The following is a 72,089-nucleotide window of genomic DNA, read 5'->3' as shown; positions in this document are numbered from 1 at the left end:
ACCACCTCTACCATCTCCAGGGGGTGGATTCCTTTGAGGCGCCCGCAGTGCCTCAGAGCCAATCCACCGACTTCGCCGCCTCGAGCCGCCATCACCAGCCTTCAGGATTGAACTCAAGTTTGCTTCTGCGGCCTTGAGCTGCAGGAATTTGATCCCCGCTTCGTTCTTCTGAACAGCCAAAGCTGAGCCCATAAGGTATGTAATGTTGTTTGTTTATATTAAGTTTTATATTGCTTCAGCTGCATTGTCTTCCAGCTGAAGCCCTTTCATCCTTTACTCAGTTTGTCATGCTCAGGTTGGGCCGTCCGGGTCATGCGCGGCTTCATGGCGGGTGCGTTTGGCTATATTACCTCGGCCATAGCCCGCCGAGCCGTGATCAAAGGGTCCGAATAATGAGGCAGGGCCCTCAAGCCTTTGTTGTTGCCGGGCAGCCAGGTAAGTCGTCTACTCGCATCCTGATTCCTGGTGATGTCCGGCCATACGGGCAAAGCTGATAGCTTCTCTGAAGGGTATAAAACAAGCCTTCTCTCCATCGATTCAGGTTTCCTCCCCATCATCTCCTCAGCGTCCAGCCACCCTTTTGCATTAGTTCCTTCAATCCCCATCGACCCTGTTATGACTTCCTCCTCTAGCCAACCTTTGCATCCCTATCATTTACGCCCTCGTGTGAGTTCTGTTGCAAAACAGGTACGTTCCTTTCTCTGTAGCCCAGATTTAATACCTCCTAATGGTCTTGCTGCTTTATAGACCAATTCCTTGGTCCTTGATGTGATGGGTTTTGATCAAAACCTCTTAAACCACCACCCTCTTGGGCAGCCTTTCCCCGAGGTATGTTTTGTTTTCTGTATTGCGGATGTTTATCATTTAAAGGAAACTGATCGTTGTATTTCCTAGACGCCTTGTAATGATGCGCCTGCTGAGCCGCCAACCCATTCGTCACGTGATCACTTGAACTGGACCCAGGACCAGGGTGAATATCTCTCAAACTTGCTGATGATGTCTGACATCTGCCTTGAGTCCCCGGTGGCTCTTCAACCATTCATTGTTGGTGATGCAACGATCCAAACTTTAGAGACGGTAAGGTCTTTCCTTGTCTTCTTTGCCATCCTGCCAGCTGCCCTTGTCTTGTATAGTTCTTGGGTTCTAATAACAGTGAACTGGCCCCGCCGATTGACCAAACTCCGCTTGGCTCGACGTCTTCTGCAGCTGAGGTTGCAGCCCCAGCGATTCCTCCGAGTTTGGTTGGGCTTCACCCTTGATTCAGAACTCCAACTCCTTATCCGACTTCTGGCCCGTCTGAGGGTATTGATCCTATTGCTGGGTCGCCCATCTACTGCCCCCGAACCCCAGATCGCTTGCCTAACCCCGACTCTCCGGTTTTTCATCCGAGAGCCCCGGAAAGTTCCCCAGCACCGGTAAGTTACTCTTCTGATTCTTTTCTCAGCGAAGAGCTGTACTGATGCTTGGTTGAATTTGCACATGTGTATTTAGGCCGTATCATCCAACCGGGTTGCTCTTGATGACTCCTGGATGCCATTACCCGCCTGGACAACTCGTCCTCGTGGCCACCCATTGCAACCCGAGTCCCAACTGCATATGGAGGTGGATGAGCAGACTGCCCCAGAGAACAATCCTATCCAGCCCAATTCTGAGGTCGATGAACTTTCCGATCACGATAATGGTCCTAATGAGAGCTTTCCGCGCATCCCTTCGCCGTCTGTTCGTGGTGATTATGGTATAACCGAATTTCCCTTCCTTCGCCCTCACCAAATCGAAGCGCTTCTTACTCGCCGACACGGTATTGTCCCAACGACTCCCGCCACTGTTGAACCAGCTGTCCTTTTCCATTTCTATGTCGGAATGGTTGAGGACTTTGTTGCATTTTCTAACCGCAACCCTTCTCCAAATGGATTCGACCACGTGGAACGCATCGACCTTTTTCAGGCCTGGGCCCATCAATATCTGACCACCGACCATCTTGTTCGTCAAGCCAATTGACCAAAAGTGAGTTTCTATCTTTCTTCTATTTTTATTATTTTTATACTAATTATTTTTGTTTTGCTTTTTCTTTTAGTCGCCTATGCTGCTTGTTTCCAGGGGTAAAATTGTTGTAAAATCAAAAAAATCGATAGATAACGAAAAAAAAAGAAAATTCATATGTGCTAAAACTAAAAAAAATGTATTATTCTTTTTCTTTTTATCTCTTGTACAGTAGGCTAGTCTCTTTTTATCTTATTCTTATTATTGGTCTGAAATACATACACAAACACCCCTCCCCCAACTTAAACAGGTTGTCCTCAACCTTGTGTGAGAAGTGAGTTTTAGTGTTCTCTATGACTTCAAAATAAAGAAAATGTGTTGTTCAAGGATAATCCAAAGAGGGTTTTTTTTTTTTTTTTTTTTTTGAATGTAAACATAATACTTTTGTCGTGGAGAATGCCCAAATGTTCTCAAATAGATTGTTGTTTTCTCCCCCAACTTGGAGATGGGCTTGAATTCAGATTGTTGTCTAGCTCATCATCAGAATCTTCATGTGAGTTTTCACCTTTGCCGTCCTCCTCTTCTGAAGAATCAGGTTGATCTGGATCCTCATCTTGTTGAATCTCTTCAAGTTTACGTCCACGTGGGTAAAAGCGTTTGATATGAGAAGCTGCGTAAGCCCTTTTAAGTTCCACCCCATCCAATTCCTCCAAGATATAAGACCCCTTTGGTAATTGTTTAGTGATTCTAAAAGGACCATTCCATCGATTAAGAAAAAGCTTTCCCCATTGGTCCTCCAAGCTTTTATTGTAAATTAAAACTAGTTCGCCAGGTTCAAGAGCGTTTTGGAGTCTTGCCGCCATTTTTTGGTCCCAGTACCAAACAGAAGATTCTCTAGCTTTCATTAGTTTCCCGTGAGCTATTTCCAGAATTTCATCCCTCCTTTCCAATTTCTTTGTTCGTGCTTCTAAGAGCTGTTCTGTAGTTTTGATTTCCATCCAATCAATTCCTAGATAGGTGTCCATTTCTAGATCCACAGGTAGCACCGCCTTTTGTCCAAAAACCAGTTCAAATGGTGAGTAACCTGTTGTACGTTTTGTCGAAATCCTGTCTGAAAAAAGCACTAGAGGTAGATATTCTCTCCATTTTCCTCCAGACTCGCCGCACATCTTGATTAATGTGTCTTTAATTGGCCTGTGTCCTCTTTCTATCATGCCGTTGGCCTCTGGGTAATAAGGTGTAGGTGGTTTGAAAGTTGCACCAATCTTTTCCACAGCTTTGATAAATTCATTTTTGAATTCGGGTCCATTGTCTGCCGTAACCGTCTTGATTACCCCGTACCAATAAACCCATTCTTCCAAGAGAAATTTTCCAATTGTTGCCGCTGTGAGTTTGACCAAAGGAGCTGCCTCTACCCATCCTGATAAGTCATCTCGAGCCACAAGTAAATATTTATATCTCCCAGCCTTGATGTGACAGACGTCCAACGCTACTCGTCCAAATAAAGTGTTTTCGCCTGTTGGGTTTCAAATTTCCCTAGGTACTAGCGGGTCCCTTTTTTGACATGGTTCACAGCTTTGTACCCATAAGCGAACCTTTTTCTTCAGACTTGGCCACCAAAATCGGCAGACTAGGCGTTGGTATGTTTCTTCAAGTCCTTGATGACCGAGTTCCTCGTGAACCTTCCGTAAGAGTTTACTTTAGTACGAGATGTTAGAGATTACTAGTTGCGCCATTGGAGAGTGCCGGCGCATCAGTCGTCCATCCTGAATGAAATAATTTGCTGATTTTCGTTTGAGTTTCTGAAATTCTTCAGGATCCAATCCTTGTGGTTTACGCAGGGTTTGTAAATAGTCCTTGAGATCTTTCCAAAATCCAGGTGATTCCCATTCCAGAATACTTGTGGACATTGAGAATGTTCTAAATTGGGAGCAGACTTTAATCAGTGGTTCCTCTTCATCAAAGTCGTCTGAATCGTTATAAAACTCGTCCTTGTCATCGCTTATTGGCCGTCTTGACAAGGCATCTGGTAAAGTAAATGTCTTTCCTGGCTTATGTACCATATCAAATGAGAATAGCTGAATGAAAGCCACCCATCTGGTCATAGGTGCATTGGGAAGCGAAGGAGAGTTGATCATTTGGATTAGGGATTGAGCGTCCACTTGTAACTCAAAGTGTTGACCCCAAAGAAGTGTCTGTAATTTCTTGAGGATCCTGGCTACTCCACAGAGCTCTAACTTTGGCTGGGAATATTTTGATTCCACCAGTGAGAAGACAACTGACTCGTAAAGCACTGGTCGAATAAGTCCTGTCTCCAGTTCTTGCTGAGAAAGTACTCCTCCAGCCGCAATGAAGCTTGAATCCACGGCTAAGATGATCAGTCTGGAACCTTTAGAGTAGTCAAGGTTTTTTAGAGTAATTTCTTCTCCAATAATCTCTTTAAGGCGGTTGAATGCTTGATCACAGTCCTTGTCCCAGGCCCACTTGGTATCCTTTTGTGTGAGTTTTCTGAGAGGCGCAGCAATTTCTGACAGATTCTTTATGAAAATTCTGACATAGGTCACTATTCCCATAAAACCTCGGAGTTCAGTGACATTGTTTGGAGCAGGCCAAGTTGAGATTTTGTTTTTCTTCTGAGATGATACCCTTCGTCCTTCTCTGCAGACTACGTGCCCGACGATGTCCAGAGCTGGTACACAGCACGCAAACTTTTTTCCGGAGATGGTAAGTCCAGCTTCTTCAATCCGAAATAAAACTCTTTCCAGAGTTTGAGCGTATTCCCAAATAAACCGCCGTATTCCGGGATTTCCTTCTAACACTTCATTGTTGTATGTTGAAACCGGTCCTTTGATTCCGCCATCATCAATAAATACGCCTACATGTTCCGGTATTTCATCCTGAAGGATACACATCATCTGAGCTTGGTAAACAGCCACAGAGTTTGTAGCTCCCTGGGGAAGTCTTGTAAGTTGAAATCTTCCTAGTGGTGTATCAAAGGTGGTCAGAGGTCTTGATTCTGGAGCTAATTCTCGTTCGTCGTAGCCGCCCATGATATTGCCTAGTCCGTAACAAGCGCACCCCGCAAAGGATTCCACAAATTCTTCTGTCGCAGGAGGTAGCCCAGCATCCTTGATGGTAACCTTGTTCATTTCTTGTAAGTCGTGAACTATTCTTAGTTTTCCATCATGCTTTAGGACACAGAAAACTGGACTAGAATAGCTGGATGTTGATTGTTTGTAAAGTTTGTTTTGTATACGTTCCCGTACTTGTTCCACGTATTCATCCATAATTGCTGCAGGTATTGGAATTGGCTTCTTCTGCCAAGGTTGGTGATCCACTACTGGTATAATATAAGGCAAACCATAGGAATGCTTCAAAAGTCCTCTCTCTTCTGGGGTGAATGCTATAGCCTTCTCTCGGATTATGATTAGGTGCTTGAAGAGTTTCAATTCTTCTTCCCAAAGCCATCTGTCCGGTCCAAAGTTGACTACCTTCAGACGTTCCTCCGTTATCCTGGCGGTTGGCTCGAATTCCGGAGGATTAGGTGTGAGTGGTGTTTCATAAGGATTTCGTGAAAGTGGTGGTCGTTGAAGAGGCGGGTTTAGCATTTGCGGAATAGGTTCATTAATGGGTCGTATTTTCTTTGCTACTGGTTTGTATTTGGTCATACACCATAGGCTTCCATCCTTCCAACTCTGACATAACTTTGCTTGAAATGCCAAGCCCAAACCCTTTTTGAATAGCTTCCCAACTCTATTGTTGGTAGGTTGTTGTGAAGCTAATAATTTTACACTATTGATAGACGGAATACATTTGAGAAATGTGGTTGATTCAGCTGTCCTATTGGTCCTTGCTAGTCCCGGTTTGATGGATAAAATCTTTGAGAAATATTTTATAGTTTGTTTTTTTAGTTTCTCCAATAAGTACAGAAAGGATGTTTTGAGCCAGTCTAAAAAGCCCAGTGTTCAAGACATAGCCTGCTCGACCAGCTGTAGCAAGCTATTCCCTAAGTGAACACCGGTGGTTATAAAAAAGATTGAGTAGGTTTCTTTGAAAACATCCGATGTTCTTCACCATCTTCTCCTGTAGACCCGTGTTCAGTGGCTGGCATAAGTATGTTTGTGCTCAGATCCTTCCGATTATTCCAGCCTTTCCCTTGTCCAATTCTAGCCAAGGGTACAGAAACTCTTCTGCCTTTTGATCCTTGGAAAGAGAGTGTCTCGCCGGTTTCGTGGTATTCCAACGTACATTCATAGTCAAAAAGAAATGGTCTTCCAAGAATGCATTCTTGTGCTTTAGGTGAAACAAATAGGTGAGCAGGTCCGGAGAATCGACCAATTGCTAACAAGCAGTTTTCCGCCACACCGTTTATGTCACATCTAGCACCGCCAACTCCTTTCATGGGTATGTCTACTGAAACCAATTCCAAATCCAAGTCCTCTGCAACTGATCGGGGTATGACATTTTCCATAGATCCGGAATCAACCATGAAGTCTACTTTTGCTCCCCCCACTTCGGCAGCTACATATCCCAGAGCACAACTATAATAACACGGATCAGAGATATCTTCGTCTTTCTGGGGTGTAGTCATTGCAGCTGAAACTTTGGTGGATTCCGTAGCAATATAGGTAGCACTGTTTTTACCCGGAAGGCGTCCTTGAAGTTTGGCAATGACTTGTTCTGTGTATAATGGTGAAATAGCCGTAAGCTGGGCAAAAGTTGTCGGAATTTTTACTTGGTCTAAATCTTGTAGTAGTGATTCCTCCGGAGAATTTTTTTTGATACTGATAGGTGCCCTTTCTCAACTTTATATTTTCTCTGGTGCCTTTCTAGGATTTTCCTGTTGAATTTCTGCTAATTCGTCCTCCGCATCAATGTCCATGCCGTCTTTTTCTGGTTCTTGGATCCTCACGCTACGTCGACCTTTCTGAGCTTCAGATCTTGTAATTGCATGAGTTCTCAGATAGTTTTCTGCACCAAGTTGAGGTGGTTCCCATTCGACAGTCTGAGCTGAGCTTTGCATCATGGGAGTGCTCCCGTTATTTTGTCTTGATTCAGCTAAGTTTCTAATTGCATCTTGCATGGCAGGATCTGCCGAAGCACTTGCTACTACTGAACGGATCGGCCGAGATGGGTTCCAAGGAATGTGTTGTCCATTCGGTAAGTACCACTCTTTCCCCTCTCTCTTCACCAATCCTTGACTCTTGTCTTTAATGAATTCTGGGCATTGTCCGGTAGAGTGCCCTTCCCGTTTACAATAGTAGCAGATTGTGGATTCATATAGTGGGGTGGATGGTCTTGGTGCTTTGCAAGAAAATTCTTGTCTCTCCAAAGGTCCCTTTCGATAAACTGGTGCCGTGTTTTTAAGCTGCTGCTTAAGCGATGCCAACTCCTGCTGGACTTCATTTAACTTCTGTTCTACTGCTTTGTCGTTTGGGGTTTCTTGTAACATTTGTTCTTGTCGTTTCCCGTCACCTTTCCTCGCCTCTAGATTTTTCTGCATAGCTTGATTTGACTCGGAAAAGCTTGAGAAATTGACATAGCCTTTGTTAATTCGGATTTCAGTTTCTGCCGCAGCCACAAGGTCATCCCATTTAGGTGCCTTATTGCTTCCATCCTTGGCTTTTGGAAGTTGTCCCTTGTTGACTAGAGTCCGTTTGATGCTTCTTTGACTTTCATTTGAAAAGGCACTTAGGAATAGCAGGGCCGCGTCCTCCTCCTTGCTAATGTGATCATTTTTAATAAGGTACTTGAGAATTGAGGTGAACTTCCCAAGATAGGTCTTGTAGTCTCGATAATTTGTGACTCCACTCTTGGCTTGCTGTTTTGCCACTTTGATTAAATCATTGGTGGTGTACATAATAGTATTATCTAATTCGCCCCATGTTTTGACCATTTCTTTTCGTAATTTCTCCCAGTCGCAGTCATCGTATCCGTCCATCTCCTCAAGTTCGCTCTTGAGCTCCTCCGTCCGCACAAATCGTCCAATCTGAAGCGCCTTATCGTAATTTGTTGCTTGGAAAGCGTTGGCCGTTCTTTTGAAACGCTTTAAGAACTTCATGAATTGGTTGCCATCATAGAAAAGTCCAGGTTCTTTAATAATGACCGGTTTGACTTGGTGGACCGGTGATGGTTGGTAGTACTGTGGATAAAAAGCTTGTGGATGCTGAATGGGTGGTTGTTGAACCGGTGGGGGTGGAATTGGCTGTTGTCGTTGTTGAAACTGAGGTTGATACATAGTTTCTTGAATATTTTCCGTGTTGTGAATTCCGTACCCCAATATAGGTTGACGTGGAGTATTGTTACGTTGCGGTAAGTTTGTGTTTTGAGGAGTTTCATCCGAATCTGACAATTTGTCTTCGTATTGGTCTCTAAGTTGAAGGTCAATTCCCTTTCCTTTGTCTTTTCTGGGTGGTGCAGGTGGGTTTGTTGTATCCGTATTCCAATTCAAGGCTGAAGTTCTGGCCGCAGGTCTGTTCCTAAAAGGGGTCGATGGAGGAGCAAATCCATTCTCCAAATCTGGTGCGCTAAACGGTAAACTCATGTTGTTCTTGTTGAATCCTAGTTTTGTAATATCACAATCCCTTGCTAACGGTTACTGTGCTCTGAAAAAGAAACAATAATATCTGGTCTCTGGTCTCTTTACCAGGGCTAATTGGGGCTTTTTCTTTAATAATTGATATAAATAACTTTACTGTACTGGAAGTGTTCTTCAAACAGTATCCTAATTATCTGAATTCTTTGGTACAACAACCGTCTTTCAGTATATAATTGGCTGTTTCCTTTGAGTGGGCTCCAGAGTTTTCTTCTAACAGTATCTGATTATCCAGATCCTTTGGTACGACACACCGTCTTCCAGCATATAATCAGCCGCTTTCTTCGAAATTCTCCTTTCAGGTCTGGTGGTTACACGTTCTCTTCAGAGGTTTGTAATTCGTTTTGTAAATGATGTTTTAGTATTCGACTGGTTTTCCAACAGAATAAGTGAATATGCCGTGGAGTTTGTAGATTTTGTTGAAGAATTCAATCCTTTCGCCGCTAGAAGTAGGTATCCTTCGACGTTATTCCAAGTTGTTGAAATCGGTAATCTGGTGTTGATCGAACAAATTTATCCTAATCACGTTGAGGACTCCCTTGTAAGACTCAAAAGTGGTTTTGAAACCCTTTTGCTGAATGGAGAAGGGGATGAAGGAGTTGCAAGCTCTGCCCTTCTATACTACCAGCTACAAGACTCACCAAGCTCAGCTTGGCAAGTTTTAATTAGGTGATAGGAGTGGATGCTCAAGATGAGTTTGTTCGAGACACCGTATAAAGAGTTGTTATTGATATATAAGGGTTGTTATGAGTATAGTTGTAAGTTGTAAGTGTTGAGAGTACAAGGTGGTGAGTGAATCACTGATCAGTAATAAACTGAGGAACCAAATTGGGGGGGGGGAGAGAGCTCCTTATATAGACAAATGTGAGGGATTTTAGCTCCAGGGCAGCCCCAGTGAGGGATTTTTGCTGGCTTGGGCTGTGTACAATTTATGCAAGGAGTGCATGCATGATGCAGGGAACAATGGCATGTGATGCAACAAAACCAAACAAAAGTGGAGGTGAAAGTTCTAGACTGCGGAGAACAATGGCACAGACTACAGGGGCAGTGCTGAATGATGTAATGCAGATAGCAAACAAAGGCAAACTAATATATGCAGTGGAGATACCATGGAGTAGGGAAATGTATGTGTATATTGGGGAATGACAGGGTGCTACAGGTGTTCTGGAGGGTCTAACTTCCAGTGCAGTGGAGCTCCAGTTACGCTTTCAGCGGTGACTAGGGGTTAATTTGGCTGTAGAATCTGATTAAGGGGCCTGTTTGGTTGTATCTTGAGGCCTTCTATGGGTGAAATATACTAGTGAGAGAAAACTTTTGATTTTTCCCATTTTGTATACCACAACGGATGATCTGGGAATGAGTCGTAGGGAAATCAAGGTGATAGCTTGTGGTGGGGTGGTTTCAAGAGTTCACCGGGGTTTAGATCCTTGGCGGTGTAAGACTCAAAAGTGGTAATGAAACCCTTTTGCTGAATGGTGAAGGGTATGACGGAGTTGCAAGCTCTGCCCTTCTGTTATCAGTCAACAAGACCCACCAAGCTCAGCTTGGCAAGTTTTATTAAGTGATAGGTCTGGTCTGTTCCAGATGAAATCTGTTTGACTGGCAACATGTAAGTGTTTCAATTACTTTGTTATAAGGGTTGAATTGTTGTTATAAGGGTTGATTTATTGCTATAAGGGTTTTAGGATTTGAGTGTGGATGAGTGTTGGGTGACTTGTGAGTTCTGGGTGAGGAACTGGGGAGCAGACCACTGGGGGTGGAGAGAGCTCCTTTTATAGACAAAAGTGGAGCCCCAAAGGGGCTTGGGGGTTAGGGTCTCAGCTAATCTAGACAAAAGGGTGAGGGATTTTAGCTGGTGGGAGTAGATACAAATGATGTCATAACCCCTCAGGGGTGCATGAATGGTGTCAGAATATACCACAGAACATTCTAAATATGCCAGGAGTGCATACATGATGTCGGAATATACAAAAGAACATTCTAACACATGCATAAGGTGAAAGTAGACTGCATGAGCTGTCATACAGGGGGAATTAGTGTATACACAAAGTATGAGGCTGCAGAAACAGTGTAAATGATGTCATACTATGTATATAAACGAGTGTATTTAGCTAATATGTAATGAGTGTAGTCTGACAGGGAGATGTATGTTTGTATCCTGTGATATGTATAAGTGTACTACTGTGAAACTTGGGTTGAAGCAGGTGACAGCTGGGTTACTGGGGCTGGTCGTGTGATAGGTGTCCATGAGGTGTAACTTCCACACTAGAGGGGGTCCAGGGGTGCTTCCAGTGGTGACTAGGGGTGAAATTGGCCGTAGAATCCATTTCTTGGGTCCATTTGATGGTATCTTGAGGCCTAGTATGAGTAATTATGTGGCATAGAAAAAACTTTTTATTTTCCACTTTTCCGTCTACCACAGCTGCGATTTGGTTTTGAACTGAAAGGATTCTGGGAACGGTGACGGATCTGGATTCTCTTGACTCGCTGACTCTCGACTCTTTGTGATCTCTCAAACTTTGATGGGTCAGAATGCCATGCCGCTCCCCTCCTCCAAGTTCTGTGAACTTGGACTCGGGGAGACAACATGTCACATGCATTTCATCATATCCCTTATGCGCCACGCATGCACACAATAAAACAACCCACAGAGAGAAGGAAAAGAAACAGAACAAAACAAAAACTTAAGGAAACAAAACCAGAAATGATACTGAGAGGAGCTGAGACAGAAAAGAGGGCCACAATCTCAGAGATGTGAGAAGAGGAAAGAGACAAAAAAAAACAGAGAAAAGAACCCAGAGACAAAAACAAACAGGAATAAAACCACAGACAATTCTGTGTGAGGACCAAGAAAAAAAGGAAAAAGTGAGAAGATGAGGGAAAAGAAAGTGGAAATGGGGATTAGAACATAAATCTTGAGTGTTGAACTTTGAGGGTTGAGATCTTGATGTTGAGGCTTGAGGGTTGAAATGTTGATCTTGAGGCCCTGTACTCATTTGATCGTCACATTGTATAAGCCAGAAGACCAAAAGCTTATTGAAGATAGTGTTGTCAAATTGTCCTTTGGTCACATAGGAGGCAACAGTGTTTCCTGTTTTTATATTGGACTCCAAGTTCTCTTGAGCTTCTTGAGCTTGCTGAGCAGCGCTGAGGGGCAAGTTGGCACCAGCACTAATAGATTTTGGTCTACCTGGGCATGCTGGTTGAATCGTACCCTTAATGCTTGATCCATCACGGCGTATCTTTAGGTTATAGTACGAAGAGGTTGAGGCTTTGACAAGTTTTGGACACCAAACACAGCTGTAAGCTAGATAAGGCGTCTTCAATCTGGTTGAAGAATACAATGACACTATCAGTCCCATCCTTGCAGGGGGCTATCTTCTTGTTGTCCTTGGATTTCAACAAGCGCGCTGTGGCCTTCTTGTTTTCTGCATCGGAGTCTTGTGTCATATCGTAGATTTTGTCAGGAGAAGCATTGTTTTCTTGAGATGAACCAAGACTCTGCCCAAAAAAACATGCAAACCAAGAAGACAACTTAGTATAAACTTAAACAAACGGATAACTGGGGAGCTAAATGATGAGAACTCAACTCACCTTGGTAGTACTAGTGCGGCCAGAGCTTGGAATATTTCAATTTTCTCCACTGGAAGGATGGGTGGACTTATCAGGTGTGCGTGAGTTGGATTTCTGCTGGTGAAGGGATCTTTGGGAGTCTGTTTGCATGGGCACAAAGCCGGGGGTTGAAAGCTTTTTTTTGCGTGCAGATTGGCTTACTGGGGGTTGGTCGGCGGGTGGAGCATTAGAGGTCATCACTGGTGAATTTTCCGGAGTGACTTGTCAAGACATATTACTGGGAGGACTAGGACGGAGCAATGAGGAGATGATCAAATCCACATAAAAATTAAGTTGTAGGTATCACTTTTAGGGCACAGAGATAAGTATATTGTATGTTGGTGAAGATTGCAGCAGCGGTGGGCAGATACGTTCTCCAAATGGATAACTCTGCCGGTAACGTAACCTTTACAGTTACGTTATCTGCTAGTTACAGATATCTAATTTGGAGTTACGATATCTCCTGCAGAAAATGGCCTCCAATTTATCTAGTTACGTTCCCTGGTTATTTTGAACAAAACCAGTTACGTTACATTTTTTCCCAGATTTGGGTAACTTTGGTGTAACTTTCTGGTAAAGGCCCTGATTTGTGGTTGTTTTTATCAATATGAGCGAGATGTTCGCTCAAGTTGACACTAAACAACCACATAAACTCAGTATGCTGCCAGGAAGCCACATTAAAAGTTGTTCAGAGTGAGGGTTGAACCCACAACTTCAAGCGTCACTAACCTGAGAGAGGCAAGCCTTAACCAATAAGCTAAAGACATGATACCAACTTGCTCTTTTTTCAATAATCTCAACCCCCTTTACAAAAAGCTTTATATCAAAAAAGTTACGTTACCAAAAACATAAAAAATCAGGTTGAAAAAAAACTTACTTTACTATACTGTACTGCAAGAATTTTGTACGTTACCAAAATGGCCAATTTGGATAACTAAAAAGATGTTACGTTATCCAATTTCACTGCTTCCAACAGCCTTGGACCTCCCAATCTACACGCCGGGGGTACTTCCTGGCAAGCGAGTTTGTGGATGGGACGGGCAACACCAGCTTTGTGAAACCCACATGGATTTCACTGTGCCTGCCATTGGTATCACCAACCCGTTGAAAATGGGTGGAGACAACGGGATACCCAGTTGTCTCCACCCTCCCGGGGTCTCCTTGTGATAAACTCACGGTGGAGCCAACAAAGCCACAAAATGTGTTCAACATGATTCCCACGTTGTTCCCACCAACAAGGATTCCACGGCTGCCCTTGGGCTCCCGGTGGAGCCGACGGGAACCTTTATTTTTGTTCAACGGGATATCCACGACGTTCCCACAGACGAGGATTCCACGGCCATCCCTGGGCTTGTGGTGGAGCCAACGAGAACACTGTTTGACAGGAGGGCCAAAACAACTGTTGATTGTTAATTTGTCAGTCTCATCAAATCACTGCTCCCCCGGTTAGGTTTCCTCACCTCCAGAATTCAATGAAGTCCCACACAAGCGGTCCCTTGTAAGGGCAAAGGCACTTTGCGGACTTAAACAAATCTCAACCCAATCTTTTCATCAAGGATTGCTCAGCCCATCTCCACCAAACCCTCCCCCACCAAACAAGTCCTCCCGGTACCGCCTCACCCACACCTGGGTTGAGAAAATCAACCACTCCTTTCTCTCACTGGCTGCTCTGTTTACTGATGCAAGAAAAAAACGGACTCGGAGGGGGTCGCGTCAGCGGATCACTCAAGGATGGGGGTAAGTCCCACTCTCCTCGCACTTGCTCATCTCTCCGCCCCGGCTAACAATGCTTGTTCTGTTGCCCTCAGGATTGCCAACAGCGACTTATTTGGTGAGTCTCTGGTGACAATGCTATCCCAGCTTATCTGGACCTGATTGATGTTTTGGTATGTTTGGCTTGCCTCGGCAACCCTCTTACAACCTTTCAAGGCCTGCAAACACAAACTTGGCGCCAACAGGCAACCGGCGCAGGGGATACCAAAGTCAACGTACGCAAGAATGCACACAGTCTCCTCCTCTCAGTCCTTTCCATGCGGGGATCGCTGAGCCTTTCCGGTGGGTTGCAGGTAGCCTGAAGATCAAGGAAAGGATGAAGACGCTCCTGGAGAATGAGGCACTGATCCAGCGTCAAGCGGATCAAACAACCACCTTGGCTTGCTAGATTGAAACTTGGAGGGCTTACAACGCCACTCCCAAAACTACAAAGCACAGTGAGTTTTTTTACTGTTGCTTGAGCAAATTGTGATGATATCGACATCGTGCTGATATTGCTTTAATAACCAGGTCCGCCCGCCTGGTTATTAAAGAGATATCAGCACTGTTTGAAGGTACCAAGACCGCAAACCACCTCGCCCGCATCTCTGTTGTCCTCCCCTCTGAGGACAAGGTGCAGCAAGCCTTGCTCCGCAGAGCCGAGGAGCCTACCACCAACGAGGACAACAACAGAGGTGCCACTGACTCATTTTAGCCTTGTTTCCTGATCATTTTTACTGTATTTCCTCCCCCTTTTTCCCTTTGTTGCTGCTTGATTGTTTTGTTTTTGTTTTGTTTTCTATTTTTTTATGTTTTGAATATGGCCATTCATTGTGCAATGCAGCATGTGGTACCCGTGGTACCACATTCTGCTATTTCTTGACCCGGAGGATTCAATCTGCTCCGTACCCGCGACCCAAGCCACGCCAAAACGGATTACCTGAACCCGTGGAGCCCACCAATGAGCCACGTGGAATCCACGTGTTCAGTCATGGGCCCAACGCTTTGTTCAGGATCACGGTGATTCCTCGGGGAGCCCACACATCAAGTACACGTGGGCCCAACCTTTCCGTCAGTATCACAAGGAGTCCTTGGGGGGCCCACGGAAATCTGAAAGCACTCGTGGAATCCTCGGGGGCATCATGAGGTGCCCTCGTGATGTGGTTGGTGATGCCCATGAGGGCGTGTGGACCAAATGCCGCTGGTCCGACCTTGCACACCTCTTCACCATGGGATCCACATGGATTCGCGGTGGGACTCACGTGGAGGGACTCCCCGGGTGTACACCGATGCGGTCAGCCACTCGGATTAGCTTACTCCGACTGTAATCCGAGATAGTTAGTCCAGACTAACTTAGCAACGGATGCAGATGCTCTTAGCCCTGTGGGTGGAAAAGCGCACATCCGCTGCGCTTTGCGCAGACAGCGAACCTAACCACTACACCCGGGGAGTCCTCCGACGAGGATATCTCATGGAATCCTTGTGGATTCCCCGTAGTGCCCCTGCGCAAGGTTGGACCAGCGGCTGCTGGTCCACACGTTCACGTGATCTCCGCCAAGTGGATCACGGGGGCACCTCGTGATGGCCCTGAGGATTCCACGGATATTCACAGATGTGTACCTGTGGAATCCACGTGGCCGCGTAGGCAGGCCTGAAAAATTCAGCGGGAGCAGCTTGTTAAAAATTGTCAGCGGTCGGACTTGAACTCACAATCAAGGCAGGGAGCCTGGATGAGAGGGAGTGCCACACAGCGCAGCCATTTCTCATTACATTGCGGACATCTTGTTGTTGCTGCGGGCCGCAGCAACATCTGACGACTCAGTGGGGATTCAAACCCCGGGCAACATTTGGCTGCAGCAACACTTCGCTGCCAGTGGCCCCGTGTCACCCCCAAATCTTGCCCGCCTAAAAACAGACCAGTCGTTGGTTGAGTGAGTATGTACACGCTACTCTGGCCGGTGTTGACCGGTCATCCAGAGGAATGATACATACATGCAAACTCCCCTCGATCACCGGTGCTGACCGCTGTCTGGGGGAAAAGTACTCCTCTTGATGAGCACCACTCATCAAGGGCTCATGGTATGCTCTTGTCGACTGGTCAGCTCAATGGCTGGTGCTGACCGGTCATCAAGGGAATCACTGCACACGGTCCCTCTATGGGGCTGGTCATTTGTGCCGGGTGTCAAAGGAGGTGCGGACCAGTCTGTGCTGGCCAGCCATTGAAGGGAGTTTGGACTCCTCTCAATGACCAGTAGCACCTGGCTGTCGAGGGGAGTGTGGACTCCTCGATGACCGGTAGCGCCTGGCCGTTGAGGGGAGTGTGTACTCCTCGCGATGACCAGTCAGTGCCAACTATCAAGGGGAGTATTGTGTACTCCTCTAAATGACCACTGGACCAGTCGCCGTCGGTGCTGTCCTGATCATTGAGGGGAGTGTGTACTCCTCTCGATAGTCGGTGCCAACCATCAAGGGGAGTGTGTACTCCTCAATAGTCGGTGCCAACTATTGAGGGGAGTGTGTACTCCTCTTGATAGTCGGTGCCAACCATTGAGGGGAGTGTGTATCCTCTTGTTGGCCCATTTGTACTGGCCATTGAGGGGTGTATATGTACTATCTACGTAAATACTCCGCTAATGTCCAGCCCTGCGCCGGCCATTGGGGTGGTTTGCGGGCTTGTGCAGTTGTGGCTGCAACTGACAAATGAGAATCATTGTGCAGCGACATCGAGATGCCCGCAGTGTTATTGAACTCCGCTTCTTTACAATATCAACCCCCCAAACAATGGTTTGCGATTGGGTTTGCAATAGGTTTTTTTGTTAAGTTTTTTTTTCAATTTTTCTTTCCTCTCTTCAAAGTCAAGTTTTGTCGGACTTTCAAAACCTTAGGACCAGCCTGAGGTGGTCTTGGCTGGAAGTAAAAAAAAAAAAGAAAATGCCGGGGAACCGACGTGAGTAACAAGCTGAGGTGGTCTCCACGCGTGCCAGGAAGGCACATCGTGGAACCGACGGGGAAAAGTGTGAAGCCCATTGGTTCCACGTGGAAAAAAACAGTTTTGTGGAACCAACCAGCTTACCAAGGGGTTAGCAAGCCAATCCTCGTCGGTTCCACGTGTTACCCTCCTGTTGTCGGTTCCACGGACGGGCGTGGCAGGAAGTACCCCCGCCGTATACGCTTCTGGTGCGCTTTGTCCGCTGATAGCGCAGAGAAGCGTTCTCTGGCCGCTGCTGCGCTAACGCTGCGCTAAAATGTAGCGAAAGCGAAAAAGAATCGCTGCGCTTTGCGCAGGTCGGATCACGCGTAGCGATATTTCCGCTGCGCTAGCGCTAAGCATAGCGGTCTCGCGCTATCGCTATTGCTTTTTGTAAATGTAAAAAGCGTCCATCCGCTGCGCTGCGCTAAAACTCCGCTGTTCTGACCGTAGCACAGCTGTTGCGGTGTTGTGTGAACCCCCCTAATGTGGCTCCTAAACAGTTCTATGATGAAAGCAAGGTAGAGACAATTATTGGTTATTGCCGCCCGGACCCTCAAACTCACAAATACGTGGTAACCTGGCAAGACAGATAATTCTTCAATACAAGCAGGGCATTTTTTGGAAACCATGCTTCGGCCTAAATCAAGAGCTTTTACGACAAATGTGGCACCACTTCATCAGACTTCCTTCAAATAAAAATGTTCCAATTCATGTATAGGGTACATGGCAGGCCATTTTGTAAAACTCAGGTCAGAAAAAACAAACAAAAGAAAATTTATTATTACAAAAAAACACAATTGTAAATTCTGTGTAAATTTTGATTAGTTACAAGTTTTATTTTCAAACAGATCTTATGATGTTTTATTGTACAGTTGTCTTATTGACGACACAACAGTGTTCTTAGAAATTCTTTCATTAAAATACTCCACTCTCATTATAAATACGGCGATGCACCAGCTTTGTTTTCTTTTCTTCAAGAGACTTATTTTATTATCTTTACTTATCATCTCAAAAAACTTAAAAAATCCAAATATCATCCTATTTTTTGTCCAAAAATCCATAAAGTTGTGGAGTGTTCTTTGCACTCAGGGCACCGGAAGCAAGGGACTTGGGATAAGTCAGGCTTGAGGCGGTCCTCAGCGCTAACGTCGAATTTCCCCGCTTACTCCCAAGTCCCTCCTTCGGGGGCTTGCGCTTCGCGCGAGGGGCGCCTGCCCGCCCTTCAGAAGGGAGGGGAGCGGATTTCACGTCAACCCGCGGTCCGCGATCACAGGCTGAAACCTATTCTACCCGCCTCCCCCCTCCGGCTGCCCAGTCATCGATTGCCCCCACCAGCAGCAACAACAGAAAAACCCCAACCCACCAAAACTTGACGAATCAGATAAAAACTTACGCAAAATGTCTAACGCCGAACAAACATTCATCAGTGCGCAGCTTGTTGTTGTCTCAGCTTTGCTCCTACTCATCTGTCTTCTCTTTTGATTTGCATCATCGTAGTGGTCAAGGTGGACGGTGTCCAACGTTCGCTCGTTGGAGAAATCCTCGGCCGGTGAGCATTCTAGCTCCCCCATCCACTTCTTTTTCCTCTGGTGGAGTTGACCATCAACTCCGATCACACTCGATCACAGATTCGAACGTCGAGGATACAAAATCGCCGCCTTGAAGATGATCCATGCTTCCAAGGAACACGTCGAGAAGCACTACGCCGACCTCAAGGACAAGCCATTTTTTGCTGGTCTTACTCAATTCATGTGTAGTGGTCCCGTCGTGGCCATCGTCTTCGAGGGCAAGGATGTAAGTTCCTCGATGTTTCACAGTCTGAACCCAGTATGTCGATCTGAGCGGTCTCTGTCGGACGCGCGCGCCACTTTTCGTCTGGATACAGGTCGTCAAACAGGGCCGAGCCATGCTTGGCGCTACCAACCCGCTCTCCTCAGCTGCCGGTACCATCCGTGGCGATTTCGGTATGTATCTAGCCGCGTCATGTTGCTTGTTTTGTCATTTTTTTTGTCGTTGATTAGCCTCTCCTTCGACGATGATTTTTACTAGGTATCGACATGGGCCGTAACATTTGCCACGGCTCTGACTCGGTCGAATCCGCTAAGAAGGAGATCGGTATGTGATCTTTTTAAACTCTCACAACTGGATCGAAATGCCGAACTTACTTTGTTCCACTGATTGGACGTCCTTTCTTATCACCACGCTAGCACTTTGGTTCCCCGAAGGTTAGTAATCGCAATTTTTCTGTTGTTCTCGAAATCTTCAATGTACTTATTTGCCCTCAAAATTTAGGTGTTGTCCAATACCGACTCACCGCCGATGCCAACGTATACGAGTAAATCGGAACGCTGTTGCAGCTGTGACGATTCTAAAGTAGACCCCTTTAACGTGTCATCAAGAGCTTGAATGAAATATCAAGATGATTTTGCTGTCTCTTGCATAATTTGATGTACTCGACTTTGAAGCTATTGAGTTTGATACACAAGCATACTGACGCAGCCGCAGTAGAACAAATTTGTATTTGCAAGTGTTCCAGCTTAGAGGCACGGCGATGCCTCGGATGAGTTTAGCAGCAGCACACTGATCTTGAATAGTATCGGATTGAATCGTGACATCAAGTTTCAACTCAGTGGAACAAAAATATGGTGGGTGAGATTTGAGCTTCCAAAGCGCTGTTCCTGTGGTTGAAGTCCCTGAGTCCCGCATCTGTTGAACTTCCACACATGCACCTCAACTGTCGGGAGCAAGCCATGGCAGAAACACTGCGGGGCCCTTCTCCATCAAGGCTTTGTTAAACTTGCTCCTATGTGACTTGCCAGGAAGTTAGATCAATACAAAATCTATCAAATGACTACTAGTACACCCGGGGAGTCCATCCACGGGGAAATCACGCGGATTCCACGAGGACTCCACGTGGTAGCCGCGCGCGAGGTCGGACCAGCGGCTGGAGGTCCAGGGAATCACGGGGTCACCACCGGGAGGATCACCCGTGGATTCTGATGTGACTAAAGCATGTATATTCCGTGTGTCGGTGAGGAATAAGCTCTGCAGCTTATTCCCCGAAGACATAGTATGGCCTTCGGATAGGCGAGTATCACTAATTGTAACCTAACTACTTAGGTTACAACAACCACCCCCTCGCCTAGCTGCAAGGCCCTACTTACAAGAAAGTAGCTTAGGAGAGAAAAGATAAAGACAGAAAAAAAATTTAAGGGACACAGAGGAGGAAAAAGAAGACTTAAAAAAGGAATAACAAAAAAGGAAAAAAAAAAAAATCTAGAAAAGAAGAGAGAATAATAAATAAAAAGAAAAATATTTAAGAAGATAACTTCTCATCCGTCTGAAAAGCTCCGGTGGAAGGCTCTTGGTGAAAACATCTGCTTTTTTCTCACTGGTGGGGACCCAAGTTAGAGTGGTTAGTTTGCGGAACAGCGCTTCGTTAGTAATGTAAAAATCCCTATCGGTGTGCCGTGTGCGCTTATTTGCCGCGTCATCTGTACCTACTTTTACAGTGGACTGATTGTCGCAGTGGATGTGGCCGACAAAATCAGCCTTTAGAATGTCTTTCAGTAGATGTCTTACCCATAGCGTATGCCTCGTGGCGGCGCCCAATGCCATTGCCATGTATTCGGCATGACATGTCAATGCCGCCGTGCCACCCAAAGTATTGGACAGCCGATGAACTTGACCAGGACACCGTATGAGGAGCGGGAGAATTCTCCTCCTCAAGACGCATCACAAAAAGTTTTCAGCGCCTTCGGTTCTCTGTTGGGAAAGAGGCAGAGTTTCTGTTCAGTGGTCCCGGCAAGATAGTTCACAAGGTGTCGGAGTCCTTTCCAGTGAGCGACACTGGGTTTGGCCAAGAAACGTGCCAAGTAGTTGACCGTGAAGGCCACGTCCGGTCTCGTGCCGACCGCCAAGTAACTAAACATTCCAATCACGTGAAGGTATTTGGAGGACAAAGAAGGATCACCATCTTCGGTGGGCGCATTGAAATTAGGCGGCAAAGGAGTCTTTGCCGTCTGAACACTGTCCCATTCTTCCTCTAGAATAGTGTTGATGAGTTTGGGCTGGGTGAGAATAAAACCATCGGCTGTCCTATCAATGTTTAATCCTACAATAGAGTCGAGTTGAGGACTCCATTTGATTTTAAGCACGTCTTTGAGATCTACTTTGAGCTTTTTGATTAGAGCTTTGCTGGATGCAGTCACGACCCCGTTGTCTACGTGAATCCATATTACGCCAGACTCCTTCTCATGGCGTAAGATATACAGGCTATTGTCATATTGAGACGGTGAGTAGCCTAGTTTATCTAGGATCGCACGCAGGTGCAGCCACCAGCAACGTGCTGCCTGCCACGTGTCGTATAGGGCTTTCTTAAGAAGGAAACCGTGTCCAGCGGGAACATCGACGCCATCAGGAGGATTTACCCAAATTTCCTCATCTATTGGCGAGTTCAGATAAGCCGCTACAAAATTGAAACTATGTACCGGCCAATTGAAACATGCCGCAATAGTGAGTAACAAACGCAATGAGACAAAAGTAGCTGTGGGGGCGAAAGTGGCATTGAAGTCTTTCCCTGCTACCTGCTTGAAACCCTTGGCTACATAGCGGGCCTTGAAACGGCACGAGTTGCCGTCAGCACCTGTTTTCTTCGCGAAAACCCAGCGGCCATCTAGTGGCTTCGTCCCAACTGGCATTGGCTTGGAGACCCAAACGTCCATCTGGTCAAGATTGGATAACTCTTCCGCAATGGCGTTGACCCATTCGGCTCTATCCCCCGATTTCATGGCTTGTTTGTAAGTTCTTGGGATGTCAATACCGTAAAAGGAGCACGATTGAAGTACTGCATCAACAAGCAGTTCTTGATTCTCAAACTCGATCTCATTCACAAAATTTCCAAGCGTGATTTGCCAAGCAATGAAATCCAGTGACATCTTTCCAGACGGTGAGATGATCTTCTCCAGCGCTACTTTCGTCGATGGGAGTGTGACTCTTGGGACACTATCGACGAAACGGACCATGGCCGAGGAGACAAACTTGTTCTCTTCAGGCATATAGAAGAGCCACCCTTTGCTTGCTTCGAGGTGAGCCACCACGTATGATTCTTAGGCCCTGTCTGCCAGTTTGTCGCGCTTCTCTGGCGGAACATGGATGAAGGCCTTAGATCCAAAAATCCGGAAAGTTGTAAAACTGGGCGGGCAATTGAACATTGCTTTGTACGGTGTTTTTCCTTTACTGGCTTTATTGGGTACTTGGTTGAGTACATGATTAGACCAAAGGAACGCATAGTTCCAGAAAGTACGCGGTAACTGACTGTCGCTCAATACAGTCCTACCCATGTCAGCCACTGTCCGGTTGAAACGCTCTACTACACCGTTTTGATAATGGTGATAAGGGAGTGAATGTTCAGCTATGATGCCCTTTTCCTTCAGAAAAGAATTGAAAGCTTTGTTTGCAAATTCCCCGCCGTTATCACTGCGGAGGATTTTCACAGAGTCTCCCGTCTGTTTTTCCAGTTTGCGGATGATTTCAATCAGAACATCGTTGGCTTCTGATTTTGCCTTCAGGCTTTGCACGTAAGAGTAGCCTGTCGCCACATCTCTGAGAGTGAGTAGATATTTGTCGCCATCAACCGATTCCACTGGGAAAGGCCCCATCAAATCGGTACACAGAATCTCTAGTCTAGTCGGACTCCGCATTGTGCTAGTGACTGGATTCAAACTCGTGCTTTTCGTGATCGCGCATACAGGGCAATGGATCTTGCCAGGCGGTAGGTCGGATGGCAAACCAAAGCCCAGTTTCTGCTTGATCAGTGACCTTATCTTGCGGAGGCTCACGTGTCCAAAGATACGGTGCCAGAAAAGAAGAACCTTTTCGGACTTGGTCAGAGACTCCGGTCTCCAGGAGGAAGGATACACCCTCTTGAATGGCGTGATGAAAGGATCATTGGGTGAGGGTGTCTTGGGCACACCAGTCACACCGAAAGCATCTGTATTGGATCAAATTGCGTTGTCTTCTTTGCATTCATCAGTCAGAGGAGGAAGAGGAACATTTTTGGACAGAATCTTTGGCGCCAGACGCGCAAAAGAAGAGGATTGAGAGAGGGTCGAGTTTGAAAGAGAAAAGACACCGGGAGACATAGCGGAAGAAAGAGATTGAGACGAAGAAGAAGAATAGAAAACACCAGGATCGGGCCGCTTGATGATGGGGTATGGAATGCACCACCAGTTCTTTATGCGCTCGAACGGGCACCGGAATACCAGGTCATCTTTGGTGTTAAAAACATTAAAGGAATCGCCTGGCGTGTCATAACTAAACAACCAGTTAGCCTTCCGGAGGGCCGCAAGAGAGATAAGGGTAGAACAGGCCTGCTCACAGAACAACACTCCAGATATAACTATGGTTGTGTCCTCTGGCCCTCGGAAGCGTAGCTTGCCTGCGCCTGATATGTAGGCTCCAGCTCCTGAAGTTGCTACATTTAAAGCAATAGGAGACTTGAGCACCCTGAAGTTGTGGAGGAGCTGAATTGCCCCGGTGAGATGATGGATAGCGCCCGAGTCAAGTATAGCAGGGGTGCTTACGTCCAACTCAGCCGTCATGGCTCCAAAATCGACGTCAGCCAATCCATCTGGAAGATCCGGGACTTCGGCTTCCTTCGCAGATGCCCCACCCCCTTTTTGATGTTCAGGACGAGGTCGCATGTGGCTGGTGTTGGAGCGGTGGGTTTGAGTTGGAGTCGGTCTGTAGCTGTCAGCTGGTTGCAGAGCTTGTTGTTGTTGGACCGGATGTTGCAATTGTTGATGAGCGGGGGGGTAGGGCATTGAGTACTGTTGAAAGTACTGGGCTGGAGAGAACTGTTGTTGAGGGAAAAAACCGGGTGGAGACTGCAACTGTTGGGACCCAAATGGTAAGTTCAGAGGTGGATAGACCGCGCCGATCATTTGTAGAAAAGGTGCCTGTTGAGATTGTTGTCAAGGCATCTGAGCTGGTCGATAAGAGAAAGCACCAGGACCACGTTGTCGGCGGTTGACCAGAGTTGACCTAGATCAGCTGGGACAATCACAAAGATAGTGTGACACATCGCCACAGCTCCAGCAGCGATTCGCTGTAACTTGATGGAACTTGAGAGCTGCTGGCCACTCCGCTTCTGGTACGTCCGCTAAGAACGCCGATTGATCAAAAGGCGGAAGATCTGCCGTCAGTTGGTGGATGGCCGGAGAATGTCCCATTGATGGCGAAACCTTGACTGGTGGTCGAGTGTGATCATCTTGAAGTTTGCACGCCGTCAGAAGCTGAACTAATTTGTCCAAGGTCGGTGTGGTACAGTCTTGGGATTGTTGTAACTCGAGTTTGATCCTTCTGTCAAAATCCTGACCAAGTTGGGTGTTGTGACCAATACTGCTTTGAAGAACAAAACCCATAAAGATATCGCATGTGAGTTTGATCTTCAAGTTGCACCACTCGGTGGCAAGGTCCTTCAGCTTTGATGCCACCCCGGCTGCCGTTGGATTTTCCGAGTTCTTGAATTCAATGAAGCGGTAGAAAATATCAAGTTGGGCTGCCCAACTGACTGACTTGAACTTCTTGAACATGAGCTCATACATATCGTTGCAAGAGGTGGTGCCGTGAACGTCCAACTTGAGTGATTTGTGAATCATCGCAAGGAATATGGCCCGACCGATCTTCTCGAGGACCAAATTTGATTTCTTCTTGCTGAAGAATTCCTTGTTGCTAAGATGAATCCCGGCCTTCTCACCCAGCTCTTGGGACCAGATCTCGAAATTTGAACCATCCGCTGCCAGGATAATGTCGGTAGGAATGTTGCATGTCGCAGCATGGACTGCTTGACCAACAATTTTCAATTCCTTGAGTTGAGCTTTAGCCTCTGCCAGGTCGGCCGCTTGTTGCGCCGCTGAGAGGTGGGGTGGTCGGTCCATAACAAAAGATGGCGGCGGTGGATGATTGGGAGACGGAGGAACTTCGAGGTTAGAGGAGGGGTGGTCGTTGGAAGGAACCGGTGAGGCGAAGGAAGGGGGGGGGGAGGTGGAGGTGGGGGTGCGGGGGGAGGGAAAATTGGCTGTTGGAAGGTTGATCTTGGGAGAGGCGCGTAGTGCCGTTTGGTCAGAGCTGTTGTTGGGTTTGTTGTCTCTGTCGGCGGGAAAAAAGGAAGTTGGGGATAGTATTGGTTACCGGGAGTTGCTGGTCTTGCCTGTTGCCACGCTCCTGGTATCCGCTGGTTGATAGCTGTGTTATTGCCTGGGGACTGTGTTGATGGTGCAGTGGGGCGAGAATTGGGATCCAGGTTCTGTCCGAAAATTTGATCGAGTCGTTGTGGTGTGTCTTGAATTAAGGCCGCTACTGCGTCGATTAATTCTTGGCCGCTGAGTTCCGCAATCAATCGGCCAGACCAGGCTGAGGAAGAAGAGGTTCGACGTTGAGATCCAGAAGGTGGTTCCGTCGGACCGGTGTTGGACATAAAAGGGAAAGAAAGAAGAAGAAAAAAAAAGGAAGGATCAACCGAGTCAAAACAGGAGGTCTGTGACTACCTACTTGAGCTTCTGAGTTCTCCAGAAAAAGTGAGAGGAGAGTAGATTTTGGATTATCAAGATTGCATCTAGGCCCTGCACCGTGCCAGGGAGCAGTTTCACAGTTTTGGCGTACTGTTTAGCCTTATCGCAACGTGCTTGATTTTCCTAGTCAGGGAGTATAATGGGGAAAGCGGGGAAGAACTCAAAATCTCAAGCAAATAGACACAAACCTTTGCTCGACACTGAAGATCCAAAAAAGAAAAATTGAAGGGAAATTTTGAAGAAGGTGGGTTGATTACTCCCTACGCTGGGATACCCAAGATAGTCGAATTTTGAAGATTGTAGATAGAGAAAGAAGCGGGTCGATTACGCTTGACACAAAGCTACCCTGATAGAGAGAAAAAAAGGTTGATCCGGTATGGCAAGATTTACAGGCTCATAACCTGATGTGACTAAAGCATGTATATTCCGTGTGTTGGTGAGGAATAAGCTCTGCAGCTTATTCTCCAAAGACATAGTATGGCCTTTGGATAGGCGAGTATCACTAATTGTAACCTAACTACTTAGGTTACAACAGATTCCACGGCAGCTTTTGGCTCCGCGTGGAATCCCCCTGGATTCCCTGTGATCCTGACGTGAAGGTCGGGCCCACGCGTGGAATCGCCGTGATACCCACGCGCGGGTCGGGCCCACGAGAGGCCACTCAGCTTTCCCCCGTGGTTTGATTAGCTAGCCCGGGGCGGAGCGGATCATATCCCCGGGTAGTAATGTAGCAGAATGTGGTACCACCAGGGTACCACGCTAGAGATCGCCGAGTGGACCCGGGTACCCGTGGCGGGTGCGGGTACCTGCGGTCATTTTGGGCATATTTAGATACCCGGACTCGGACCCGGCACCCGTAGGGCGGGTACCGGCGGTACCTGTGGCGGGTATCACGGGTACCGCCTACGATTCAACCCTCTAGCCGTTCTATGCCGGCTTCGAGGGTGGTGTAACCTCTTAATGACCGACACAGACCGGTCATCAAGGGAGTATATACCCTCTCAATGCCTGACCTGGGCCGGGTATTGAGAGGGTGTATGTTTACCCTCTCGATGTCCGGCCTGTGCTGGACACCGAGACGGCATATCGGTGTCCAGCACATACTGGACGACGAGAGGGCATACACTCTCGATGTCCGGAACAGAGCGGACATCGGGAGGGTGTATGTATGCCCTCTCGATGTCCGGTATGTGCTGGACACCGACACTCTCGATGTCTGGCACAGAGCGGACATCGGGAAGGCATACATTATACATACACCCTCCCGATGTCCGGTATGTGCTGGACACCGAGAGGGCATACAGTCTTGATGACCGGCACAGACCGGACATCGAGAGGGTGTGTGTATACCCTCCCAATGTCCGGTCTGTGCCGGTCATCAAGAGTTTACACCACCCTCGAAGCCGGCATAGACCGTCATCGAGGGTGTATATACCCTCTCGGTGCCCGGTCTGGGACGGATATCAAGAGGGTATGTCTGCGTGTGAATTCTTGATGTCCGGTCTGGGCCGGACATCGAGAGTGGATGCCCTCTCGGTGTCCAGCACATACCGGACATTGAGAGGGCATACATACACCCTCCCGATGTCCGCTCTGTGCCGGAAATCAAGAGTGTATGCCCTCTCGGCGTCCAGCATGTGCTGGACACCGAGAGGGTTAGGTTAGCGGGGGCCATGATCGCGCTGCAAAAGGTCGTCCGCGACTGCTCCTCTCCAGACCTTTTGCAGCGGGTACCTGGACGGGTACCCGCCATCCAAAATTTACATACCCGCACCCGCACACGGCACCCGCGGGCGGGTACCCGCCGAGGGCTGGCGGGTACCCGCCCACGGATACCGGGTACCCCCCACGGGTACCCACGGGCAATCTCTATACCACGCGCTGCATTGCAATCCAAATGGCCGTTGTGAAATCATCAAAAAAAGAGATACATAGATGAAAAAAGAGATAGATGAAAAAATGACAAAGATAAAAAAACACAAATGAAATCAGGGAAATATGAGAGAAATGATAGGGATGTTGGACCGGACAAAACAACCTCTCTCAATCTTTGCGGCGAAGATTGGGGATGATTGGGTGAGCTCAGCACAACGGGCTTCAGGGCTTGGTTGTCGGCGGCCTTGCGTCTCTTGAACTTGCGCTTGATGAGCTCGAGGTGGACTGGATTTTTGACGGCGAGGAAGATCAGCTGGCTGAGCTTGAAGGGGTCGACGAGCAGAGTACAGTTTTCATGTTGTTGTTGACTTGCTGACATTGACAACGGGCCCAGATCTTGGTGCACAGCAAGTTGGGATAGTCGGCAAGTCCATATAAAGTATTCAGTGCCTGCTCAGCCATTAGGAGCCTGGATAAGATCAAAGAGCTTGCGGAAGACGGGGTTATCAAGGGGCAAGCGGATGTTGTGGTCAATCAAGGAGCCTATTGTAACACTGGGTGCTTCAGTCTTCTCTTCAGATCCTGTATCAAGCCCTCCTTTGAGACTCGCCTTTCACTTTCTTGGCACTTCCTCCCAGCCGACTGAGCGCAATACAAGAATCCCTAGCAAGCACGAGATCGCCCTACAGACACAAACACACAAAAAAACCGCACCCACTCAACACTACATGCGACACAAGCCAGCCCGATAAAAAAAACACCTTTCCCATAGCTCCGAGGCCAACCGCGACGAGCTTATTGAGATGGTCAGCAACGACAGAGGGCCTGGGAGCTGGTCATGATTGGCCCGAGTTTTGACAATGAAGGCGGAGAAAATTCAAAGTACCACTACCAACCAAGCCAAGGAGTGTGATGGACTGCTCGGTTGTTCCTGGATCTTGTCTTGGTAGGAGGCTTCGTCACAAAAGTCCCTTGTTACCCTGGGTCATCCAGAGTAATCAAGCCGGACCGGAAGTTTGAGCCGCGGCGGTTGTCATCAAATTAGCCCTAATCTCCCAATGAGCTGCTTTCTTGTTGGTTCCACCGGCAATGCAGGGGCAGCCGTGGGTTCCTCGTTGTTGAGAACGACGGGGAATCCACGGCTGCCCCTGCAGGTTGTGTGCTCGTGGGCTCCACCGCAATCCCACAGGCGGCCGTGGAATCCTTGTCATTCTTGATGTGGAAATCCCAGGCGGGTGGAGACAACGGGAAAGTCAGTCGTGTCCACGCATTTTCCACAGGAGGGTGGTACCAACGGGGAGAGCAGCGAAATCCACGTGGGTTTCACAGAGCCGGTGATCCCGTCGTCTTCACAACCCGCGGGCCAGGAAGCACCCCCGCCGTGTACTTGTGGTGTTCAAAATTACATATTTAAGATTTTTTTACATAAAATCATAAATGGCTGGGAGATTTCACTTTAAGTTTTATGCACGCTGACATCTCCTAGCCAAAATTAGCTTTGTTATTTTATGTAAACCGTGACAAATGCAATTTTGAACATCATAAACCAAACTGCAAACTCCAATCTACCAAACTCACCCCGGGCACATTGGGGTTGTAAGAGCTCGCTTGGAGCTCTTCACTGGACCATTGGGCGGAGGCTCAAAAGGGGGCCAAGCTTGAGGCTTGGACAGTTCTAGTTCCAACGGTACTGTATTTCAGGGAGCTAGCACAGTAGAGAGATGAAAGGGGTCCAGGATTTCTCTGTAGTAAGTACAACTAGAAAGGAAACATGAAGAGGAAGAGAGATGAGAAGGAGAAGAATTACCTAGCACAGTAGAGAGATGAAAGGGGTCCGGGATCTCTACTGGCTAGGAAGGGGCAAGGGGGAACACAGACTAAGTACTGATGGTTGTGACAGGAATTGTGAAAGGCATTGTAAGTCCCCAAAGGAGGGGGCTTACAGTCTCCCCTCCTATAAAAAAGAAAAGAAAGTGAAGGAAGGGATTTGAGTTGAAGACAGAAAATAATAAAAAATAAAGGGGATTTGGGAGCAGGAACAAAAAATTGGTTGCAACGGAGCAGAACGGATAGTGGGGAAGGAGAGAGCTTAAGACAACACAGCATAACAGACAGGACAGAGGGATGGAGGGAAGGAAGGATGACGGGATGGCGGGATGGATTGCAGGGGATCAAGGAGGGAACCAACGAGTTCCCCCCTGTCCATGGAGGCGGCTAAGTGTGTGGCACCTGTGTGATCAGGCCAATGTAAGACTCAAAAAAGGTTGTGAAACACTTTTGCTGAATGGAGAAGGGGATGATGGAGGTGCAAACTCTGCCCTTCTATACTATCAGATAACAAGACCCACCAAGCTAAGCTTTACAAGTTGTAATCAAGTGATAGGTCTGGTCTAGTTCCAGATGAAATTGTTTGACAAAAGGTATGTGAGAGTTGAGAGTGAGTTCAGTAGTTATTTGCAAATATGAGGGTTGTGGTGAGGTATAGATGTGATGGTAAGTGTGAAGGTGGTATGTAAATAACTGGGGAGTACTGAGCTGAGGGAAAAACAACTGGGGGAGAGAGCTCCTTATATAGACAAATGTGAGGGATTTTAGCTACAAGGGGGACCCTGGATGAGGGATTTTAGCTGGTGGGCTGCATACAAGTGTTGTCAGAAGATACTAAATACAGGCAAAAAGTGGCGTGAGAAATGAAAGATGATGTCATACTAATGCAAGGATTGCATAAACGAAGCAGGGAAATGTCAAATACAGGGGTACTTCATGCAAGGGGTGCATGAGTGGTGTCAGACTAATGCAAGGAGTGCAGAAATGGGGCCAGAAGACTGCATGCAGCTGTAAGGGGTGCATAAATGAGGCGGGGACATGTCAAATACAGAGGAAATGGGGTTGGTCCCCTGCATATGCAGTGGATTTAAGAGGGATAGAAAAGAGTTTGTGTTGGGCTGTTGCTGAGTATGTGTATACCTGGGAAAGGTGACTTGAGGGGTGTGACAGGTTGATGACTGGGGCTGGCCGTGTCCATGAGGGTCCAAGAGGGTGTAACTTCTAATCCAGCGGGGTTCCAGTGACGCTTCCAGTGGTGACTAGGGGTAAAATTGGCCGTAGAATCCATTTCTGAGGTCCATTTGGTGTTATCTTGAGGCCTAGGGTGAGTAAATATATGTATGAGAAAAAACTTTCACCAGGGATGCTTGGGGGGCACTCCCGAGGGAGTGCCTTACCTTGAATTTTTTTCTTAACTAAGCACAATGTCTACTACATCATATTTGTAATCAAACATGAAATGATATACAAGTATATATGAAGTATCCATAACTCAGCTAGAACTCTTCTGGAAATCAGTAGTAACTAGACTGGAACACAGAACACAAAGTGTCTGTAACCAAAGTTTAACTAAAGTGTAAAGTACCACTCACAAATTGTTTGTACCCAAGGGTGAAGTCAATCTGAATAGTGTTGGAACCATTTCATCATCATGTACCCATTACTGTGGCCTCGACAGAATGTGATTGGTTTTTGATTTGTCACCCTATTGTGCGCGCGTACAATAAGGTGACAAAGCATATTCCATCAGGGAAGTTACACTAATTTTTCTTAGATTTACCCTCATTTACTCGGCAGAAGTCCCTCTCTGGCCGCAAAAGTGCCTGATATGTCACCCTGTTGTACGCGCGTACAATAGGGTGACAAATCACACACTTTTCAGAACAAAGGTGAATTTTTTGCCAATTAAATGAGGGTGACGCAGTTTGGAAAAAATTCAGCTGGAAATATCCCTCTGGTCTGGAAAGTGTGTGACTTGTGTGTGATTTGTCACTCTATTGTACTAGGGTGACAAATCACACAATTTTCAGACCAGACTCAGAGGGACATGTCCAGCTGAATTGCTTCCAAACCATTTCACCCTGATTTACTGGGCAAAAATTTCCCTCTGGTCTGAAAAGTTTGTGATTTGTCACCCTATTGTACGCGCGTACAATAGGGTGACAAATCACAAACTTTTCAGACCAGAGGGGGACTTCTGCCAAGTAAATGAGGGTGAAATTTAAGAAAAATTAGTGTAACTGCCCTGATGGAACATGATTTGTCACCCTATTGTACACGCATACAATAGGGTGACAAATCATACTCTAATCACACATTTTTTGGAACAGAGGTGAAGTTGCAGCTGAGTGATTTATGAACTGTGTCACCCTTGTGTACCCAGACAAAATACAGCTCTACTGCTCTTGTGCAAATATTAAAATGTTTTGCACTTCTGATATTTTCTCTATCCAAATCTAGGCAGTTGCGTTACAGGTGTGATATATATTTGATGAAAGCAGTTCACCCCAATGCAAAAAAAATTGGATAAGCAAGAGCTACTTGATTTTAACATGTAGAACTTAAGTTAGGATTGACATGAACTTGACTTCAAGATGAATTCAACAGAGTTGAATGATAGTTCACGTCCAACAATTACATATCACTCCAAACTAGATTAGTCTATAGTTCTTGCTCAGTAATTGAACAATTCACCATCACATTGTAAGGAATTCTGCCCCAGTTCAGTCAAAAACTAACCCCAAATTCAGCTGTGGCACCCCCTGGGGAGTGCCCCCAAAGCTTCCCTGGTGTTTTTATTTTTCACTTTTCCGTCTACCACACCAATGCTTTGCGCTATGCGCATGATGCGGAGGTCCATATATGAACCCCGAGAGGAGAGGAGCCATAGAGCACTCCACTCCAGACTCCTCCCCTCAACCACAGATCACAAGTTCCACTTGCTGCAGAGTTGCAAGCACTTTTTCAGACATCTCATTATCATCCAAACCATGTGCATCTCCGAGTGAAGATTCTCAACGTTTTATCATACTTTGGCATTCGTCATCAACCTGTCAAAACATTAAGTTTGGCATCTCTATAGATCTCTATTGTCATCCCCTTCTTTGAAATCTCTTTAACATTGACATCTCTCGCACATCATCCCTTTTGAGTTACACATTATCAAACTTTGTTTTGTTTTGTTTTATTTTACGACCGGTGTCAATCCGGGATCATCTTTGTGAGTCAAAGGGCCTTCGTCCCCATATCCGCAAATTCTTTCTCACGCTTTTGCAAATTTCCTGTATTTTTGTCATTAACACGACAAGGCCACCTTGAAATCATCACTCAAAACCACTATTGTTGATTAGTCTCCAGGCAATTCGCCCCAAGGCATATAGACTATTATTGATTTACTAAATCAGTCTCCAGGCAGTTCGCCCCTAGAAATCTAAACAAAACATTGGGGAGTTCCATCAGGCGTGTCAGCCCTAAGGAGTCAATACATATTGTAAGCTCGATTCTATGATCATGATATCCCTACCAAATAGTATTTAACTTCAGTGGTCTATCTCCCATTATTGGTCAAAAGGCGCTGCGCCCTAGAAATCCAGTCATTTTTACAAGATCAAACCTCTTAAAGCCAAGTTTGGCCCGAAGGGACATAGAAGGAGTGAGTTCTAAAGATAACTTTAAACATGCCATTTACAAGAGATGAGACTCATCAATCTCTGCAATTATTCCTTTGATTACTGTAGTCAGGAAATCGTTTAATTCATTGCTACTTGCACGTTTTCACGTTTTACGAGAAACAAAACTCATCCATCTCTCCGGTTCTTTTAATTCATTACTACTTGCACGTTTTCAGGTAGCTTTTAACTCGTGAGCTTCGCAAAGTTTTTGTGTGACATTTTTATTGTACAAGAGGGGAATCCGAAGTCTTTATCACATATCAACAGGTATACTTAAATATGGTGGAGAAAAACGTGACTAGAGCAGTAGCGGCGAAAAGAGTCGACGCGGGGTCACACAGAGAAGAAGCAGTCGTAGCTGAATCATTGACAACGGGTATTCCACGTGCCAAAGAGGCCGCCCAACAAGCCACACCAGCGACTGTAGTAGAAGATTCCGTATCTCCAGACAAAGATGATGATCCGGCAAATGGTGAGCAATCTAGTTACAGGAGGCATTATTCATGAGTAATGAATCTCCTTTGCCATCCATGATTTACCAATCTACAGGAGGTGGAGAGATATTAGATTTGGACGCGGTTACCTTGTTCCCGAAGTTGCCTAAATCTAGGGTTGAAGCAATCATCAATACGACAAACGTCCCACCTCCAGCAATTGTGTTATCTGACAAGATTGATCGAGAGAGAGCACACATTTGGATGAAAATAAAAGAGGCTCAGAAGGCTGGGGACAACATTTTGGTGAAATATCTCATGAACACCTCCGGTCAATGCGATGGCACCACAAGCAAGCCAGGTATTGCTAGGACTGTATCGGCCACTCCAGTGCTCCTGAAAGCAGAACCAAGGATGTTTGCGAAGACGGTCAAAGCCGAGAAGGAGTTAGGACTTGTCCACGCAATCGGCGCAGTCTCAGGCCATCACGATGTGGGGTTTACCCCTTTTTTTGATGAAAACATAAAATCTTTAAGGGAACCTTTGCCACTTACTATATTCAACAATGGTGAAATTCTTTTGACGATCCTGAAGGAGGACGTATTGCTTATTCACTGTGGTTTTTCAGAATGGAAAAAGAAAGCAATTTACGCTCATATAAATATGAAGTCAAATAGGTTGAGTGAATCAGAAAAAGCTTACAAGGGTTTAGCTTATCCTTCCAAGTGGACGCAAACGCACTTGGATTGGACTAACAATCATCGCAATTTCTATCTGACGTTGCGTGATGTTTACGGCATGGAGTTTTTTGCCGCCAGGTTGTTGGTGCATAAGGAGCACTGTGATGCAATTGCGGCTGGTGGTCATGGATTCATGACCGCGTTGCGTTACAACATGGTGATTCACATGACCGCGTTCACACATCCGATCACGTCCGAAGAAGGTTCCCCAATCCAAGATATCTCGGTCAGGCAGCAGACGCTGGTGGAGGAATGTTACGTTACTGTGAGGACCTTTGGAGAATCTGGCTGGAAGGAGAACTATTACGAACCGGGACAACAGTATGCTCATGCCAATCCCAAAATGGGTGTTTTTGCAACCTTAGTGCGCAATCAAGGAAGACCAGTAGTTTTCAACACTTTCCATTGTTATCACACCCCGGTATACGGGGTGCTCAGCATTATCAACACAACTCCGGTTATCCATCAGACGGTCAATATCAGGGTTTTAAGCGACCAGGGCCTCAAGGAAGACAAAGAGGTTTTGCTTTGGATTACAACCGTTTCGCGCCAAACTACAACCCAAATGGCCCAGCAATGCCATACCAAGGCAAGCCAAAGAAACGTATCAGAGGATACCAAGGGGCAAACTTCGTGGACGGATACGTTGATAAAAGGCAAGCGAAATCAGGTGGTTATCCTCAAGCAAGGGGCCAGGCCGCCGACTACAATCATCAAAGCGGTTCTGGCAACGAGAAGAAGTAGGTTACTTCTTGCTCTGTAGTGTACTGTCACAGAATCCCATCTATTTCCAATTTTTAATCGGACTTGGTCCCATAAATCCTTATGTATTCCTTGTTGCTTGTATTTTTCAATTAAATCCATCTCTCATATTTGTGGATTAACGCTTACCTTGCCGTCTTTGTTGTTGTACTTTCTCTCCGAATTTCCTTCACGCTTGATTTTGTTAATGTGAAAGGATTCATTGGCCAATAGCAGTTTCATGTGAGATGAATGTGCCAGAGTGGAGACGTGTGCTGAATGCTGCAGATCTGTTGCCAGAATTGAACAACATAATCTCTGGTTTTGAGGGCGTGTTTGACCAAGGCATACCAATACACAAGATAGGGAATCTAAGATGTTTCACCCCGGACAATCATAGCTCGGCGAAAATTCAGAATTTGATTGCAGAGGAAGTGGTAGCAAAACGGATGTTTGGGCCTTTTTCTCATGAAGACATATCAAGGATTTTTCCCTTCTTCAGGATGAGCCCGCTTGCATCAGTCGTGAATGCGGATGGGAAAATGAGACCAATCAATGATTTGTCTTTCCCACGGAACAACAAGGAGACACCATTGGTCAATTCCTTTGTCAACAAAGACCTTTTCAAAACGACTTGGGATGACTTCAAAACTGTTGCCAAGTTCTTTAAATCGAATAGAGGCCCCTTTCACCTGGCCATTTTCAATTGGGAAAAGGCATACAGGCAGATTCCGACAGATCCGGCACAATGGCCTTTCCTTATGGTGAAAGATTTAAGGGGTGATTTATACCTTGACACACGTATCACGTTTGGCGGCGTGGCAGGTTGCGGTTTGTTTGGGAAACCCGCAGACGCGTTAATGGAATCCGAATTCAACATAGTCAGGGTCTTCTGTTGGGTCGACAACAATCTGTTTGTCAAACGCCCAGAATCAAACTGTACTATCTCAGAGGTGGTCTCGCCGTCATTGGAACTCCGTGTCGCGACTAACAAGGACAAGTGCTCCGAGTTCGCGGCGGAATATAAGTACAGTGGGTCATCTAATGTTTTTGGCACCACATTTTTGAATGCAGAAGCTCAGGCCAGAGCCTTTAAGTCATGAGATTGGCTACAGGGGTGGAAAATAAGTTCCTCAGAATGATTATGAAATAAAAAAAAGTAAAAATAAAAAAATGAAAAATGTGGAATTTTTTTAATCCAAGTTTATTAAAGCCTCTGAATCACAAAACAAAAATTCAAGGGTTTCCCCTACAAATATCCAAAAATTAAAAAAAACAATCAAGGGTTTCCCCTCTACAACTTCCAGAAAAAAAACATAAAGGGTTTTCCCTCTACAAATGCCAAAACAACAAAAAAACATAATTTTACAACAAAAAAAATACAACTATAACCTGCAACCAGCCACCTAACATCAGCAAGCTGATGCACCGTGGCCCACTGTCCATCCCTGTCTAGCAGGGTTAAAAAACAGTGAGAGGATGACCCCCAGCGCGCCGCATTGAAGGCATTATGCAAAGGGGGGCCAACGAGTTTAGCCCCTCAAACTGCGCAAGTGCAACAGCGGAGGGGGTGAGGACAAACCGCACGCTGGAAGTACAGCGGCAGAGGATGCCCTGGGGATTATCCAAACTCAAGGGCACCTCTTTTTATACATGTTCCAGTTCCCCCAGCAAACTCACATTGGCTTCCTCGACTTGGCCCTGCATGCCAAGTGCATATCCTTGGCGACGATGCCACCGCCACGCCGCTCATATGAATGTAAACTACACACCCGGACGAATGGGGGAAAGCCGCGGCGCCAGCTTGGCGTCACAGTGATAGGGGGCGGGGCGCCCAAGGCCAGGTGGCGTCAGGACCCACATCAGGTTGTTGTGAGCCACGCTGGGCGCCTTCGGGTCGCCCTTCCCGCAGGCCAATCCGTCGTGATGGTCGGGCAGGCGTCATTCCCTTGCGCTGCGGTGGCGCTGCCGACATGAGAGGTCCACATCAGGCACCCGCACACACCGGTCACCGGGTGGATACATAACCCACTCGATGACCGGTGTGTGCCAGTCATCGAGTGGGTCTCAGCCCGCTCGATGACCGGCACACACCGGTCATCGAGTGGATACACGACCCACTCGATGACCAGCACACACCGGTCATCAAGCGGATACATAACCCACTCGATGACCGGCACACGCCAGTCATCGAGTGGGTCTCAGCCCGCTCAATGACCGGCACACACCGGTCATCGAGTGGATACACAACCCACTCGATGACTGGCACACACCGGTCATTGAGCGGATACATAACCCACTTGATGACTGGCACACACCGGTCATCGAGTGGATACATAACCCACTTGATGACCGGCACACACCAGTCATTGAGTGGCTCTCAGCCCGCTCAATGACCGGCACACACCGGTCATCGAGTGGATACACAACCCACTCGATGACTGGTACACACCGGTCATCGAGCGGATACATAACCCACTCAATGACCGGCACACGCCAGTCATCGAGTGGGTCTCAGCCCGCTCAATGACCGGCACACACCGGTCATTGAGTGGATACACAACCCACTCAATGACCGGCACACACCGGTCATTGAGTGGATATAACCCACTCTCACTGAGTCCCTAGGCATTCTCAACCTATAGAGGATCATAATTTGAAAATGATTCTATATCTCAAAAATTATCTTATGAATCTAAAGCATTATCCACTTTCAGAAATCAATTTTGATAAAGATCACAGCTAAATAATTGATATCTTTCTGAATAAAATGTTGATTGTTCCCCTTTGGGTATATCCTTGTCTTGTCCTTTATTGATTTTCTGTGATCTTTAGTGTTGATTAATTAACCATTTGATCAATTTTTGATGGTCCCTCTTTTTGGATGTACCTTTTGCTCATTCCAAATTACAAAAAAATTGATTTTTCCAGCCAAGTTTGGGAACTATTTGGCCAATTTTCTCCCTGCATGTTTCAAAGCTGCACTGCTTAACTCCTGAGCCAAACCCATGAATCATCATGAGCAGATTTGAGGTCAAAAAAACACTCTGTAGTGGGCGTGTGATCTTGCCAAGCAAGGCCATGACAGCCCTTGGCATGAGTTAATTATGTGCTACAACGGTGGGCTGTTAAATTTACACATAACTGTAGCATATCATAAAATATCAAAAAAAATAGTTAGCTAGAGGTAGCCTTGAGGGATAAATGAATACCCCTGAAAACAGCAGTTACAGGCTGGCTTTTGCAAATGCAGCCTGAAACACATTGTTCAAGTATTGTAAATTATTGAAAAATTTATGATTTTTTATTTATTTTATAACAGGGAAATTAAAATGAGATATAAGGGGTAACCTGCAGGATTAGTAGTAAAATGACTGCTAACATATATAGATTTGTTGTTACACACCCACACAGACTCATAGTCCAAAACGTTCAGGAATTCTTCAATGTTGCATATTATTTGAGCTGATAAACTATTTGCAATGGTGTTTCACCGGAGAATGAAATATAAGGGGTGTGCAAAGGGCTTACTAGGAAAATGGCCGCAAACTGTATCACTTTTTGCATAAGAAACCAAACAAGATGGGGAATTTTTTTTGATCAATTTTGGAGATTCCAGAAGCAATTCTTGGTTTTCCGGTGGTTTTTCCAATTGTATACCAGTGCAGCAAGACAACCATTTCTCTTGAGACCCTGCAGCGGCGTAGCCGCCTTGGCCTCTAGTTTCTTGCAAATTTCTCAGAATGTTCATTACTGTTCAAACCAAGGAGGGACAATTGGAGAGAAAAGTATGGCATACAACAAGAATGATAAAAAATGAAAAATTTTGAAACTTTTTTCAATGATTTTTTTGGGTGGATGGGTTATCAACCAATTTCATTTGAACTGAGGGACTGTAGCCCAAATCACCACTAATTTGACTCAATTTATTTTATCCAATAAAAATCATTGGCAATGGTTTCAAAATTTTCCATTTTTTATCATTCTTGTTGTATGGCATACTTTTCTCTCCAATTTTTTCCTCCTTGGTTTGAACAGTAATGAACATTCTGAGAAATTTGCAAGAAATTAAAAAAATTCCACATTTTTCATTTTTTTATTTTTACTTTTTTTTATTTCATAATCATTCTTAGGAACTTATTTTCCACTCCTGTAGCCAATATCATGACTTAAAGGCTGTGGCCTGAGCTTCTGCATTCAAAAATGTGGTGCCAAAAACATTAGATGACCCACTGTACATTGGTTTTTTTTGGAACGGTGTGGACAGCACAGTACAATTACCAGCGGCCAAACTCGCGGAGCAAATCACACAGATAGAACTGTTCCTGGTCCCAAAAGCCATATTCAGATATAACAACGTCAAAGTACTGGCGGGTCGGCTGAATCATGTCTCTGTACTCCCCCAACTGTGGTGCTACCTAAGGAGCCTGTACCGCTGGATGAACTAGTGGAAGAGGTTGTTGTGAAACTTCACGTGAAAGCTTGAAGGTCAAACCAACACAACTGGACTCCTCCAACAGGCTTGCAACTCAGTTCCCTCAGCCACCGCCTCAGCCACCGGTAACCCAGCAACCCGGTCTCATCCATCAAAGCATCAACGGGCTTAACCAGTTGGTCCCTGATGGAACAGGTAAGCCTTCTTCACATACATTCCAGTCTAAGACTGAAGCAGCCAGGGTCTAGCAACTAACCAGACCCTTCTCAACAATTCAAACAGCAACTACCGTCACAGACGATGCCCAGTTGCCAAAGCCTTACAACCAGTCCGTTCAAGACCTGCCTACCGCAAACAACCTGAACCCCAAAAGGGTCAGTGCATAGCGACGCCAAGTGGTACTACCTTATTCGTAAGAGAATTTTTGCTTCCTCCTTAAAAGGAGACTCTAAAGCTCACTTTCTGTGCTGTCTTTCCTTGTCGCATCTTTTCCAATCATAGCCACTCTTAGCTTTCACAAATCGACCAACACAACCTTCTCCAGACCCAAAGTACTCATCAGCCTAGCACCTGCATCCACTTCAGTACATCAACGACTTCGTGCCAATCATCTGATTATTCTCACACCCCTTTTCTTTTTCCTCTTTCTCCGCTTGTCTCTTCTTATTTTATCTCTTCAATTCCTCGACGGTTTTACTTGTCTCGTACATCTCTTGCTGCTTATTCAAATCGCGCTCCAGCTCTTAGGTACGACCTGAGCTTCTTGTTTCTTTTCTCTCTATAAAAAACTTGTATCATAACATGACCCTAATGGCAATACACTCTTAGTCGTTTGAATTCTTGCAGTTGTGGGCCACAAGGGAGGTGCCTAAGGATGTGGCAACGGACCTGAATTTTTGGTTAGCAACGCTAAACTCCTTTTCAAGCTCAAGACTGGTGCCGACTCCAGAAGAAGTCAAAATCAACTGGGTGGGTGACCCCTCCACCAGTTTTGGCATCGGTGTTCTTATTGGGAACCGTTGGTCCCAACTTCGTTTCAAAGAGGACTGGGAAGGGCCTAATCTAAAGAGAACTATCGCCTGGGCGGAGACGGTTGCGATCCGGATTGGCATTCTCATGTTACAAGAGCTCAGCTGGGTCGTGAAGGGGACAAACTTCGTCGTCTGGATGGACAATACCACAACCGAAAGCGTTTTAGTGTTGCGCAAGTCACGGGATACCCACGTAAATGAGGAATGGAAGGTTATTCAGGCCCTCGTAGTACAAGTAGAATTAGATGTGACCCCAAAACGCGTGGTCTCAAAGGAGAACACTGCTGACCGCTTGTCGCGGGGCAAGATGGGGGGCTCGCGTAGGCTCAGGCTTCTCCCTGAGTTTCAGGTGTAGCGCTAGCTCCCATCTTCTCCGCTGCCATGCCGGCGGCACCTGTTTCTCTCTGCTCCAGGAGGAGAAAACTCACCCATCACTAGTCCTCGGCGTCTGGTTTCTCACCCGCGACCATGTTCTTTTTACAAGTGACTTAGTAACCTATTTGGTTACAGGTGAGGCTCTCCACCGAGACCCAAACACCGGCCCTAGTGAAAACCTACCTTAAGGGCAGGGACCACAAGGGCCTACGGATAACACCTGACGGTGTGGAACTCTCACGCAAAGGGTAAGTAGAGCTTGGAGGGGAAATGTAATGTATCACAAAATGACACGCTACAAGGGTGCTTGAAAGGCTGCCCTCCTGTAATAAGCTTTGGGAGTAAACTAGAATTTAAGTGTGGCGCAATCTTCTGAAGATTTTTAGTCTAAGTTATTTAACTTATCAAACCTTGTAGGAGTTTTGAGATTTGAAGCAATTGTTTGAAGAAGGCAAATTTAGAAGTGTTCAATGTTTGAAAGGGACAATTTATGAAGCTAATATTTTGAAGTGATGAATGCTTTATATGTAAAATATATAAACTAGTGCAGACATGGGGAAAAAAGGAAACAAGAAGGGGCAAGGAAGGCCTCCTTTTATAGAGAAAAACACGTCTGAGAGTGGTTTTGTGATGTGTGAAATAATAAGCAGTGTGAAATAATCTAAGTTCACTAAAACCTGTAACTCATGGAACTTTGGTTCAAGGGTTTCCCCTCATCAAAACCAAAAAAACCATGAGTTTTAACTCAGTAGGGCTGGCGCGAATCCCGCTAACCAGTACCCTAAGCCCCCATTGCCTTTGACACTCCCCTGTGGCTTTAAAGTGCCTAGGTGGGGGAGCGTGGGGGAAAACCGTTGGTGAAAATGGAAGCCCTATTTATATTCTTTTCTACTGGAAGGTCTTCCTTCCAGTTGGTAGGGTTTACAGCCCTTTTGACAGGAAGGGATTCCCTTCCGGTCGAAGGGGCTCTACAGCCTCTTCGACTGGAAGGATTTCCTTCCGGTCAAAGGGGCTATACGTCGAAGAGGCTGTAGAGCCCCTTCGACCGGAAGGGAATCCTTCCAGTCAAATAGGCTGTATAGCCCCTTCGACCGGAAGGGAATCCTTCCAGTCAAATGGGCTGTATAGCCCCTTCGACCGGAAGGGAATCCTTCCAGTCGAAGAGGCTGCAGAGCTTCTTCGACTGGTAGGGAGTCCTTCCAGTCGAAGAGGCTGTAGAGCCCCTTCGACCGGAAGGGAATCCTTCCAGTCAAAGAGGCTGTAGAGCCCCTTCGACCGGAAGGGAATCCTTCCAGTCAAAGAGGCTGTAGAGCCCCTTCGACCGGAAGGGAATCCTTCCAGTCGAAGAGGCTGCAGAGCCCCTTCGACCGGAAGGGAATCCTTCCAGTCGAAGAGGCTGCAGAGCCCCTTCGACCGGAAGGGAATCCTTCCAGTCAAAGAGGCTGTAGAGCCCCTTTGTGAGGCCTGGCCTACTAAACAGTTCACTATGTGGCTATGAAAATATCCAAGAGGATAGTTTGCCGATTGCTTGTTTAGTAAGCTTTAGGAAATATAAGATTGTGAAGTTCTCCCGAGTCACGTTGATGAAGTTTATATATAAAAGAGTTTATCGATTTCGGAGTTATAACCTTAAGATTTGAATTTCTTTAGGATAGTTGATAATTTTGATTGTGAGGAAAACTATGACAAAGAATATCGCGATAGAGAAAGAGAGGAAAGAAAGAAGGAAAGACAAATTGCAAAAGAAAGAGTAGGCAACAAAACAAAATTTGAACTGATGACATCATGAAGAAAAGAATACGTCATTGATTAATAATGAAGCAATCCTGCCAAGGAGATTCAATCATGATCGAAGAATCCTGGCTTACCATCATTAGCGCAAAGCAGCGCATGACTCACAATTTATCAAAGTCATCTGTTACAAAATAAGGCTTGGCTACTACCCTCCCGAAGTCTTTGTATTACTTTTATTCTTACCCTTTCTCGACTTCAAATCCCAAGCTTTCTTGAATCTATCGAGTAAATCATTAACTGACACCGGGATATGATTTTGGGAAACCCACGTATCCTCTCCCGGTGTGGAATTCTGCCATGAAATAAGATAGTCAGTCTTACCCTTTGCGGTACTGCGCATGTCCAGAATCGCCTTAATTTTAGACCAGTCCACCACTTGTCCGTCCGTGTAATATTTGTCCTTAATTCCCATATTTGACAACCGTCCCGTTACTGAAACTGGACTGACGTAACGATTCAGCAAGGACACATTAAAACCGGGATGAAGTTTAGGATAGTCTGCAGCCAAATCCAGCTCCACCGCATTCGTACCGACCATTTTAACAACCTTGAAAGGCCCAATGTACCTATAATCTAACTTTGAGTTAACCCGCCGCGACTGAATAAATTTCCGGAGCAACAAAACTTCATCTCCTGGCTGATAAACTGGAGCATCGCGCCTACCCTTATTATAATACATTGCCTGCTTAATACGAGCTTGACGTAGACATTCCATAGCCGTCTCTTGAGTCAACTGTAAATCCACAATAAAATCATCTACTCCCTTGCGTCCGGTGTTCTCAGTAATTACGTTAAAACGTGGATGGAACCCATAAGTAAAGAAAAATGGAGAAATCTTCAAACTCGCCGAATCCGAGTTGTTTATTGAGAATTCCGCCATGTCCAGGCACCTATCCCAGTTGTCCTGGTAATAGGAACAGAAATGCCGAAGGTAATCTTCTACAACTTGATTCATTCGCTCGGTTTGGCCATCTGTCTGCGGGTGATAAGCCGTCAACAAAGCTGATTTGATTCCCAACAATTGCGTCAATGATTTCCAGAAGTCACTGACAAAAGTACTTCCTCTGTCCGATACAATCTTATCGGGCAACCCATGTAAACGAAAGATGTGCTTCTTAAAAAGGCCAGCCAAAACTGCCAAAGAAGATGCCTCTCTGCAAGGAATAAAATGGGTCAACTTGCTTAACAAATCCACCACTACCAGGATAGAATCAAAGCCAGAAGACAACGGGAGCTTCACGATCAAGTCCATACCAATTACACTCCAGGGTTTACGATCCGCGACAATCGAGAACAGTGTTCCTTCCGGTGCAATACGCCTCGCTTTCACGCGTTGGCAAGAGTCGCAACTCCTGATGTACTTGATTACAGCCGCTTTTACCCCTGGCCACAAAAAAGTTCGCGTCAAGGTCCCCAAAGTCCTCGCTATACCCGGATGGCCCACCGCAGGTGAGTTGTGATACATAATTAAAATTCTAGTCTGCAACGAAGCAGGGACCAAAACCCTGCAATTATGCCAGTAAGTATCGTCAGCACAAGAAATCCCTCTCTGTTTGACTTCCTCCGGAGTATAAAACCTTTCAAAATAAGACAGAAGGTCAGCAGTAGGACACTGGAAAAACAGGTCATGAGAGCTGAAAGGTGACCGCTTCAAATCCTCTCCCATCGCATCACAGACCACCATTCGCCTTGCAATCAAGTCCGCATCGGTGCTCAAGGATCTGCCATCATAAAAATCATCACGTCGGCTCGGCCCGTCTGCTGGATTCTTGGAACCACCAATATGATATATTAGCATATTGAAGTTATCCAAAAAGAGAGCCCACCGCGCTTGTTTTGGAGATAAGTACTTAGCAGTTCTGAAATACAAAAGATTGGAGTGATCGGAAAACATAGCAACCGGGTGTTCAGTCCCCATCAACCACGCCCTCCATTCCTGACATGCAGACACAATCGCCAACAGTTCCAAATCAAATATCTTCCACAATCGCTCCCTATCGGAAAGTTTCCTGGAAAAATAACTGACCGGGAGGTAATCGCCACAAGAATTAGGCTGGCTCAGCACCGCTGCAATGGCGTAACCCGAGCTATCAACATGGACGACCCTATCTTTGTCAAAGTCAAAATGCAGAAGCAACGGCTCCTTTATAAACATAGATTTTAGTTTATCAAAAGCACGTAACGCATCAGAGGAATTGAGGAGTGTAGAATCCGAATACTTCTCTTGAGTCAGAGTGGTCAAAGGACCGGCTACCAATGAGAATCGCGGTATAAAACGCCTGTAGAAATTGGTGAAACCCAAAAATTTTCGCAAACCCCTGACCGTCGCCGGAAAAGGCCAATCAGCTATTGTAGTAAGCTTGTTAGCATTCATTTTTAAACCTCAATCAGTAATGTCAAAACCCAAAAACGTAACCATCTTACAGAAAAACTGGCATTTATGAAGTGAAGCCTTCAAGGAAAATTCACGCAGCTTCTGTAAAATGCAATTCAAATCGAGAATATGCTGTTCCTTTGTCTTTGAGTAAATCAAAATGTCATCGATGTATACAAAACAACACACATCCAAAAACTCACGTAACACATGCTGAATAAACCGCTGGAAAGTTGCCGGAGCATTAGCTAAACCAAAGGGCATGACCTGATATTCATACAAACCCCAAGGTGTCCGGAAAGCCGTTTTCCATTTGTGACCTTCCGCCACTTGAAGTAGGTTGAATGCCGCCTTGAGGTCAATCTTTGATAAAAATTTACAACCCTGTAAATTGTTCAAGAGATGAGCAATTACTGGTAGCGGATATTAGTCCCGCACGGTCATGTTGTTGAGAATACGATAGTTGAAACACGGTTGGTTCGCCTTACCCTCTACCTTAACATAAAATATGGGCGCCGCCGCCGACGAAGATGAAACTCTAATTAAACCTTTGGCGAGGTTCCCATCGACATAAGTCTTCAACTCATCTCTCTCAGATTTGCTCAAGTTATACATCTTACCAAAGGGGGGAACCGCCCCCTTTTTCAGGTTAACCATGCAATCAAACTCCCCCCTATGAGGGGGTAGTTGAGCCAGAGATTCTGTCACAAATACATCCAAAAACTGATCTGTAAGCGCTTTTGATTCATTACAAAGATCAATATTAATTCTTGTATACTTTCATACATTACAACATCACAGTCGCTCCCCCCAACAAAAGTACCAGAGTCTTTTAGCCACGAATTACCTAAAATAATGTCGGCAGAAGCTAGTTTGGTTAAATATAATGTGACATTGGAGCAAAGAAACGACCCGCAAACAATGGGAATTAGAACACTCCCTTTTACATAAGAAACTATTTTGCCCGAAGCAGCCAATGATCCGTCGAAGGACTTGCATTGCACCCGAATGTCCAGGTCGAACGTCTGTATTTTGGTTTTCTGCGCAAAATCAATGTTAATAAAGGAGGCGGATGCGCCCGAGTCCACTAAAACACAAGCGTCAGCATTGTACTTATTATTAATCAGCAATCTTCCGTCAAAGAAAGGTCGATTGTCTGAAACAGACACCCTCTTCACAAAATGCGCTTGCTTACAGTCTGCCAAATTCATCTTTTCCGACATACAGGCATTGAAAAAACTTCTCCCGCCGACATGTCCGTCATATGGACCATGTCCGCCGCCAAGGATGGATCAGCAGAAGCCGATTAATCGTGAGAAAGAGTGTCCCGTCGTTTGAACGGTAAACTGTCCACCTCCGCGACGGATTGACGCTTCTTCCCCTTGTCCGGACGTTCCGCAGGAGAATTAGATCGACTCAAAACTGGTCGAGGATTTGATTTCGGACGGGCCAACGCGGCAGCTCGAGAGGACAAATTTTCAGGCGCCCACTTCGAATCACTACGCTTGCCCTTCTTTCGACGAACCGAACCACCCCATTCCTTCCATAACTCTAACATATCCGATAAGTCCATCTTCATATCCCTCCCCATCGTACAACCTTGAGCCTGATAATGAGCGTCATCAAAAGTCCCGCCACAGCGAATACATATGTTGCGATCAACACAACCTTGGCGAAATTCTGGATAAGTAAAACCAGACTCCCGAATAGCCGCCGACATTTCATCGACTTCCATTGCATCTTCGTCGGGCAACTTTGCCGGAGGTTGATGAGCCGGTGGACGTTGTTGAGGTGGGTGACTCGGACGTGGCTGGGAAGACTTTGGGTTGAGAATTTTGCTGACCCCCGCAACATTATGCGAAACCAAAACCGCTATCTCTTGTTTTGCGTCCAGATCAATAACATCAGTCCAAGGGCCCCGGATCAACGCCAACTTGACCAGATTCGGGTCAATTGCCTTATTGTAAGCCTTACACTTGGAGCGTTTGTCTAACTCCAACGGCCGAAGAAGAGATTTGAATAGAATGTTAAACTCCTCGATGGTCTTGTTACCCTGCCGTGCCGCGTAGAAAGCCGCTTCCGCTTCTTCATACTCATGGTGATTAGCAAACGTATGTTCAATTGCGTTAATGAAAGATTCCACATCACGAAGCTCAGCTAAAACATAGTTCATTCCCGCAGATGCTCGAAGAGGTGGCAAATGAAGCGCCTCCGCATTGCTTGAAAGAAGACCACGGAACCATGTGTAAGCCGGAACTTCGCCATCCATACGTCCCGATCCTGAACAAAAATAAACCAAAATCCACATGATCTTCTGTTTTTCCGAGTTGAACTGCTCGCCGATCCGATCAAAAGTGTTCCTCATCGTGAAACAAAAATTATTAGTCTCACGCGGAGAGCCGGTAAAGAAGATGTGAGGTTGGTGAGGGGGCTCAATAAAAATCTTGGGCCTCTCCGTCATTGATTGAGTGTTCAACACCTCTAAACGACCAACACGACCTCCCAACGCAGAGTTCGACCCCTCCAATAGACCGCGAAGATGGGAAATCGATTGTTGATGATCCAATTGAGTCTTCAAAAGTTCGCCATGAAAAACATCTTTGATATTCTTGGTTTCTTCTTGTAACAAACTGATAGATTTCTTGTCTTGACGGGCCTGCGCGGTCAAAAGAGCGATCGATGCCGCCTGCGCCTGAATCAGGGATGACTGGGTCGAGTTATCGACTCGGAGGTTGGAGAGTAAAGATGAGATGTCGTCCTTGGTGTGCCCTGGAATACCAAGGTTCTGCTGTCCGGCGTGACCGCCAGATTGAGAAGGTCCTTGTTGAGGCGGATGACCGCCCGATTGAGGTGAGACCGAAGGAATATGTCGAGGCGAGAAGGCCAAAAACAAAGGTGAATTATGATCGATTGGTGAAGGACTACCGATCGCAAAAAATGAAGCTTGATGAGAGGTTGATGGTATTGGAAGAGCTGATGCCAAAGGTGGCGAAGGTGTAAATTTAGGAGAATTTCGAATAGGAGTCATGGGAGCCATTTCAGAGCTGTCGGACATGATTGTATGGTAAAAAAAAATGTTTATACGAGTGTTTTGAAAATGATCGCGATATAATTGTGAGGCCTGGCCTACTAAACAGTTCACTATTTGGCTATGAAACTATCCAAGAGGATAGTTCGCCGATTGCTTGTTTAGTAAGCTTTAGGAAATATAAGATTGTGAAGTTCTCCCGAGTCACGTTGATGAAGTTTATATATAAAAGAGTTTATTGATTTCGGAGTTATAACCTTAAGATTTGAATTTCTTTAGGATAGTTGATAATTTTGATTGTGAGGAAAACTATGACAAAGAATATCGCGATAGAGAAAGAGAGGAAAGAAAGAAGGAAAGACAAATCGCGAAAGAAAGAGTAGGCAACAAAACAAAATTCGAACCGATGACATCATGAAGAAAAGAATACGTCATTGATTAATAATGAAGCAATCCTGCCAAGGAGATTCGATCATGATCGAAGAATCCTGGCTTACCATCATTAGCGCAAAGCAGCGCATGGCTCACAATTTATCAAAGTCATCCGTTACACCCTTCGACCGGAAAGGAATCCTTCCAGTCGAAGAGGCTGAAGAGCCCCTCCGACTGGTAGGGAATCCTTCCAGTCGAAGAGGCTGTAGAGCCCCTTCGACCGGAAAGGAATCCTTCCAGTCGAAGAGGCTGTAGAGCCCCTTCGACCGGAAGGGAATCCTGCCAGTCGAAGAGGCTGTAGAGCCCCTTCGACCGGAAGGGAATCCTTCCAGTCAAAGAGGCTGCAGAGCCCCTTGGACTGGTAGGGAATCCTTCCAGTCGAAGAGGCTGTAGAGCCCCTTCGACCGGAAAGGAATCCTTCCAGTCGAAGAGGCTGTAGAGCCCCTTCGACCGGAAGGGAATCCTTCCAGTCGAAGAGGCTGCAGAGCCCCTTCGACCGGAAGGGAATCCTTCCAGTCGAAGAGGCTGCAGAGCCCCTTCGACCGGAAGGGAATCCTTCCAGTCGAAGAGGCTGCAGAGCCCCTTCGACCGGAAGGGAATCCTTCCAGTCGAAGAGGCTGCAGAGCCCCTTCGACCGGAAGGGAATCCTTCCAGTCGAAGAGGCTGCAGAGCCCCTTCGACCGGAAGGGAATCCTTCCAGTCAAAGAGGCTGCAGAGCCCCTTCGACTGGAAGGCAATCCTTCCAGTCGAAGGCTGTAGCAATGGTGAAAGGCTGCGCTGCGCTACAAAAAGCGCCCGTTTTAGCGCAGCGCAGCGGGCGCCCACTACGTGCCCGCCCCAAAAAGCTGTAGCGCAGCCATAAACCGCTGCGCTACGGCTAAATGTAGCTCACTTGCGCTATTCCCCAGGTGAAAAAGCGCAAGCGCAGCGGGAAAAGCTGCGCTTTTGAGCTAATATAGTGCAGCGCAGCTGAAAAAAGCTTTTTGGAGCTAAAGTTGTGCTGCATGCGCTTTTCTGCTGTGAAAGCGCAATAGCGCAGCAGCTCTGATTTGTTTCGAGGCGGCAGCATAGCCCACAGTCGAGGTCTTGGATATGATGGATCCCAAGACCTCTGCTGTGCGCTGCAAGAGACTCCGGAGAGGGTGGCCGCTGGCTTTGCAAATACCCCTTGGCTCCTCCAATTCATACATCCCGCGGTGGTTTGGTACCTCAAGCTCTACTTCCCTCCCCTTCCTCAGTCTGTCGCCCCCATCATTTGTTCTTTCAGAGTTTTTGCTTCTCAATTTTTTTAGTTATGGCTGCCAAAGACAAAGACCCCAGACAATCAACCCTCCAAACAATCCCGACCTCGCCAGTGATCAACATCAATCAAACCGCTGAGAATCTTCCCGTATGCACACCCCAATTACTTGCGACTGTCTTGCTTGTCCTGCGAGCTCTGCTTTGGTCAAAAAAACATTCTATGGCGCAGCAAAGGTGTGCTCATCAGGTCGGTCTATTCTTTTGGTCCAAACAATCAAGCACTGCATTAGCAGCCACATGGGGCTGAGAAACAATGTTATGTATACTTTTCCTCAACACTGATTCATTGTTTATTTCAAAATCATCTGATGTCCCCAAATGAAATGATTTCACTTATTGAATTATATTTCTTCAGTGGCTGTGAGGGAGACTTTGCAATAGTGTCTGAATTAAACCTGATCTTAATGCACAGTCTGAGGCGAGCAGCGGCGAAGCCGCCCTAAAAGTCTAGTAATAATAAAGCGTGAAAGAAGAATTTAATATAGTGTGAAAAGAAATAGCTACTTTGGGAAAGCTGTACCATGTGTAGTGAAAAATATACCAAATTGGGAAGATGTTATGAAATAAAATACTCCTGACTTTCACCCTAATTACTTAGACTAGATTTAAGCTTTAAAATATAACCTGATTGGGAATTTATTATGTAGAGATGATCATATCTGTGGCGTGTAAAGACAGAAACCTAGTGTTTATGTATAGATGAAAAACCAGCTAATGAGGGCGCTTTTGAATGAAGAAGTTTCACTAAAAAACGTATGTAACATCTTGGAACATGTGTACATTGTAATATCAACGCTTTTGGAGTATGTATCCTGCTATATGTTATATGTAATATGTAATTTAAGATTATTAAAAGTTTGTACCACGTTGATTGATCTTACCACAACAGCTGCTCCACACAAGCGGTCAGGGGTTATCCGGAAATGTGTGCTGTAGAGAAACAGTGGAGACGGCTTGGATTATAAGGTTTATTAAAGTAGAAAAGATTTAGACTAAAAATCTTCAGAAGATTGCGCCACACTTAAATTTTAGTGTACTACCAAAGCTTATTACAGGAGGGCAGCCTTTCAAGCACCCTTGTAGTGTGTCATTTTCTGTGATACATTACTTATTCCCCTCCAAGCTCTACTTACCCGTTGCATGAGAGTTCCACAGCGCAAAGGGTTTTACATGGTCGCGCACAGTGGGACTCGACGCCGCGGCCGCGGATTCCCACTTTGCGCAAAGAGTTTTTCAATGTGCAAAAAGTGTATCCAATTTGGAAAAACCTTAGTTCCTGGATTGACAGCAAGTCTTCCAATATAAATTTGGACTGCGGACCACACAAGCAAGAGACAAGAATTGAGCAGGAGGCTTGAGATGGGGCAGTGAGGATGATTTGCTCAACGGATGCGGCTTAAGGAGGGGCGTGGAGAAGAAATGAGGAGAAACAATGGTTTTGATTTCTTGATTGTAGGCTATGTTACATAGACTAAGTTCAAGAGATCACTTGTGGAAGAAAATAATAATGAATTATAGAAAAGATGGATAGAAACAACGGTGAAACAAATACAATACATGTATCTGTATCTGCCTGTATTTGTATCTGTTTTGCACCCAATACTATTTATTTGTATTGTATTCAAAGACCAATACTATACAAATTTATTCAAACTTTGGTATCTTGTTGCAAATACAACCCAATACAAGATACTGTTTTTTTACGTTTTTTGATAGTTTTTCTGTATACCGTCCACAGTGACCAAAAACAAGAAAATCAAGTTTTAATAATTTATTGATACAATACTATGGTATTGTATCTTTAGGCAGATACAATACATTTGTATTTACAATTTTGTATTTTTCAACAGATACAATACACAAGTATCTGAAGATACTGTATTGTATAGTATCTGTTTCACCGTTGATAGAAAGCACTGGAATTCTCATAAAAGATTTCACCAGACACTAGTATCTGTCACAGGTAGAGCACGCGCACACACAAGGAAATCAGTAAGCCAACAGTCTATTCTGAGCAGGGATCAAAGTCTACAAGCTCAGTAAGAAAAGAAGCATGACCGTGTAATAAAAGACAACCAAGGTGTTTGAAACAAGCATAAGTGGGAGCATACTAAAAATCAAGTGAGACTGGGATGAGTGAGTGAGGCAGAAGGCAAAGAAAGGGAGGAGTCCTGAGGACAAAAATCCAACAGCTACTTCTTTCCAAAACGTTTTACAACGTAAATGATTACATAAATCATGCTAATCACCCACACTACACAAATACAACCAAAAAAAGTGCGATAATTTCCTTCGCACGCATCTCCGCGGCTCGATACAATTAGTCGTCCTGGGTGCGCAAATGTAACTTCACTAGAGACTGCCAGTTCAGAGGGTGGGGGACTAGAACTTTGGCAAGCTATACTGCCGGTTGTTTTGTCTTCATATATTTTCAAGCTCACCCCGGGCTGCTAACCTCCACAAATAAAAAAAATCAGCTTGCAGGAAGCTTGAAATTTGAGTGAAATTTTAGGCTAAATCTTGTGGACATAATGCACTTACGCAGGGGGCTGGTTCATGAGGTGAGTTGAAGTTGACTTGATTTGAAAATATGTGAGGCCCTCGAGCATGTTCCAACTCTAATTGCGGTTCGATTGTTATTGCAGTCTCCATTTGGAAGCTATGCCCAACAAACTAGAGATTCAATCATGTTAGATTTGAGAATCATTATCTGGTGCCACAGTGAAACAAAGAGCGCTCAACTATCAGGAATAATAACCATGTAGCCATCACAAGAAATTTAAATATATATTGCCCTCAAAGAAGTAATGAGTTGAGCAATTTTTATCGGAATACGTTGCAATGTTTGGTTGAATTTGCGGAGGGATTGTACCTGTCAATAAAAATGAAATATTTAGCTTAGCTTGTTGTACTTGACCCGAATAATCCACCATCACAAATAACAAACTATCACTCATAAACGAGAGATGATGTTGTAAGTTTTATCATTTGGTTGTTCCATTGTTGGGATGGTAAGTGGTGAAGATCAGTACTTACCAGTCTTTCTACACTTTCTGGGCAGCAGTAATAATGAAGTGGTTTCGAGGACCTTCTTGAGATGGAAATGCTTGGACAATGGATCGATTCGTCTTTCACCATTGCTATTTCATAGACGCTTAGAATTATGTACCTTCTCCGAAGGATCTTTGAGCAGGACTTCAAACGGGTCTCAACCTATGTATCACAACGCGCCTTAAGACTTGTGTATATTCTTTTCTGCAGGGGCTGTTGCTATCATGGTCGGCAACCGGAGCGCAGAGAGGTCGTTGCCCTTGGGCTCCACCTGTAACGACAGGCCTTGAGACGCGTCGCCGGCGCACCCTTCCCCCCAGGAAGAAGCAAGCCTCCCCCGAGAGATCATCCAATCGGCGTTTTCTCTAGAGCGAGATAGTAGTAGAAAAACAGAATTTATACTGCCCCGGGGGTTTTTTTCCCCCTACCGCGACAACTATATATACATATGTACAAGAATTTGTTGTGTACAAAACCCCTACATTTTCCGTGACGCCCCCGCGACCCGAGTCAATCAAGCGGACCTTTGAAGCTCGAGAATGACGAAAAAAACAGGACTTGAAAAGGTTCTCGACACGCATATGACTTGTAAATATTCTTCACTACAGGCGCTGTTGCTATCTATCATAGGGAGCCGGGGCGCAAAGATTTCTTGTTGGCTTGGGGCCCAACCTGTAGCAACAGTGTGAGGTCTACCCTACTACTCAGTTCGCTATAATGGCTATGAAACTTATCCGAGGGGATAGTTCGCCAATTGCTTGAGTAATAGATTAGATTGGTTCACAATGATTATGATAACTTTGTTTTTATAAGCTTTTCGCGAGAAACAATGTTTACTCGGATCAAAGATGATAAGTAGAATTTGTAATATAATGACAAAGAATATCTCGATGGGAAAAAGAGGAAAGAAGAAGAGGCAAAACAAATACAAAGGTAAACTGATAAATCAAACTTCTCGGGGAAATTCCCGATGACGTCAAAACAAAGCAAAACTCAGAGATACATCATGATTAACAACACACGTGAATTAGTCAACAATGACGACACAGAATTGCGATTGTCGATCGTTCCTAACGGATAGTTAGTAATGCATGACCTCAGATCAATAATGTTCATAGGATCATCAAATCAAGTCGTTACAAAATAAGACCAGGCTACTACACCAGAATGTTCTGTCCGCTCTTCTGCGCCACCTTTCTTTTAGTCTTTTTATCCCAAACTTCCGCCATTCGTCAAAAGCTTTCTATAAATTTATTAGCCGTGACTGGAATGTGATTCTGCGACACCCACGTGTCTTCACCCGGCGTAGAATTGACCCAGGAGATCAAATAGTCAAGCTTACCCTTTTTCACACTCCTTACATCCAACACCGCCCTGATTTTGGTCCAATCCACAACTTGATTATCACTATAGTACTTTTGTTTTATCCCCAACAACGAGTTCCGTCCTGCGACCGCAGTAGGGTTAACATAACGTGTCAGCAAAGAAACATTAAAAACCGGGTGAAATTTTGGGTAATCCGCCGCCAAATCCAATTCCACTGCATTTGTACCTACCATTTTCTTTACCTTAAAAGGACCAATGTAACGGTAATCCAACTTAGAGTTCATCCTCCGAGACTGAATGAATTTTCAAAGAAGCAAGACCTCGTCGCCCTCTTGATATACCGGCGATTGCCGCTTTCCCTTGTTGTAATATTCCGCTTGTTTTATGCGCACCTGCCGCAAACAATCCATAGCCGTTTCTTGGGTCACCTGTAAATCTGTTAAGAATTCATCTAAACCCTTCCGACCCGTGTTTTGCGTCAAAGTATTAAAGTGCGGGTGAAAACCGTAAGTGAAAAAGAAGGGAGAAATCTTCAAACTTGCAGAATCAGTGTTGTTAATGGAAAACTCCGCCATTTCCAAACACTTGTCCCAATTATCTTGATAATAGGAACAAAAATGCCTAAGATAATCCTCTACAACCTGATTCATACGCTCCATCTGGCCGTCCGTCTGCGGGTGGTAAGCCGTTGATACAGCAGACCTAATACTTAAAGATTCCATAAGCGCCCTCCAAAAGTCGCTAACAAACGTACTACCCCTATCAGAAACAATTTTATCGGGTAGACCATGCAACCGGAAGATGTGCTTTCGAAAAAGTAAAGCTAAAACAGCGGAAGAAGAAGCTTCCTTGCAAGGGATGAAATGAGTCAGTTTGCTTAGCAGATCAATAACAACAAGAATAGAATCAAACCCGCCCGATAAGGGCAGCTTCACAATCATATCCATACCAATAACACTCCACGGTTTAGGCTCCGCCACAATGGAAACAAGTTGTCCATCCGGAGACCGCCGCCGAGCCTTCACCCGCTGGCACGAATCACAGCTATTCACGTAATTGATGACAGAAGCCCTGACACCCGGCCAAGAAAACGTGCGTGTCAGACCTGCTAAAGTTCTCGCTATTCCTGGATGTCCCGCCGCCGGCGCATCATGGTACATTATTAAAATCCTTGTTTGCAAAGACGATGGAACCAAAACCCTATCTTGAAACCAATACACTCCGTCAGCCAAACAAACACCCTTTCCTGCTTTGTCAAGAGGTAAATAATTATCTGCAAAATACTTCAACAAATCAGCCGTCGGCCGCTGGAAGAATAAATCATGGGATGACAAAGGCGAAGTGACAACATCACCAACTATCTCTCCACAATCCACCATTCGCTTTGCAATGAGATCAGCATCGCAGACCAAAGCCCTACCATCATAATAATCATCCCGCCTGCTCGGGGCATCCGCCGGATTCCGCGAACCTGCTATGTGATAGATTAACATATTAAAGTTATCCAAAAACAAAGCCCACCGGGCTTGCTTCGGAGACAAATATTTAGCAGTTTTAAAATACAAAAGATTCGAATGATCAGAGAACATCATTACCAGGTTTACCGTGCCCATCAACCATGCGCGCCATTCCTTGCAAGCCGAGACAATTGCCAATAACTCCAAATCAAAAACTTTCCAAGACCGTTCCCGGCGCGAGAAATAACTGACCGGAAAATAATTGCCCTTAGCATCCGGCTGACTCAAAACTGCCGCAATCGCATATCCCGAGCTATCCACGTGCACAATCCTGTCCTTCTCGAAATCGAAATGAAGCAACAGTGGTTCATTGACAAACAACTCCTTAAGCGCCACGAAAGCGGCCTTCGCTTCGTCAGACCTAAGGAGCATAGAATCGCTATATTTTTCCTGCGTCAGCGTAGTCAAGGGGCCCGCAACCGAAGAGAAGCAAGGAATAAACCGCCTGTAAAAGTTAGTAAACCCCAAAAATTTCCGAAGTCCTCGGACTGAAATTGGCAAAGGCCAATCCTCAATTGTTTTCAACTTGCTCTTATTCATCTTAAGTCCTTTATCCGTGATGTCAAACCCCAAAAAGGTAACCATAGAGCAAAAAAACTCACATTTCTTTAAAGATGCCTTCAACGAGTATTCCCGCAGTTTTACCAAGATGTTCCTTAAATCTATCACATGTTGCTCTCTTGTTTTCGAAAAGATCAAGATATCATCAATGTACACAAAGCAACAAACGTCCAGGAACTCCCGCAAAACGTGTTGAATAAAACGCTGAAACGTCGCAGGTGCATTAGCTAAGCCGAAAGGCATCACCTGATACTCGTACAACCCCCAAGGGGTCCGGAATGCCGTTTTCCATTCGTGCCCCTCCGCGACTCGCAAAAGATTAAAGGCGGCCTTTAAGTCAATCTTCGAAAGAAATTTGCTTCCCTGCAAATTGTTCAGTAAATGTGAGATCACCGGAAGCGGATATGAATCCCGAACAGTCATACTATTTAGTATCCTGTAATCAACACAAGGCCGATTCGCCTTACCCGCCACCTTCACATAAAAAATTGGCGCAGCCGCGAATGAGGAAGACAGCCTAATGAAACCTTTTGCAAGATTTTTGTCAACATAAATTTTTAACTCGTTGCGCTCAGATTTACTCAAATTATACATTTTCCCGAAGGGTGGCACCGCTCCGTCCTTAAGATTCACCTGGCAGTCAAACTGACTCCGATGAGGCGGCAGACACACTAAAGACTCAGTGACGAACACGTCAGAAAACTCATTGGTAAGCAGATTCGATTCATCGCAAGTCACTTCACAAAGCTCTTGTGCACTATCATACATTACAATATTGCTGTTAGAACCCCCTACAAATGAGCCCGAATCCTTCAACCACGAGTTGCCTAAGATAATGTCTGCTGAAGCTAATTTTGTTAAGTGTAGGGTTACATGAGAACAAAGAAAAGATCCACAATTCGTGGGAATCAAAATACTCCCTTTTGCATAAGAGATAATTACACCCGACTTCACCGCTGACCCATCAAAGGATTTACACTGAAGGCCCACCTCCATTGGGAATACATCTAAATTAACCTTTTCAGCAAACGTTATATCAATGAAGGATGCAGATGCACCGGAGTCAACCAAAACATAAGTGTCAGCTTTACATTCATTACTTATTAATAAACTCCCATTAAAGAAAGGTCGATTGTCTGCGCGAATAGACTTGGTGACAAAATGACTGTGCTTACTATCACTGGCGCTCATCTTCTCTGCCATGCAGGTGTTGAAGAAAATTTCTCCCACCATCATCTCTCCCACAGCCTCCGTAGAAATCGCATCCGCAGACAAAGACGGCTCTTCCCCTCGCCCATGAGAATCGTCACATCGCCCATGAGATTGCGATGCATGCTTCTTAAAGGGCAAGCCGTCGACCTCCGCAAGAGATTGACGCTTCTTTCCTTGATCGGGGCGTTCAACCGGAGAGTCGGAGTCACTGCTATCATGTTGGGGCCGAGATTTTGTCGCCAAAGCGCCTGTCAATCGTCTCGCCTGATTATCGGGAGCCCATTTCGATTCACCCCGTCTAAACCCAGCCCTTTTCTTGTGAACTGCACCACCCCACTCCTTCCACAAATGCAACATATCCGTCAGGTCCATCTTCATGTCGGTCCCCAACGTACAACCTCTCTTCTGATAATGAGCTTCATCAAAAGCTCCACCACAACGAATACAGATATTGCGATCCACGCAAAGTTGTCAAAATTCCGCATAGGAGAAGCCTGAATCTTTTATCGCCGAGCTGATCTCATCGACGTCCATTGCATCAGGGTTCGGAGTTTTTGGAACCGAATGATGAGCTTGCACAGCCGGAGGGTGATGTTGAGTCGATTGATTGATTGAGCGGTTTTGATGGGATCTGGGATCAAGAATCTTGGTGACGCCCGCCAAATTTCGCGACACCGAAACCGCAATCTGCTGTTTAAAGTCCAAGTCGGTGAAATCGTTCCATGGCCCGCGAATAAGCGCCAGCTTCACCAGATTGGGGTCGATAGCCTTGTCGTATGCTTTACACTTGGAACAATCGTCCAACTTTAAAGGATGAAGAAGAGCATTAAAGAGAATGTTAAACTCTTCAATGGTCTTGCTTCCCTGACGAGCCGAATAAAATGCCGACTCGGCTTCTTCAAGTTCATGATGATTAGCGAAAGTACGATCGATCGCGTCAATAAAGGAATCCACATCTTGCAGCTCAGCTATGACATATTCCATTTTCGCAGATGCTTTGAGGGGTGGCAAATGTAAAACCTCCGCATTTTTCAAAAGCAATCCACGCCACCACGTATAGGCAGGAACCTCGCCGCCATCCAAACGACCGGATCCCGAACGAAAATAACCGGAAATCCACAAAATTTTCTGTTTCTCTGTATTAAATTGATCACCGATTCTCTCGAAAGTATTTTGCATGGAGAAACAAAAACTATTAGTTTCTTGAGGAGCTCCGGTAAAGTAGATATGCGGCTGATGAGGAGGTTCAATAAAAACCCTTGGTTTATCCGAAAGCTGCGAATTAACAACCTCCAGTCTGCCCAATCTTCCTCCCAAAGAGCTGTTTGAACCTTCCACCAATCCTCGAAGGTGAGCGATCGCCTGTTGAGAAGCCGACTGATTCTTCATTAACTCATCGTGAAAAATATTCTTAATGTTCTTTGATTCGGCTTGTAAAGATATTATTGCTGATTTGTCCTGGCGGGCTTGAGCGGTTAAAAGAGCAATTGACTCTGCTTGAGCTTGAAGCAACGTGGATTGATTTGAGTTATCGACTCAAAGGTTGGACAATAAAGCCGAAACATTATCTTCTTGTTGATCGACCGCACCTGTTCCTCCAGAGTGACCTTGTTGAGGAGACGGTTGAGGAGAAAAAGTAGGGATAGGTCGAGGTGAAAAAGCCAGAAAGGAAGGGGAATTGTGGTCAATAGGCGAGGGAGAGCTGGTCGCAAAAAATGGAGACTGTCCAACAGGGACCGGGATCGGAAGAGTCGGAGGAGAAGGACAAGGAGTGTGTTGAGGAGAGTTTCAAAGAGGTGTTATCGGTGCGATTTCAGAGTTAGAGTTATCGGACATAGTCATGGTAAAAAAAAATATGGAGATCGAGATATAACTGTGAGGTCTACCCTACTACTCAGTTCGCTATAATGGCTATGAAACTTATCCGAGGGGATAGTTCGCCGATTGCTTGAGTAATAGATTAGATTGGTTCACAATGATTATGATAACTTTGTTTTTATAAGCTTTTCGCGAGAAACAATGTTTACTCGGATCAAAGATGATAAGTAGAATTTGTAATATAATGACAAAGAATATCTCGATGGGAAAAAGAGGAAAGAAGAAGAGGCGAAACAAATGCAAAGGTAAAGTGATAAATCAAACTTCTCGGGGAAATTCCCGATGACGTCAAAACAAAGCAAAACTCAGAGATACATCATGATTAACAACGCACACGTGAATTAGTCAACAATGACGACACAGAATTGTGATCGTCGATCGTTCCTAACGGATAGTTAGTAATGCATGACCTCAGATCAATAACGTTCATAGGATCATCAAATCGAGTCGTTACAAACAGGCCTTGAGCCGCGTCGCTGGCGAGCTTAACAAAGCCTCTCTGGAGAAGAGCCCCGCAGGGTCTCTGTCTCACAGAGACGCGAGCCTCCTTCGGAGGCTAGAAGAGGGACTGACTAAGTTCGGGTCGCCGGCGCCCCCTTCCCCCCGGGAAGAAGCAAGTCTCATGTTTCTTCATGTTTGGCACATATTGTCTTTTCACTAAAGCTTGGACTCTGAGATGATTTTTGGATGCAAAGGTTATGGGGTTTGGGGCACAGCACCTGTTTTATCTCCAGGTTTCTGCCGCTCACAGCTTGCCAGCTGTGGTTGGACAACCTCCTAAATCCAGCTGTGTGGTCAGGAGGCGGCAACCATCATTGATCCCATCCAATATCTCCAAGCGACGCCGCCTGCACCGACCAATACACACCTCTGCGATCAGCTTCGACACCATTGTGCCTAATCACAAGTACGCCCCGGAAATCAAAGTCGCCGTGGTCCGCAACAAGGGCTGCCGTTGAACAACGTCCAATGGTTGCTCAAGGTGACGGTATCTCCACAGTCGCTCTGGAGGTGGATTCATCTTTTTGAAGAAACATGATGTGTTGTCAAGCTTGTATGAGCGGTGCGGCCGACCGGCAAGCGTGACTCCTGTCAAATGCAATTTTATGATTCAAGTGGTCCAGTCGGAACCGGGTCTGTTTCTGCATGAGATCAAAGAGTGTGTCGCTATGACTCGTCCAGTCTCCTGCTCAGCACCAAGACTGTCAACAGAAATATTGTGGAATGTTTGTTGATCACCCTGATCAAGAAACCCAAGTTGCTTTTTTATTTGCTTCGGTTTTGCCTCAGAAATTCCTTGAGGAAAGCCACTTGAATCTGAATGCTCATCAGCTCTCTAACCAAGCTTTCCGTCACCATAGAAATGTTGCTCGATCAAGTGCCCAGTATGTGGAAAACTCCCAGCTTAAGTCCAAAGGTGACTGGATGCGCTTCACCCGGCCTCAGGGCCTTAGGCCTCCCTTGGGCGGGACTTAGTCAAGTTAGGAACACCTCTCAGTCTATGCTCGCCACTTTAAGGGTGTTGGGGCAGGGCAAGTCTTCACCCTTCTTGATGCTCTCTGCAATTGTCATTCTGTTCCTCACAAGTAGCTCTAAATCTTCTCTGGATCCATTAATAGGTGGATTCCCGTTTGTTCCTGAGTACAAAGTCAAACATCCCACAGGAGAATTGAAACGCGAGCTTGATTACACAGAAAAACCAGTCCAAGCTACATGAGTTAAAAAGAAAAGGACATGTTTCAGTTGAGAATGCTGTAACTCAACGAGTCAACATGCAATGATCTCGGGGGCCACTCGCAGGTGATGCACCACTTGGACTGGATCCAACTGACTTCCTCCTTAGAGATGAAGTCGAGCAACAGCAGCTGCTGGTTGTCAATATGGGTGGAAGATTGCGCCGGTTTGTATGGGTCTTTCCATCTTGAAGCTCCCATTTGCCGAGCTGCTTGTACCCAAACAGATCCTAGGGTCAGCGGGATGAGGGCGATGGAATCGGGCTTCAAGTTCCACGCAATTTCCGGTTTTGGGTTGAGGCCGCAGGGCAGGATGCCGGGGTTGCTAGACAGTCTTAGCCATTGAGCTGAGCACGAGCAGCCAGATCTAAGCGAAGAGGGCGACAAGGGCGGTGGCGATGGCCAAGGAATGGTGAACAAGCGAGACAAGAAAGAAAAAGGACGGACAGGCCAAGTAGCAGGGCCAGCGAGTCAAGACTGAGTGTCTGGGGCGGCAGATAGAGCCGTCGTGGCCGTCGCCTATTGCTCGGCCTCCACCACGGTCTTTGTCCGCCGTCTGGTCAGTGGGATCGAGTGGGCTGGACACGAGCTGACCAGTTTGCCTTGGCAGCAGAAGACGAGGTTTCCGGAGTGGGTCTGGTATTTTTTTGACGGATGTGGTTGGCGGGTTGAAGGGAAGCTGGATTTAGTTGGTTTGGGAGTAGCTTCCCTGTTGGCCATTGACCGGCCAGGAATGGTGGCAGCTGTGGCCGCCGTGATTGTTGATGACGACATTGGAGAGATCCTTGACAGATCATGGCTTTTGAAGAAAGGAGACAAAAGCCAAACCTAAGATTGAAATTGGAGGATTTTGGCGAACCTTGCTGAAAATCAGTCCAAGCATTCATGAAAAGACAATACATACATCCCCGGGGAAGTTAGTCGTCCAATCGGCGTTTTCCGGGACGCACGCGACCCCGCATGCGTGGCGCGCCAATCAAGCGTGGTTTGTGAAATTTTGTGTTGGAGTGTTTGCACCGCGGGCCATAAATTGGATCCCTAGTGGGAATTTTCAGGGAAATCCTTCATGCAAACTAAAGAATTACCACATGCCCATGCAATCCAGCAATTTGGAGTGCACACTCATGCACTTCAAATAAAATGGAGTGCACACCCATGCAATCTAAATGAAATGGAGTGCACACACATGTACTCTAACTAAAGGGGCTGTATAGTTTTACAATTCCTTGTTTATAATTAAGGTGTTCAAAGTTGAAATCATAAAATTTTAAATACATAAAATTTTCAAATGATAATTTTATATGTACCATTTTAGAAATGGTGCTCTGATTTGAGTGTTTGGGTGGTACATATTTTTTTCAGCTTAGATTTTATGATTTTATGGTGTTATGACTTTATGCAAGTCAACTTTGAACACCCTAAATGTACATTGTAAAACAGGAACATGATAAAAATACATATCAGCCCCCAAACAAATAAATTCACAAAATAGCCCATAAATGAGGGCATTGCAAAACCAGAGCATGCAAAAGATAAACGGATGTACTTTGCGCACTGCGAAAAACTTGTCGCGCACTGCAGGGGGCGTCCACTCGACGTCCCAACCACAGTGCGCGGAAGGTCAAAACGCTTCGCGCACTGCAGAAAATAAAACATGAAATTCTCGTTTTTTTCTACCAGCCGGCAGAGGGGATTTTTCTTGCCCCTCCTCCATTTTCTGGGGGTATTTGGAGCCCCCAGCATGGCATAAAAAAAGGATGATAAAAAAATACAAAAAATAAGCGGAGCACCTCCCCGGGGCGCACCCCCCGGGGATTTTCAACGTGCAAAAAAGCCATGGATTGGGTACACAGCCCCTTGAAAACAGAGTTCGAGGGGCAGAAGTACATACCCCATGACTTCGCCGTGCGGATGGCCGGCACGGGCTGGTCCCGGAGCGGAGTACATGCACACTCCCCCGATGACCGGCCAGCACGCACGTGGAGTGCAAATCACCGCTCATCGAGGGGATTACGCATTCCTCTTGATGACCGGAACGGTCCCGGTTATTGAGAGGATTAAACACACCTCTTGATGACCGGAACAGTCCCGGTCATCAAGAGATTAAGCATTCCTCTCGATGACCGGAACAGTCCCGGTCATCGAGAGATTAAGCATTCCTCTTGATGACCGGAACAGTCCCGGTCATCAATAGATAAGCATTCCTCTCAAAATGGAACAGACCCAGCCATCGAGAGGAGGAACACTCAGCTTGATGACCGGGTCTGTTCCAGTCGTCGAGAGGAGCAGTGTTTACTCCTCTCAATGACCGGGACTGTTCTGGTCATTGAGAGGAATGCTTAATCTCTTGATGACCGGGACTGTTCCGGTCATCAAGAGGTGTGTTTACTCCTCTCAATAACCGGGACCGTTCCGGTCATCAAGAGGAATGCGTAATCCCCTCGATGAGCGGTGATTTGCACTCCACGTGCGTGCTGGCCGGTCAATGGGGGAGTGTGCATGTACTCCGCTCCGGGACCAGCCCGTGCCGGCCATCCGCACGGCGAAGTCATGGGGTATGTACTTCTGCCCCTCGAACTCTGTTTTCGAGGGGCTGTGTACCCGATCCATGGCTTTTTTGCAGGTTGAAAATCCCCGGGGAGGCGCTCCGCTTATTTTTTGCATTTTTTTATCATCCTTTTTTTATGTCATGCTGGGGGCTCCAAATACCCCAAGAAAATGGAGGAGGGGCAAGAAAAATCCCCTCTGCCGGCTGGTAGAAAAAAAAAAGAGAATTTCATGTTTTATTTTCTGCAGTGCGCGAAGCGTTTTGACCTTCCGCGCACTGTGGCCGGGACGTCGAGCGGACGCCCCCTGCAGTGCGCAACAAGTTTTTCGCAGTGCGCAAAGTACATCCAAAGATAAATTGTAAATATGCACATTGCAAAATTTCAGGTACAGATTTACCATCAAATTTTTACCAAGCTCTGCCATCACAACAATGTAATTTTGAATTTTGCAACCAATGGCAAGAGGGAAAACAATTAGTTTTACAAATTCCCTTTTTTACAAATTCCATACATCCAAGTTTATTAAAGCCTCTGAATCACAGAACAAAACTTCAAGGGTTTCCCCTACAAATCTTCAAAAATCACAAAAAAAAATCAAGGGTTTCCCCTTTACAACCTCCAGGAAAAAAAGATGAAGGGTTTACCAAAAAAACCACAATATTACAACAACCAAAAACAGAGCAATAATCTGCACCCAGCCACCTAAGATCAGCAAGCTGATGCACCGTGGCCCACCATCCATCCCTGTCTAGCAGGGTTAAAAAATGGTGAGAGGATGACCCCCAGCGCGCCGCATTGAAAGCATTATGCAAAGGGGGGCCACCGAGTAGAGCCCCTCGAACTGCGCAAGTGCAACAGCGGAGGGGGTGAGGATAAACCGCACGCTGGAAGTACAGCGGCAGAGGACGCCCTGGGGATCAATTGCACACAACCTGGCTGGTTTATATACCCCATCATCCAGGTCCCCGCTGTGAGACTCCAAAAGCGGTTTGCACCTCTTATGGCTGAATTTAGAAAAGTATGTGTGGGGAAACCCCTGCTTCTCTGAAAGACAAAGACTGACAACACCCCCAGCTAGGCTGGAAGCAAGAAGACAGTGGTCTAGTGTAGTTGAATACTTTTCTCACAAGTGGCTCACAATGTACTGTGTATTTCAAAATATAAAGCTAGTATTTTATTATGTGGCGGAGAGTGTGAGGGTGACAATTTATTTGAATGTTGTGGGGGGAATGATCTCCTTCCGTGGATGGATGGGGGGAAAAGGAAGAGAGAGCCCCTCCTTATATAGGAAAATGTGAGGCATTTATGCTGGTGGTCTATGTACATGAGGGGTTTTGGCTGGTGTGCCTTTACAAATGCTGTGCAAATACAGCTATGTACAGTGTGGCAGTGTATACATGAGCAAATTTAGCTGGTGATCTAGTTACAAGTGTGGCTTACACAGCCCTCTGGTTGCTATGGAGTCTTCTCAAGTGACCTGCACAGCTTTCTGTATTGCTGTGTAGTCTGCTTGATTGACTTGCACAGCCCCATGGTTACTATGCCGCTTTATTAATGTGGCTTGTGGTTGCTGGGTTACTGTAATAAGTGGCTTGTGGTTGCTACACAGCTGCATATGAGGCTGGCTGGTTGCTACGCAGCCACATATATATGTAAAAGGGTAGTATGTAAGCTATATACATGCAGTTTTGTAAAACTGTGTATGTAAACTGAAGGGAGTGTGTGTATCAAAAGATGGTGTAATGTAACACTACATATGTAAACTAGAAATTTTTGAATTTTTCCATCCAGAACTAAAGCGTCTACCACACCTCTTTCCCGCAACAACTTCACCGCCAGGCCCCTGCCTCATGTCAGCCATTAATCCCGCCGTTTGATACCTGCGCCACGCTTGCCATTGCATAGACACCGGCATGGCATAACCGACAAATCTGATCCCTGTGGTGTACTCAGCCCAACAATACAAGTCATGTGTTGGCCTCTGGCTCAGCACTTGACAACAGTGTTTGGTTGTATTTGCAGGGATGATGTCTCCAATCGGACTGAAACTTCAGCCACAACATTGGCAATGCAATCTGCCGATTCTGGTACGTCTCCTCCTCCTTCTTCGCACCCGACACTGACAGCTTTTTATTTCTCTCTCTGTGTGTGTAGGTTGAATGCAATCAATACCGGACCTGACAGCGAACAAGCTGTTGCCCGTATCAAGTATCCGGCGCTGTTGAATGGGCTGTCATGCACATTGTTTTTGGTTTGAGTTGATTGGGCTGTGGTTAAAGTTGAAGTTGTGATGGGGAAGATCTCTCGGCTTCTCCTCAGCAGACCACTCCAAGTAATGTTCACCACCATCCGCTCACCACCGTCGGCCTCCCCTCGCCTCTTCATCCACCCCGCTCGAGCTCTCCCCGCCTGATGCCCATCAACCACCCTTTCCACCCAGCCCATCACCTGCTCTTCCAAGGTATGTAGCCACAAAGAGGTACACGACTGGTGACCAAATAGGGACGTTTCCGGACAAGAACTTGAAAGATCTGGGCCCAGCCGGGCGCTTTCGAGCTATTGGCACAGCACGCCGGCTGTCCGCCAGAGTTATCTCCGCAAGTTTAACCAGCTGATCTTTTCGAATGCCGAAGACCTGGGCCCGCTGATTGTGACGGAGAGCTGGAAGAGCTGGAAGGATGCGCTGGGCGAGGTGAACTATGCGGCAAGCCTTGTGGACTGGTTCGTCGAGGAGGCTCTTCGGACCGAAGGGATCATCGTCCCCAGCTCTACCCCTGCCGTCAGAAATCTCGTCATCAAACAGCCCATCGGTGTCGTCGCTGCTCTATGTCCCTGGAACTTCCCGGCGGCTAATATCACCCGCAAGGTTGCGCGCACTGCGTGCACAATACGACCTCCAGCAATGACACCTCAAGCGGCCCGGCTTCCTCGCCCGCCGCCCCCACCACTTGGGCTCCGACTCGGCGACCCAGACCGAGCCCCGCAACAGCAGCAGCGGGGCAAGGAGAAGCCGGGGCCGTCGTCCCGGACACGTTCCGTGCCCCTCCTCCCAGTGGTCGCCGGCTCCGCGACCAGTCCTAGCCTTGACAGACTCTGGGAGATGTACGGGGCCCGGACGGTGGAGATGGGGATCCACGGGAAAGAGTGCTTATTGCGCGCCAAGGAGTGTTTCAAGTGGGCATGTGCGTGTCTCCCTGGAAACAGCATATTTTATTGATGTACTTTTGGTATGCAAAGGCATCATTTGGGTTTCACAAATAAAGGCATCATTTGGGTTTCACAAATTATATCATGGTTCCACTGTTGAATGTAATCTTTCTGCAAAGTAAACAAAGTTGAAAATATGCTCTTCTTTTTTTGTCAGAGCTGTTCATTCAAATTACAAGCATTCCCAGTCACAAAGAGAGAAAGAAAATGTCAGCCAGTATTAGAGAAACTAACATGTTTTTGAAAAAAAAAAACATTACAAATACCTTGGGGAAATATCCTGAAATATGGCCAGTAAAGGTGGTCAGTGAGCCTTCCCATAGCATATATTTTAGCTTTTGAAGAAGCTTTGATTTGGAGAAACCTCTTGGTGTAGTAAACATACTGAATCACCATTTCCCCCTTGATGACGGTGTGATAGAGATGGGGAGGTGCAAAGAGATGGGCACCTTGGTCAAATCTTACTGTTGATGGCACTGAGACCCATGCTTGGCCAATCATTGGTGGGCCATTGGGCTTGGGGCTCTAGATGGAACAAACTGAAACAGAGGAGAGATAGCAGTGAATGTTAGTTTCTTGTTGTGAGATTGGATTACACACTATCCATGGCCTTTCCTGATTGATGATTGGATGTTATGCTAGGTTATATCTGGTTGTATTGGTATGAGATTCAAGAGCACATCAATGACAACCCTTTGACAGTTTGCAAGTGTTCAAAAGTTGATCACTAATTACTGATTGATTGATCAAAACTTTGCTACATACTCCCTTTCAAAGAGCCTTGATCTTTGTTTGGGGTTGACCGTGGCTAGCAAGGCTCCCAAGCCTCATCTTTACATCATATGAAATCCTGTGTTGAGCTGAAATTTATCCCTGGAACTCTCTCCTAGCGCTCTATCGTGTTGACCCTGTAGTCAATTTAGGGACTTTCTAAGCAGTGCCCGGGGTTTTGTTTGCTACGGGCCATTTTATGGAGGCTGATAAACTTGGGGTTGCCTGCGGGCCTTGTAGCCACAGCAGAGGCCTTGTAAGACCTTACTGAATATTAAATTTGTTGTGTGGCCCCTGTCTGTATGCCCTGCAGCGGCGCAGCCGCCTTGGCCTCTAGTTATAAAACAAACAATGTGAAAATTCATATCCCTCTGAGTCCGCAGACGGGCAATTTTGCATTGCCTTGAAAAAAAAGCCCCATAGCCACAAAAAAAAAGCAGAAGTGCCAAAAATTGGAGGGAATAAGATAGTGAAGTAGAGGGTAGAGATTTTAGAAATATGACAAGAAGAGAAACAAAGGGAAAAACAAAGAGAAATTTGATGGGTAGGTAGCAATAACAGAAAATTTGTTGTGTAATTGATGACTAGAGGCCAAGGCGGCTTCGCTGCTGCAAACCCCATCACAGCAAGAGGCCACCAAGCTCAAAATCAAACCTAAAAAATTTTCCATAGTATTTCTCCCATTTTTCAGTGGAGGAACACCTTTCAACAAAGCAATTTTAACAGGTATGTACAGGTTCCTATGAGTTTTTTATAGCCAGAGGTCTGGGGGAAAAGCTTTGGCACCACCCTACACACTTGATAGGGCACTGTACAACCATTGCATGATTTTGCAGAACAGCCTGGGGGAACTTGAAAAAGACCCATAAGTTTGAGAAAATCAAGCTTTGCTTTCTTCTTATTTGAAGTATGGATCACAAATAAGTCAGTTAAAAAGATTCAAGGGGACTCATTCAACATTCACCACAGTTTGACACATCTGAGAAAACTCAAAAAAATATAAATAACACCCAATCAGGACAGGCCTCATTTTGATTTTGGGCAAGCCTTTATGCACGCCAAAAAAACACCATGTGCACGCCAAGGAAATGGCATGATCTTCACTTCAGGCCAAATAGATTGGCGTGCCAATGTTGTCACACCAATGAATATGGCGTCCGGTAACTGTACACACCATTTCTGTGGCGTCTTGAGTCCCACACGCCAAAACATTGCTAAATAATGGCGTGTGGGACTCAAGACGCCACAGTAATAGGGTGTACAGTTACCGGACACCAAGATTTCCCTCCAATCTCATGCCATGCATAATTTCTGGCGTGCATGGATGATTGTAGAGCTTGAGCACCGTCAGAATCTTACTTAGCCAACCTTCAGCAGGCACGGACCGTTCATCAAGGGTGAGAACACCTCCTGATGACCGGTGATGACCGGTCATCGAGAGGGCTCACACCTCTCAATGATTGGTCAGTCCGGTCATTGAGAGGGCTCAAACCTCTCGATGATTGGTCAGTCTGGTCATTGAGGGGACTCACACCTCTCAATGACCGGTCATTGAGGTGAGTCACATCTCTTGATGACCGGTCAGACCGGTAATTGAGGGGAGTAACATCTCCTCTCAATGACCATTCTGTGCCGGTCACATCTAGCTTCTGGACACCGCAATGCATGAAGTTAGCCATCTTGGCCATCTCCTAAGACGTGTGTTGATTGCTGAGGTACCTTCATAGCCTGAATTATCCTGGTACATGGGCTTGTTGCCACCAGAAATGGAATCACTGCCAGCATAATTGGCTGGGTTGAGGTTATCCCAGTTAAACTGGGATGCACTCAACCAATTTGAACTTGGGTGATCTCAACTGATGAAATATAAATCCAAGGTACCCCCCTTGGGTTTATATTAAATTGGTTGAGATCAACCAAGTTTAAATTGGTTGAGATCAACCAAGTTTAAATTGGTTGAGTGCATCCCAGTTAAACTGGGATGACTTCAACCCAGCCAAATATGCTGGCAGTGAATTGTCTTGTTAATAATAAAAAAGTCTGGAAAAAAAGGAATTGCCTCAAGAGTGAGAGTCTCTTCAGGCAAAAAGTGAAGGATCCTTTTTGAACAAAGGGGTGGGCTTAACATAGATCACAGATCTTCTCAACCTTGCTTCCAGTTATGCCCAAGCTCGACAATTCTGCCAGAAGAGCCTTGCAGTTCTTGATCACCGCTTGCGCTTAATCTACAAAGCTAGGTGCACTTAATCTACAAAGATCGGCTTAGCCACAGCTATGGCCGCAATTTTGTGATTGTGTGGCCCGCCCTAGCAGCCCACAAACACCGCCTTCTAGATTCAATCCTTGATTGTTTCAATTTTATCCTTTCAGAAACATATCAGTCTTGACCATGGTCATTGTGACATTTTGTGTTTTTATTTATCACCACATCATACTCCTCAAAGGGGTTTGACTATCAGTCCTGAGATATGGGCCATCTAGCTTGTCAAACATCAAAATTTAACAAAAAAAAGCTGTCATATCAAGGGGTGGAACGTGCTAGACTGGAATTAATCATCAAGAAAACACTCTTGCAATCAGCAATATACACCAAGCATTTTTAGTCCCAATTGCAAGGATAAGTGCTGGCACCAAGCTAAATATCAAAAAAAAAGTGTTGTCAATTTCAGTTGCACACGAATGAACTCATTATCTTGGGTATACCGCTTAAAGATGTCACTTGATACCCGGGTACCCGCCACAGGTGTGGGTACCTCCCCAAAAAAACCGCTAATTCTCAGCACCCGCACCGGCCTCTGAGGAGCAGGAAGCAGGTACCCGCGGGTGTGGAGATTTTTTGCGGCTAAGTAAGCAAGGAAGCCTTCTCGGCCAGTTGGTGTATGTATACCACCCCGCCAAGAGGAAGCCCTCTTGGCGAGCTGGTGTACGTGTTTCAGCCCGCCAAGAGGAAACCCTCTTGGCGAGCTGGTGTACGTGTTCCAGCCCGCCAAGAGGAAGCCCTCTCGGCGAGCTGGTATATGTATACCAGCCAGCCGAGAGCAAGCCCTCTCGACGAGCTGGCGTGAAGCCCTCTCGGCGAGCTGGCGTATGTATACCAGCCAGCCGAGAGGAAGCCCTCTCGGCGAGCTGGTGTATGTATACCAGCCAGCCGAGAGGAAGCCCTCTCGGCGAGCTGGTGCATGTATACCAGCCAGTCAAGAGGAAGTCTTGGCAAGCTGGTGTCCGCATACCAGCCCGCCGGGAGGAAGTCATTTTGGCAAGCTGGTGTACATTATACATACCAGCCCGTCGAGAGGAATCCCTCTTGGCGACAAGCTGGTGTGTGTGTACCCACTCGCCAAGAGCAATCTATCTTGGCAAGTTGGTATATGTATACCAGCTCGCTGAGATGAAGCCCTCTCAGCGAGCTGGTGTATCATACCAGCCCGTCAAGAGGAATCCCTCTTGGCGACGAGCTGGTGTATGTGTAATATACCCACTCGCCAAGAAGGATCCATCTTGGCGAGTTGGTATATGTATACCAGCTCACCGAGTGGAATCCCTCTTGGCGAGGGGTTGATTGTATACCGCTCGCCATGAGGGATTCCACTTGGCGAGGTAGACAGGTATTGGGGGGGTACCTGCAGCTCATCAGGCCAGACACCCGTACCCGCACCTGCACCCGCCGGCGGGTACCTGCTAGCCGCCAACAGGTACCCGCAAAGAGGTACCTGATGACATCTCTAATACTGCTTGGTGGCACTATTGCCGTGGTGTTGGTTGTGAACCAACGAGGCGAGGGGAAGGGTCTGAAGACGGACAAGTTTGATCCGGATAGGTCGCGTGGGAGCCCGTTGTTATCAACAGCAAGGCGTGGGCGGTGGCGGTGGCCGCAGGTGACAAACAGGCATGTATTGCATCAGTTCAGAATTGGTTGGCAACCCAACGTCTATTTAAGGAGGGAGGAGGAGGTGTGTTTCCCCCCAGGGGATCCGGTTTTGTCCTACCCCCTCCCTGGAGCTGCCCTAATCACTTGATTAGGCCCTCCTTGAAATTCATTTTGACCCACCCTTTTGTTGAGTTGTCTGTCAGTCTGCTACCATGATGCATCACCACAGTATGGAGGGCTGTTGGATTGACCCATGAGCACTACAAACCAATTACCACCCAGCTGGCAGCCACAAGCGTCTGTAGCCTAGTTGGTAAAGGCAGCACTCTAGTATGTGTCTCAGCATAGCTGAGGTCGTGAGTTTGACTCTCACCAGACACATCTTCATTTTACAGTCTCTACACCTTTTTTGTGTGTTGCTGCGGCACGGGCTGGAGGGTGATTCCAAGGTGCTCTCCGGAGTTTTTGGGGAGTAAATTTAAAAGTTTTTTGAGAAAAAAATAGGCCAAAACCATGATCTTGAGCTCCACAATTGTGTGGATTCAATAAACTTGGATTAGAAGAAAATTACTCAGTAAACATGGAATATTTTTTTGCAAATAAAAGTGTAAGGACTCCAGTTGGGGTCCTTCACTGTCCGTTGAGTGGGGGCACAGAGGGGGAACCTCAAGGCAAGATTCTACTTCACGGTGCTGTATATTGCAGAATTTGGGGGACAAATCTAGCCGGTGTGGTCATTATTCCTGTGTTTGTAGAAGGAAAAATTCAAACTTTTATGTGTACTCACAAAACGCCTCAAGATACGGCCAAATGGCCACTGAAACCACTCTCATATCTCTACCGGATCAGAAGATACGCAAATCATCCCTTTCAC

General features: G+C 46.1%; 2 protein-coding genes across 2 annotated transcripts; both read left to right on the top strand.

The window, feature by feature from the left end:
* Positions 1-18,308: 18,308 nt before the first annotated feature.
* PtA15_11A525 (uncharacterized protein) lies at positions 18,309-19,249 on the top strand (the record flags this gene model as incomplete). The annotated part of the gene is made up of 7 exons (XM_053161442.1): positions 18,309-18,336; positions 18,408-18,459; positions 18,539-18,704; positions 18,796-18,874; positions 18,960-19,025; positions 19,118-19,135; positions 19,203-19,249. 7 exons carry the CDS (start codon positions 18,309-18,311, stop codon positions 19,247-19,249), a joined length of 456 nt encoding a protein of 151 aa, XP_053025388.1.
* A 15,357-nt stretch (positions 19,250-34,606) lies between these two features.
* Positions 34,607-66,586, top strand: PtA15_11A524 (uncharacterized protein; the record flags this gene model as incomplete). The annotated part of the gene is made up of 5 exons (XM_053161441.1): positions 34,607-34,770; positions 39,292-39,401; positions 39,489-39,580; positions 65,769-65,830; positions 65,899-66,586. 5 exons carry the CDS (start codon positions 34,607-34,609, stop codon positions 66,584-66,586), a joined length of 1,116 nt encoding a protein of 371 aa, XP_053025387.1.
* Between the last annotated feature and the right edge of the window lie 5,503 nt (positions 66,587-72,089).

The sequence above is a fragment of the Puccinia triticina genome, chromosome 11A, assembly GCF_026914185.1.
Source record: "Puccinia triticina chromosome 11A, complete sequence".
In the NCBI taxonomy this organism is placed as follows: Eukaryota; Fungi; Basidiomycota; class Pucciniomycetes; order Pucciniales; family Pucciniaceae; genus Puccinia; species Puccinia triticina.
The sequence above is the reverse complement of the archived record's forward strand: the minus strand, read 5'-3'. Positions and strand labels throughout refer to the sequence as shown.